The sequence below is a fragment of the Phyllobates terribilis genome, unplaced genomic scaffold (genome assembly GCF_046119375.1).
Source record: "Phyllobates terribilis strain yellow unplaced genomic scaffold, ASM4611937v1 Scaffold_9__5_contigs__length_417890890, whole genome shotgun sequence".
NCBI lineage: Eukaryota > Metazoa > Chordata > Amphibia > Anura > Dendrobatidae > Phyllobates > Phyllobates terribilis.
Window position 1 is genome coordinate 347207181 of NW_027362769.1, and position 72089 is coordinate 347279269.

Here is a 72089-nt window from a genome sequence, read left to right on the forward strand (position 1 = left end):
TAATAATATGGCACCTCAGATAATAGGATGGTACCTCAACCTCATCTGGGGCAATGGCAAACTGCTATAGCTCCTAGCAATGGTTAACACAATCTTGAACAGTTCAGCAGTTGCTAAATGGTAACAGTTCTTAAATGAGTATTTTCAAGTTCCCTATCCATGGGATAGGGGATAATTTCCCAATCTCTGGGGGTCCAACTACTGGGATCCTCACTGATCTCGAGAACCGGGGCTCTGAAGAGCCTTGTATGAATAGAGTAGTGGTTGATCATGTGCACATGATCGACCACTGCTCAATTCACATGGCGAAGAGTCCTAATTTTCGGGATACGTGGGGGTCCCAGAAGTCAGATCCTTAGAGATCGGAAATAGTGATGAGCACAAGTGTTCGGTACTTGAGTTTGTTTAGGGTGCTTGGGTATGTGTGGCACCCCAGGGGTCTGGTTACCACAGTAATAGAAATATTACGTCTGAGAGCAGGTGGGAGGTTTCCTGGTCAGGAGCCCTTAAACATGCAACACCTTCTGTCCCAGGCCAGATAGGGGAGGAACCTGCCCTATATAAACTGGATCTGGGGCGGGGTTAGTGAGTCAGAGCCTGGAGTGAAGTTCCAGACACAGGGCGAGAAACAGCTAGGAGCTCTGTAGGAGCAGGAGCTGAGTGCCAGGGACTGGAAGCAGATATTGCTCATCCTGGCTGAAGAGACTACGACCGGACAACGGAGTCCGAGGCTGTGGGAACCTCTAAGTCCAGCAGCAGAAACCAGCCGGCAGGGGATTTCAGGTCCTCTGGCCATAGAAACCCGGAGGCTCAGTCACAAGGAAGGGACCAGCACCGCCATCGAGGAGCGGAGGCTATCAGAAGGCCCCAAGTCACCAGCCATACGGGTGAGCACCACACGGTATACTCAGGGACGTGGGCTACTTCCACAGACAGACAGGGAGGCCTACAACTCCACCTGGCCAGGGGAACTCCTGCTTGCTCACAGACTGACCAGGCCCCTTATGCTAGCCAGTACTCCCGGGAGGGTCTGCCTTAATATCATCAGTAAAGACCCTGAACTGCACTGCAAAGACTCTGGGTCGTTCCTGCTTTCTCACCGCATACAGCACTACTAGTACTGGGACGCCCGCGCACCATCACTCCCATCATCCACATTCCCTGCCCTGAGGCCATACTCTTCCTGTGGGGAGTTATCCCATCTTTAGCTGCGCACACCACACCAGCCTCAGCGAACTGCCTCGCAGCGGCGGTACACCCCGACCGCAATCCACGGGTGGCGTAGTCGGACATTAAACCACAAAAACCCTATAAAGACTACCACTGGTTTGACCACCCTGAGCCACGGGACCGGGTCGCCGCCACGGAGACTACAACCCCCAGAGACCCGGCTCCGGGTAACCCACACGCGTGTACACTTGGCCCAGGGGGCGCGTCATATGCACTGAGTATCGCGGGTGCTCGAGTGACATGTTCGAATCCCCAGAGCTGTATGTTTCGAGGCTGTTAGACACCGACAAAAAATGCGGAGCTTGCCTAACATATACGGGAAATCCACACATGTTTTGTGGCTGTCAAACAGACACAAAACATGCGGCCGCGGGGATTCGAACATATCACTCGGGAACCCACGTGCGTACTCGAGCACCCAAGGCAAACTCGAGTAACGAGTACTTGCGCTCATCACTAATCAGAAAGCTATTCCCTATCCCATTGATAGGGGTTAACTTGTGGATGTTCCAAACTAGGGTATGTGCATATACTCGAATACTTAGTTGATTATCCTCGCTGAGAATCCGCTTTGTATTACAGTACCAGCATCATGGATGAGATTTTACAAAATCTTATCCACGAGAAGATCCACAGTATAACATTACCGACGCTGTGGATCTGAAATCTGCAACGTATCCATTTCTATTGCGGATTCCACCACTTGCAATGTAAAGAGTATAACGTTCTGCAAATCCACAGCGTGTTTCAACAAAATCGATTTTGCAGCTGCAGAAAACCAGCAGCAAATAAGTCCCTTGTGAATGAGCCTTAAAGGATTTGTACCAAGTTAAAACAAAAAAAAAACTGCTAGAGAAAGTACTGTACTCGGCTTTCTCTGGTAGTCCTATACACAATGAATGGAGCGTTGGTGTGCATGCTTGGCCTCTGCTCCATTCAGATGGGGCTCTGCAGAGCACCATTCTCAGAATTGAGGGGATCACAGCTGTCTGCGATTTCCTGATTACTTTCTAGCTTGGTACAAACCCTTTATGCTCATCTGCCCATTAGATTTTATTAGTGCTATTAAGAAATTATAGATGAAGACAATTATTCAGCAATTTCATGTGAATTCGCAATGTAGTTTCCTTCATAGGAAAAATAGTCCATCGGACAATCCAAACTGTTGACAGCAACTTTTTCGTTGATAATGTCATCGCTGAAACTGCTAAAGAAGACGGGATAAATTCCATTTAAATATATTTCTTTCTCCACCAGTGGATCAGACCAGGCCATGGAGTTACAGCTATCGTGGGTCAGAAGGATTTCTTCCTTAGAGAGCGGAGATTCCAGTTTCACAGGGGACACAACTTCTCTCTGAACATATAATACCGTGGTACTGAGCTCCATGTCTTGGGGGAAGCCGAGCTGTCTTCCTTTTATTTGTTCTTTGCAAATGTTTGGATGTTTAGTCCAATCCTGAGTAATGAAGACATAGTAATTAGTTTGAACATTTAACGGGGTAGAACTGTATTGTGGACAGTTTGCTTCCTAGGACCAAAATGGGCTTCCTAGTTAGAAGAGTCGCTCCCCTAAGGAGTTTAGATAATTTGGTGGTTCAGTAAATAAATTATTTTTTTGTAGTGGTACAGAATGCTCTAAATTAATGAACTAATCAATAGTCACCAGTTTAATTCATTCTCAATTGTCAGAATTAAATGGGTATTGGTTAGTATATTGGTAGTACACAGTGTGTAGTGTGGAATATAATTTTAAAGAACTCTATGCCTTTAAAGAGAACCTATCACCTGCTCAAAAATGGACCTTGTAAAGATCTCTGAGCTTCCCCGATTCTACAGCTTTTTTCCCCTAAGTGCTGCGTCCATCTATTACAGAGAATCTCACATTTCTTGCTATTAAAGTCAAAAATTTTGCAATGATCACGTTTCCTCCCAACGGGAAATATGAAGTTTGTGTCACCGATGTCGTAATTGTTGTAAAGTCCTAGCCTTAAAAGGTTTATACCAGCTGCGACGTTTATGGCATATTGATAGAATACACCATAAATGATTGAGATAAAGGACATGTTGTGTAACACTGGTGGGTGTGGACCCACTGTGCCATGGGCCGGGCTTACTCTGGGGGGTTGTGACTAGGTATCTATCAGGTCTTCACTAGAGCCTCTGGTGGTGAAGGTAGGCTGGGCTGCGGGTAGATACCAGGTACCACTCCAGGTCAGTCCCTGGGACTGCAGCAGCTGATCAGAGGGTCAGAGTCATAGAATCATAGAATGTTAGAGTTGGAAGGGACCTCCAGGGTCATCTGGTCCAACCACCTGCTCAATGCAGGATTCACTAAACCATCTCTGCATGACCCAGCAGGGTTAAATTCCTGCAGAGACCGGCCATGTTCTCAGAAGTACTGGGACACCTTTTATGACTCCCCCATTTTAAATCAATAGACATTATTATGAAGTTTGTCCCTTTGGCGCCTTGACAGCTTCCACTCTTCTGGAAAGGCCGTCTATAAGATTTAGTAGGTGTTTGTGTGAATTTCTGCTCATTCATCCAAAAGAATATTTGTGAGGTCCGATACTGATATTGTAGGAGAGGGCCTGGCTCGTAATCTGAATTCTAGCTCATCCCAAAGGTGTTGGATGGGGTTGAGGTTCGGGCTCTGTGTGGCCGGTCATGTTCTTCTACACCAAACTCTTTAACCTTAACCATTGTCTTTATGGACCTATTTCTGTGATTGGCTGCAGCGGTGATGTGCACTGTCAATGTGATGTCACTGCTGTAGCCAAAACACAGATACTGGAGCAGTGAGGGACATGTCGTGTTGAAGCTGGGAAGGGTGAGTGCCATCTGGTTTTGCTACTTTACATTCTTGCAAATACCCCTTTAAGCTTGCCCTTCAAAGGAACTAAGAGGTCTAGATCAACCCCTGAAGATCAAGCCCATAGCATTATTCCTCCTCCACTAAACAGCCGGCACAAAGCAGTCAGGTGGGTAAGATCTCCAGGCATTCGCCAAACCCAGACTCGTCCATCAGACGCCAGGTACAGAAGTGTGATCCATCACTGCACAGAACATGATTCCACTGCTCCAGAGTCCAGAGGTGGCGACTTTACACCACTCCATCCGACATTTGGCATTGTGCTTGGTGATATAAGGCTGCAAGCTGGTGCTCGACAATGGAAAACACTGTCATGAAGCTCTTGGTGCACAGTTTTTGCGTTGATGTTAATGCTAGAGAAGGTTTCATGTGTAATAATGTAATATAATAATGCAGTAATCTGGTAAGTGAATTACCTGGAAATTTCCATTATGAATGTTATATAGAGGATGAAAAAAATCAGCAGCCGTTGGAATTTTCTTCCAAAAAGAGACATTTATTCTGAAACATTAAAGAAAATGTGTATAATGGAAAAACTGTGCATAACTGGTTATTATTTCATACATTTTGATGGTTTTTGTTACTGCTGTATTCCGCTTACAGTAAGAAAGGACTACTTTCCCTGCAGAAACAGCGCCACTCTTGTCTATAGGAACTGTCTGGTATTGCAGCTTAGTTCCATCACCCTCATTTTACAATCGCTGTTATATTAGGAATTTATTCAAGCTCTTTAGGGTGCTAAATTCAAATTACCCCACGTTTTCCCATGCAAAAATAAAGAAATAAAATACAATTTTTTAAAAATTTTTGCACGTCTGTAAAAATCTGATCAGTCAAAATATAAAATGATTTGAACAATGGGATAAATGTTGTAAAAAAAACCAAAAAAAAACAACAGAATTGTTGTTTTTCGGTAGCCACACCTCTCCCAAAAAATGACAAAAAAAACCATGATAAAAACATTTGGTAACATTAAAAACTAAAGCTTGGCACGTAAAAAACAAGCCCTCATATGGCCAAGTCAATGGAAAAAAAAGCAGCCACCTTTAGAAAATATTTTTAATACACCTACATCCTTCGGTACAATCACTCCTGTAATTCTGCCTAGAACCATTTATCGTCTTTGTACGTACCTTGAAGACAGGATGGAGCGTAAACCGAGCAGCAACAAGATGAGAGCCATTGTTAGTAGTGTTACTATAGTAGTGATATGATTCATGTCTTGGTTTTGTTTTTCCATTTCTGAAGAATTAAGGGAAAAAATATACTAATAATCTAAATACTAACAATATAGTACAATGCAGTGACTTAAAGGGATATTCTGAATTTGTTTCCTAGAGCTACAGTTTCATTACTTCCTGGATTGTGGCAGGGCGGACTCGCCTACTTGAGTGATAGTTCTCTTGAGTAGCAGAGCTGTAGTATTAGTAGAACTATAAAGCTCAGCACAAGTTTTGCTTTAAGACATTCAGCTATAAGTGGTTTCTTCTGGAGTGTATGTAACATACCTGGTGGCGTTCTTGCGTAGTGCTCCATCCCCCACTATGCAAGATCGCAAACTTGATCACCAGTCCAGTCTGCTAGCCTGGCTTCCCTCCATGCTGTCTGTCTGCTTGCCTCTGTTCTGGCTGCTTAAGGGCGGCTCCCGATCACTTCCTGCTTTTTGTAGCTGTTGCAGGAACACCCCTTGTGCATCCTCAGCCTATTGCTGTCCGTCACTGGATATTTAAACCAGCTTCACCTGGAAGCTGGGGCCTGAGCATCGTGTTTATTCAGTGTGCTCTTCCACTCTGAATGTGCTAGGTCCTATTCTGTGTTTTCTTGCCTGCCTGTCTGCCTTCCTGGAGGCTGTATTTCCAGGCCTGTCTGAACACGCTCCTAGCCTGTTCGTCCCGCCCTCTGGGGGCCGCATGCCCAGACTCGCTCCTGTATCTCGCTGCAGTAACAGTTCCTGTCTGAACTGTCTCCTAACCTGCTTCCTGTTTTTCTCCATGTCCGTACCTTCCCTTTCTCCTGCATTGTCTGAACCAGCACTTGGCTTTACCTTGGCTCGTTCCTGTATTTGTTGCAGTAACAGTTCCTGTCTGAACTGTCTCCTAACCTGTTTCCTGTTTTTCTCTATGTCCGTACCTTCCCTTTTTCTGCAGAGTCTGAACCTGCACCTAACTCCTACTCATTGTCGCTGTACTTCCGTTTGTGAGTTTAGAGTCCACTCACTACTTCATTGCTAGTATCTTGTGTTTATCTGGTTCTGCCTTTCCCTTCCAGTCTGTTCCGTGTGAACAGAGCCCTGACCCCTCCGCTCTGCCTTGTTCGCCGCTCCGGCGGTTTCTGCCCGCTCTGCCTTGTTCGCCGCTCCGGCGGTTCCTGCCCGCTCTGCCTTGTTCGCTGCTCCGGCGGTTTCTGCCCGCTCTGTCTTGTTCACCGCTCCGGCGGTTCTTGCCTGCTCTGCCTTGCTCACCGCTCCGGCGGTTCTTGCCTGCTCTGCCTTGCTCACCGCTCCGGCGGTTCTTGCCTGCTCTGCCTTGCTCACCGCTCCGGCGGTTTCCGCTCTGCTCTGCCTTGCTCACCGCTCCTGCGGTTTCCGCTCTGCTGTGCCTTGCTCACCGCTCCTGCGGTTTTCGCTCTGCTGTGCCTTGCTCACCGCTCCTGCGGTTTCCGCTCTGCTGTGCCTTGCTCACCGCTCCTGCGGTTTCCGCTCTGCTCTGCCTTGCTCACTGCTCCTGCGGTTTCCGCTCTGCTCTGCCTTGCTCCCTGCTCCTGCCGTTTCCGCTCTGCTCTGCATTTGCTCACCGCTCCGGCGGTCTCGCCCCGCTTTGCTCTTGCTCACCGCTCCGGCGGTCTCGCCCCGCTTTGCTCTTGCTCACCGCTCCGGCGGTCTCGCCCCGCTCTGCTCTTGCTCACCGCTCCAGGCGGTCTCGCCCCGCTCTGCTCTTGCTCACTGCTCCGGTGGCCTCGCTCTGCTCTGTTTGTCTATCGCATCCGCAGTTCTGTTCCTGAGTCCCAATCTGTATTGGACCTTATCCCGTCTGTGCTCCAGCCTGCTTGTGCCTCCCTGTTTTCACTCTAGCCGTGCTTGCCTGTACCCGCCTGCCTGCATACCCGCCTGCCTGCATACCAGTCGTGCCTGCCTGTGCCCCCAGTCGGTGTGCCAGCCGAGCCTGCCTGTTCCCGTATTCCCCGGTGTGGGTCAACAGCCGTGTCCGGGGTCTGACCTGGAGTAGCACCTGGTCCCTCTGCTCAGTTCCTCCCTGGTGCACTGGCGTCGTATGCCGTCGTGCGACCTTGGTCGGATCGGGCAGATACTTAGTTACGCCCCTCCAGGCACTCTCCGGTTCATGGTCCAGTGGGATCACTAAACACACACACGCCAGTCAGTCCGGGCGTGTGCATAACAATGTACACTGCTACTGTATTTACATATAGAGATAACAGAACATTTGAACAAGCACACATCTCTGGACAGTGAGAGCCATTATTAATAAGAGAACTGATGTGGGAGTAGCAGATGCGGGTGGCTGGTGGTTTTGCAAGATTTATAACAGCAGCTTGTCAGGAGCTAAGAGGGAGCAGGAGGGAAGTGAGCAGCTTAATGCTGTTTCGAAATCAATGAACTGGAGAGTAGTGGCTGGGATATTAAGAGTTATGTCCTTTCCTGGAATGTAACTACTGCGCACACTCGGGGCACTAGTGTCCGAGCTCTTTGGAAACTTGTTGTATACTATGAATGATGAAAGCTCTTATAGCAGAACAATGACAGCAGATATAAAAAAGTAACTTGTACAGTGGGTACGGAAAGTATTCAGACCCCTTTAAATTTTTAACTCTTTGTTTCATTGCAGCAATTTGGTAAATTCTAAAAAGTTCATTTTTTTCTCATTAAAGTACACTGCACCCCATCTTGACTGAAAAAAACAGAAATGTAGACATTTTTGCAAATTTATTAAAAAAGAAAAACTGAAATATCACATGGTCATAAGTATTCAGACCCTTTGCTCAGACACTCATTTTTAAGTCACACGCTGTCCATTTCCTTGTGATCCTCCTTGAAATGGTTCTACTCCTTCATTGGAGTCCAGCTGTGTTTAATTAAACTGATAGGACTTGATTTGGAAAGGCACACACTTGTCTATATAAGACCTCACAGCTCACAGTGCATGTCAGACCAAATGAGAATCATTAGCTCAAAGGAACTGCCCAAGGAGCTCAGAGACAGAATTGTGGCAAGGCACAGATCTGGTTGCAAAAGAATTTCTGAATTACTCAAGGTTCCTAAGAGCACAGTGGCCTTCATAATCCTTGTATTGTGGAGTCCTGGGTTTAAATCCCACCACGGACAATATCTGCAAGGAGTTTGTATGTTCTCCTCGTGTTTGCGTGGGTTTCCTCCGGGTTCTCCGGTTTCCTCCCACACTCCAAAGACATACTGATAGGGAATTTAGATTGTGAGCCCCAATGGGGACAGGGATGATAATGTCTGTAAAGCGCTGTAGAATTAATGGCGCTATATACAGTGGGTACGGAAAGTATTCAGACCCCTTTAAATTTTTCACTCTTTGTTTCATTGCAGCCATTTGGTAAATTCTAAAAAGTTCATTTTTTTCTCATTAAAGTACACTCTGCACCCCATCTTCACTGAAAAAAAACAGAAATGTAGAAATTTTTGCAAATTTATTAAAAAGAAAAACTGAAATATCACATGGTCATAAGTATTCAGAACCTTTGCTCAGTATTGAGTAGAAGCACCCTTTTGAGCTAGTACAGCCATGAGTCTTCTTGGGAATAATGTAACAAGTTTATCACACCTGGATTTGGGGATCCTCTGCCATTCTTCCTTGCAGATCCTCTCCAGTTCCGTCAGGTTGGATGGTGAACGTTGTTGGACAGCCATTTTCATGTCTCTCCAGAGATGCTCAATTGGGTTTAGGTCAGGGCTCTGACTGGGCCAGTCAAGAATGGTCACAGCGTTGTTCTGAAGCCACTCCTTTGTTATTTTAGCTGTGTGTTCAGAGTCATTGTCTTGTTGGAAGGTGAACCTTCGGCCAAGTCTGAGGTCCAGAGCACAAGTTTTCATCCAGGATATCTCTGTAGTTGACCACATTCATGTTTCCTTCAATTGCAACCAGTCATCCTGTCCCTGCAGCTGAAAAACACCCCCATAGGATGATGCTGCCACCACCATGTTTCACTGTTGGGATTGTACTGGGCAGGTGATAAGCAGTGCCTGGTTTTCTCCACACATACCGCTTAGAATTATCACCAAAAAGTTCTATCTTCGTCTCATCAGACCAGAGAATCTTATTTCTCATAGTCTGGGAGTCCTTCATGTGTTTTTGAGCAAACTCTTTACGGGCTTTCATATGTCTTGCACTGAGGAGAGGCTTCCGTCTGGCCACTCTGCCATAAAGGCCCGACTGGTGGAGGGCTGCAGTGATAGTTCACTTTGTGGAACTTTCTCCCATCTGCCTATTGCATCTCTGGAGCTCAGCCACAGTGATCTTGGGGTTTTTCTTTAGCTCTCTCACCAAGGCTCTTCTACCACGATTGCTCAGTTTGGCTGGACGGCCAGGTTTAGGAAGACTTCTTGTGGTCCCAAACTTCTTCCATTTAAGGATTATGGAGGCCACTGTGCTCTTAGGAACCTTGAGTAATGCAGAAATTATTTTGTAAACTTGGCCAGATCTGTGCCTTGCCACAATTCTGTCTCTGAGCTCCTTGGGCAGTTGCTTTGAGCTCATGATTCTCATTTGGTCTGACATGTACTGTGAGCTGTGAGGTCTTATATAGACAGGTGTGTGCTTTTCCAAATCAAGTCTTATCAGTTTAATTAAACACATCTGAACTCCAATGAAGGAGTAGAACCATCTCAAGGAGGATCACAAGGAAATGGACAGCATGTGACTTAAATATGAGTGTCTGAGCAAAGGGTCTGAATACTTATCACCATGTGATATTTCAGTTTTTCTTTTTTAATAAATTTGCAAAAATGTCTACATTTCTGTTTTTTTCAGTCAAGATGGGGTGCAGAGTGTACTTTAATGAGAAAAAAAAATGAACTTTTTAGAATTTACCAAATGACTGCAATGAAACAAAGAGTGAAAAATGTAAAGGGGTCTGAATACTTTCCATACCCACTGTAAACTTGCTTATTTTCATGCTATCTAACTATTTAAAGCAATTTAATAACTTTATACTACCCCTTTAACTTTAAAGCTCATGGGCCCCACTGCTAAATCTCCAACAGAGCCCTCAGCTATCATCAGTTTTTAATAGTATTAATCTTCTCATATTGACTATAAGGACCTTTTACCCCTCATCAGGTTACAGGGCCGTGGATGTGACTGTAACTCCTGCACCTCCTATAGTTATATCCCTGGGACAATAAAATTCAGAAGGTTACAAAACATTTACAGAATATCACTCTATATACTCACAACTAATGTATATACAACTGCTTTTAGTTGTATTTCACAATGTGCAAAAAACTTTTTCCACTCTTAAAGGAAATCTACCACCAGATTTTTGCCACTTAATCTGAGATCAGCATAATCTATAGACAGAGACACACTGATGTGTCACTTACTGGGCTGATTGCTGTAATTTTGATCAAATCACTGTCTTATCAGCAGGAGTTAATCAATACAGGACCTGCTGCCAGGTAGTACTCCACGTTCATGAGCTCGATATAGTCCCATTGCCACTACTGATTGTCAGCTTTCTGCCTATGCACAGTGTACAGAGAAAGCTACCAATCAGTGATGAGGGTGGGGTTATACAGAGCTCAGCATTCACAGAACTGGTAGATCTGCAACAAATAAAACAGTGATTTTCTGAAAACTGTAGCAAACAGCCCAATAAGAACATCGATGGAATTAGGGTCTCCGCCCCCGCATCATGTTGATCTCCCATGGAGTAGAAAAACACTGTCACCGATTCCCTTGCAGATTAATAATCTCAACTCAGCAAGTGTAACAACAATATAGGTGATAACTAGCTGATCATTTTGGCTCCAATTGGGTCCCTTTATTGAAGTTTACCAGTTTGCACAAACTTTTAAATTAATTTGAGGATTTAATTTTTTGTCATTGTATATTACAAATTGTACGTTCATTTGATTTCCACTTTGAATGTAATTTATTGAAATTGCAGAATCGTTTCAGGATTATTGGGCTTAGTGAGGCCCAGCAACAGATGTTAATAAAAAGATGGATTGAGCATGTTGACTGTAAAACATGCTTAAGCGTTTGTATCCATGGGAGATATGCCAATGCCAGAGGGGTCTGGTGGCAACTTCTTCCCATCTTTCTTTGAAAAATATGTGCATGTATAGAAGGGAGTCCGAATTAATCGCTGTCTGGGTACAAGGTTGTTTCAGCTGACAGCAATCTAGGAACTGCTTAAAGCGAACCATCCAACAGGTTTCCGTAACGCCAACCAATAGTTTACCTCTTTTTTCTTCCCTACAGCACCTCTATAGCACCCCTGTTGCCCTTCATAGTTTGTAAAAACAGTTTGAAATTGTCCCAACAGTTTTTGTCCTCTGTACCAGTCATGTCAAACTCAAAGCACACAGGGGGCTAAAATGAAAAACTTGGACAAAGCTGCGGGCCAACCAGTATATAGGATAATGGCCCCCACACAGTCCTCCATGCAAAATAATGGGCCCCACATAGTCCCCCATACAGAATAATGGGCTCACATACAGTGCCTACAAGTAGTATTCAACCCCCTGCAGATTTAGCTGGTTTGATAAGATGCAAATAAGTTAGAGCCTTCAAACTGCAAACGAGAGTAGGTTTTATGAACAGAAGCATAAATCTTACATACCAAAAAGTTATGTTGCTCAGTTGAATTTTATTAAATTTTAAACATAAAAGTGTGGGTCAATTATTATTCAACCCCTATGTTTAATATTTTGTGGAATAACCCTTGTTTGTAATTACAGCTAATAATCGTCTTTTATAAGACCTGATCAGGCCGGCACAGGTCTGTGGAGTTATCTTGGCCCACTCCTCCATGTAGATCTTCTCCAAGTTATCTAGGTTCTTTGGGTGTCTCATGTGGACTTTATTCTTGAGCTCCTTCCACAAGTTTTCAATTGGGTTAAGGTCAGGAGACTGACTAGGCCACTCCAACACCTTGACTTTTTCCCTCTTGAACCAGGCCTTGGTTTTCTTGGCTGTGTGCTTTGGGTCGTTGTCTTGTTGGAAGATGAAATTACGACCCATCTTAAGATCCTTGATGGAGGAGCGGAGGTTCTTGGCCAAAATCTCCAGGTAGGCCGTGCTATCCATCTTCCCATGGATGCGGACCAGATGGCCAGGCCCCTTGGCTGAGAAACAGCCCCACAGCATGATGCTGCCACCACCATGCTTGACTGTAGGGATGGTATTCTTGGGGTTGTATGCAGTGCCATCCAGTCTCCAAACGTCACGTGTGTGGTTGGCACCAAAGATCTCGATCTTGGTCTCATCAGACCATAGAACCTTGAACCAGTCTGTCTCAGAGTCCTCCAAGTGATCATGAGCAAACTGTAGACGAGCCTTGACATGACGCTTTGAAAGTAAAGGTACCTTACGGGCTCGTCTGGAACGGAGACCATTGCGGTGGAGTACGTTACTTATGGTATTGACTGAAACCAATGTCCCCACTGCCATGAGATCTTCCCGGAGCTCCTTCCTTGTTGTCCTTGGGTTAGCCTTGACTCTTCGGACAAGCCTGGCCTCGGCACGGGAGGACACTTTCAAAGGCTGTCCAGGCCGTGGAAGGCTAACAGTAGTTCCATAAGCCTTCCACTTACGGATGATGCTCCCAACAGTGGAGACAGGTAGGCCCAACTCCTTGGAAAGGGTTTTGTACCCCTTGCCAGCCTTGTGACCCTCCACGATCTTGTCTCTGATGGCCTTGGAATGCTCCTTTGTCTTTCCCATGTTGACCATGTCTGAGTGCTGTTCACAAGTTTGGGGAGGGTCTTAAATAGTCAGAAAAGGCTGGCAAAAGAGATCTTTAATCCACACATGTGAAGCTCATTATTCTTGGTGCCTGAACTACTTCTTAATACTTTAGGGGGACCAAACAGAATTCTTGTGGTTTGAGGGGTTGAATAATAAATGACACTCTGAATTAACTTTTAACGTTTTAAAAAAACAAAAAAAACAAAAACAAAAACAAAATTTGCTGCAGTGCATTTCCCACTTCCAGGCTGATCTACAGTACAAATGTCACAATGCCAAGTTAATTCCGCATATGTCAACCAGCTAAATCTGCAGGGGGTTGAATACTACTTGTAGGCACTGTAGTCCTCCATACAGTATAATGGGCCCCACATAGTCCTCCATAGAGTATAATGGGTTCACATAGTCCTCCATACAGTATAATGAGCCCCACATAGTCCTCCATACAGAATAATGGGCCCCACATAGTCCTCCATACAGTACAATGGGCCCCACATAGTCCTCCATACAGTATAATGGGCCTCACAGTCATCCATACAGAATAATGGCCCCACATAGTCCTCCATACAGTATAATGGGATCCACATAGTCCTCCATACAGAATAATGGGCCCACATAGACCTCCATACAGTATAATGGACGCCACATAATCCTCCATACAGTATAATGGCCCCACATAGTCCTCCATACAGAATAATGGCCCCACATAGTCCTCCATACAGAATAATGGCCCCACATAGTCCTCCATACAGAATAATGGCCCCACATAGTCCTCCATAGAGTATAATGGGTTCACATAGTCCTCCATACAGTATAATGGGCCTCACATAGTCCTCCATACAGTATAATGGCCTCACATAGTCCTCTATACAGAATAATGGGCCCCACATAGTGCTCCATACAATATAATGGCCCTCACATAGTCCTCCATACAGTATAATGGACGCCACATAATCCTCCATACAGTATAATGGCCCCACATAGTCCTCCATACAGAATAATGGCCCCACATAGTCCTCCATACAGAATAATGGACCCACATAGTCCTCCATACAGAATAATGGGCCCCACATAGTCCTCCATACAGTATAATAGGCCTCACATAGTCTTCCATACAGTATAATAAGCCCCATATAGTCCTCCATACAGTATAATGGGCCTCACATAGTCCTCCATACAGTATAATGGCCTCACATAGTCCTCCATACAGAATAATGGGCCCACATAATGCTCCATACAGTATAATGGCCCTCACATAGTGCTCCATACAGTATAATGGGCCCCACATAGTCATCCATACAGAATAATGGGCCCCATATAGTCCTCCATACAGTATAATGGCCCCACATAGTTCTCCATACAGTATAATGGGCACCACATAATCCTCCATACAGTATTATGAGTACCACATAGTCCTCCATACAGAATAATGGGCCCCACATAGCCCTCCATACAGTATAATGGTCCCACATAGTCCTCCATACAGAATAGTGGGCCCCACATAGTCATCCTTACAGAATAATGGCCCCACATAGCCCTCCTTACAAAATAATGGCCCCACATAGTTCTCCATACAGCATTATGGCCCCACACAGTCCTCCATACAGAATAATGGGCCTCACATAGTGTTCCATACAGTATATTGGGCCCACATAGTCGTCCATACAGTATAATGGCCCCACGTAGTCCTCCATACAGAATAATGGGCCTCACATAGTGCTCCATACAGAATAATGGGCCCCATATAGTCCTCCACACAGTATAATGGGCCCACATAGTCCTCCATACAGTATAATGGGCAACACATTGTCCTCCATACAGTATAATGGGCCCACATAGGGGACGGTGGTTCTGGTGTCAAGGGCCAAATATAATCACCCTCCGGGCTAGATTTGGCACATGGGCCATAGTGTGACACGTGTGTTTAATATTCTGTCAGGTATTCTGCAGCAATGAAACCGAGATCACGCAATATCTCACCGTACCGTCACTGTGTCATGGATTTTGTCCGGAATCGTGAGCACACAATCCAGACTACTCACTCCTTAGGTATCGGCAAGCGACCAGTGAGCGTATGGCGTCACACCTTGGGATTCCAACTCATGGAATATGTGTTTACGCCCTCTGTCACTGTCAGTTTCACGATAGCCCGCTTATTAATATTATTCGCTGCCATCACCGTCCAGCTTTGAAATATAATACAATCCTGGCTGGACGCCTGTGTTCTGGTAGTGTATGGCTTTGGGGGAGGGAACGATTACAGGACAAAAGAAACAGAACTATTAAACTTTATATTTAATCCAAAAGGGAGGCAGTGTTTAGGAAAATATATACAAGGATTTTACAAAGGAGACATTAAAATACATAAGCAGTTATACAAAATAATAAGGGTTAAAGGAGGAAACTTACTATACGATCGCTGAGACGATTCAATATAGGTGGAGGAGGGGCTCTCCGATTAGATTAGACTGTTATCGAACAGGATCCATTGCTTATAGTCCTTATACCCCTCTGGCAATAAATGAATCTCCAAACCTCAGCAAACTATTTTATGCTGAAGGGAGAGACTTGCCCACACCCTCCCTGTGCTGACATCATGTGGGCTCGGCTCCACCCTTCATGTTTGTGTTAAAAATCTGGTTTGTGGGACAACTTATCGCTGGTTGATCCCAGAAGCCCATAAGTGGTACCATATTTTCTATTATGATTTTACCTTCATTTAGAGACCACACATCACGCTGTTGCAGTCTTCTATTCTGGTGCTTTTGCGCTACAGCTCCACTGAGGGGTTTTCGGCTACGGAAAATGAGCATATTGCTCCTTGGCTGACCCTGCCACTAAAAATATAGGTCCCATTATTATCAGGATTATGGAACTTCAGTTATTCCCTATTTCGTATCGATGCCTGAGAGACCATAGATTTCCCTTTGAAGCTCGGGAAGCAGCCTCAACAGCTACACGAAAACTACTGTATAATCACCCCCTGCTTCTGCCAGGGAGAAAGATGCTTGCATTTCAATTAGATTGGTGACACCTTTCTTGCCAGCATTTGTGTACAAGGCCTTACTCATGAGTGTGCCAATTGGGGTTTTGTGCTGAGATCTACACGGAGATAGCTTTTGTACTGACAAGTAATCGATTGCTAGCTGTAACGGGTCTGGGAGGCGGAACCTCTGGGCTACTATACAAGGGAGCGGTCCTTGTAAGGGAGCGGGTGGCGACCAGGCAGGCAGTCACAGCAGGTGACCGGGACAGTCTCTGGGTGTACGGCAGGAGGTCACGGCAAGTGATCAGGGCAGTCTCTGGAAGAACGGGCTGGAGGTCACGGCAAGTGACCGGGGCAGTCTCTGGAAGAACGGGCTGGAGGTCACGGCAAGTGACCGAGGCAGTCTCTAGGTAAAGGGTAGGTACGACCTGTGATGGCTGAACCTCCAGGTAGGCTAGCAAGGCAGATGGAGGATGTGTGCTCCCAGGTGAGCAAGCGAGAGTCTCTGGAATAGCAGGTGGTCACAGCACGTGACGGCGGAGCCTCCAGGTAGGCAAGCAGGCAGGTAGCGGAGAAGCGCTCCCAGGTGAGCGGGCAAGAGTCTCTGGAATAGCTGGTGGTCCCAGCACGTGACAGCGGAGCCCCCGGGCAGGCAAGCAGGCAGGTAGCGGAGAAGCGCTCCCAGGTGAGCGGGCAAGAGTCTGGAATAGCTGGTGGTCACAGCACGTGACAGCGGAGCCTCCGGGCAGGCAAGCAGGCAGGTAGCGGAGAAGCGCTCCCAGGTGAGCGGGCAAGCTGGTCCATAGACAGACTGACCGGAGTTGTAAGGCAGACCGTCGGACCTCAGGCAAGCAGGCAGGTAGCTGATGTGCGCTCCCAGGTGAGCGCGCAAGTTGGTCCTTAGACAGACTGACCGGAGTTGTAAGGCAGACCGTCGGACCTCAGGCAGGCAGGCAGGTAACAGGAAATCAGGCAGGATTAGGACAGCAAGCTGGCAGGAATCTGGCAGGTAACTGGCAGGTAACTGGCAACGGGACCTGAGGGCTGAAGCAGAGTAGAACGGTGCAACAACATTGCTCGGGCACCTCCATTTTGGAGGAGGTGCCTTATATATGGTAAAGTCCTCCGGCCATTGGCCGGGGACTCCTTAGGACGGCGCGCGCGGCCCCTTTAAGAGGGAGGGCGCGCGCGCGCGCCCTAAGCACAGTGGCCGGGAAGGAGCGCGCGCTGCCAGCAGAGCGGGAGAGGGACGCCGGGCACGGAGTAGAGCGGTGAGGGGAACAGCGTCCCTGCCTAGCAGAGGGCAGGGACGCCGGCACTACAGTACCCCCCCCTTTAGGCCCCCCCTTTTTTAGGCCAGATAGAAATTTAGCTAGGATGAGAGGGGCATGGATGTTCTCCCGGGGCTCCCACGTTCTCTCCTCAGGACCAAACCCCTTCCAATCTACCAGAAAAAAGGTCTTTCCTCTTACCCTTTTGGTGGCAAGAATGTTCTCTACCTCAAACTCGTCCTCAGCAGAAACCGGAGCAGGAGGCGTACCTGTAGACTTGGAAAAAGAGTTAAGCACCACGGGTTTGAGGAGAGATACATGGAAGGAGTTAGGGATCCGTAAGTTGGCCGGGAGTTTCAATTTATAGGCCACCGGTTTGATCTGACTGATGACCTCCAGAGGACCGATGAACCGAGGCCCTAACTTGTAAGAAGGTATCTTGAGTCGAACATATTTAGATGAGAGCCAGACTTTATCTCCTGGACGAAATTGTGGAGGATCCAGGCGTTTTTTGTCAGCGTGTCTTTTCATACGCTCGGATGACAGAAGGAGTGCGGACCGGGTACTCTCCCATATGGAGGAAAATTTGCTAACGAGAGATTCCGCAGCCGGGTTGTCCACAGAGGTGGAGACAGGAAAAGGAATCCGAGGATGCTGACCAAAGACTACAAAAAACGGGGATTTGGAGGAGGATTCGCTCTCGTGATTATTATAAGAGAACTCGGCCCATGGTAGGAGATCCACCCAGTCAGAATGGTGGGCATTAACGAAGTGCCGGAGGTAACTGGTCAGGTTCTGATTGATCCGCTCCACTTGACCATTGGACTGTGGGTGGTAAGCGGAAGAGAAGTCCAGGGTGACGTCTAGTAGTTTACAAGTGGCTCTCCAGAAACGTGAGGTGAACTGTACCCCACGATCCGACACGATGTGGAGGGGCAGGCCATGAAGACGGAAGATGTGGCGGATAAAGTCTTTAGCCAGCTCGGGTGCAGACGGAAGGCCTGGCAGGGGAATAAAGTGAGCCATCTTGGAAAAGCGGTCAGCGACCACCCAAATGACCGTACAACCGGCAGAGACGGGGAGATCAGTTATAAAGTCCATTGCTATATGCTGCCAGGGGGCAGCAGGTACAGGAAGCGGAAGGAGGCGTCCGGCTGGCAGATGTCTCGGGACTTTGTTGCGGGCGCAGGATACACAGGCAGAAACAAAGTCTATTATGTCCTTGTGCAGGGTAGGCCACCAATAGTGCCGGGCAATAAGCTGGAGGGTCTTTTTCTGACCGGCGTGGCCAGCTAGTTTAGACGAATGGCCCCAGTGTAGGATCTTCTCCCGATCAGGTACTGAAACAAACGTCTTACCGGGAGGGAGACGATTTAGACTCACGGGAGCCACCTGCATTACTCTGGCGGGATCGATGATATGTTTAGGTTCTTCCTCGAGATCGGACACCAGAAAGGATCGGGACAAGGCGTCTGCTTTGACGTTTTTGTCAGCCGGGCGAAAATGAAGAACAAAATCAAAGCGAGCAAAAAACAAGGACCACCGGGCTTGGCGCGGGTTAAGTCTCTGGGCATGCTGGAGGTAAGCCAAGTTCTTGTGGTCAGTGTAAATTATTACCGGATGAAGAGCCCCCTCGAGTAGGTAACGCCACTCCTCCAACGCCAGCTTGATGGCCAATAACTCTCGGTCTCCTATGGAATAGTTGCGCTCAGAAGAGGAGAAGAGTTTGGAGAAGAAGCCACAAGTTACCATTCTCCCGGAAGATGATTTTTGAGTAAGTACCGCTCCGGCTCCAGAGGAGGAGGCGTCAACTTCCAGGAAGAACTGCTTGTTGCCGTCTGGGCGATGCAGCACCGGGGCGGAAGAGAAGGCCTGTTTTAGGGAAAGAAAGGCCTCCTCTGCTTCGGGCGGCCACTCTTTGGGATTAGTACCCTTACGGGTGAGCGCGGAAATTGGGGCAGTCCGGGAAGAGAAGTGCGGGATGAAGAGGCGGTAATAGTTGGCGAAGCCCAGGAACCGTTGAATAGCCTTCAACCCCTCTGGTCGGGGCCATTTCTCGATGGCAGACAGTTTCTCAGGATCCATTTGTAGGCCGGTCTGAGAGATAATGTAGCCCAGAAACGGAAGCGAGGTCTGCTCAAAGAGGCACTTCTCATATTTAGCGTAGAGATGGTTCTGCCTGAGCCTGAGCAGGACCTGACGAACATCCCTCCGGTGAGTCTGGAGATCCGGAGAGAAGACCAAGATGTCGTCCAGGTACACCACTACGCAGGAGTAGAGAAGGTCCCGGAAGATGTCATTGACCAACTCTTGAAAGACGGCAGGAGCGTTACAGAGGCCAAAGGGCATTACCAGATATTCATAGTGGCCGTCCCGGGTGTTGAATGCCGTCTTCCATTCATCCCCCTGACGGATACGAACCAGGTTGTACGCCCCACGGAGGTCCAGTTTGGTGAAGATTCTAGCCCCCCTCAGACGATCAAATAACTCCGGAATGAGAGGAAGGGGGTACTTATTCTTCACCGTGATCTGGTTAAGGCCTCTATAGTCTATACAGGGACGGAGAGAGCCGTCCTTCTTTTTGACGAAAAAGAAGCCTGCTCCCGCCGGGGAGGTAGATTTCCGGATGAATCCCCTGGCCAGATTCTCCTCAATATATTCGGACATCGACCGGGTCTCAGCAGCGGATAATGGATAAATACGCCCACGGGGAGGAGAAGTACCAGGTAACAGGTCGATAGGGCAGTCGTATGGTCTATGAGGGGGTAGTGTCTCTGCCTCCTTTTTATTAAAGACATCAGCATAAGACCAATAAGGAATCGGAAGTCCAGGTAGATTAGCTGGGGTAGGAGAAGGACGGACGGGATGAACGGGAACCAGACAGGTCTTATGGCAGCCCTGTCCCCAGCGAAGGACTTCTCCGGTCTGCCAGTCAAGAACGGGTGCATGTTTCTGGAGCCAAGGTAGGCCTAGCAAGAGGGCGTGAGAGAGTCCAGGCAGAACATGGAAGGAGATACTTTCAGAATGCAGCATTCCCACCTGCAGAGTAATGGATTCGGTGATGAGTTGGATGGGGCGTGGTAAGAGCCCCCCATCCACGGCAGCAACAGACAAGGGTACAGCCAGAGGTTTGGTGGGGATGCGGTATTTCTCTACCAGGGACTGTGAAATAAGATTCCCGGCTGCTCCAGAGTCCAGTTGGGCTAGTTCGAAATAACGGTTCTCCCCGTAGACGATTGAAACTGACAACAGCAGGGATGGAGAGGATTTATTCTTGTCTAGGTGGACCTCTCTGAGCGAACCTAGACACAGGCGTTTCCCGACCTCTCCGGGCAGGCACGGATCCGGTGCTCCTTACTGCCACAGTAGAAGCAGGTCCCCTCGGCACGGCGTAAGTCCTGACGGGTCTTGACCATCTTGGTCTGGTCGACCTGCATAGGCTCAGGAGGGTGTACCTGGTTAGAGACAGAAGGAGTGACGGGTTTCTGAAAAGTAGGAGCAAGACGTGGTAACCTCCTCTCACGGGTGACCTCTCTGGCACGCTCCTGGAACCGTAGGTCAATCCGGGTGGCAAGAGTTATTAAGTCATCGAGAGTGGTAGGAATGTCCCGACCGGCAAGTTCATCTTTAATACGGCCGGACAGACCCTCCCAGAAGACGGAAACCAGAGCGTCGTTATCCCAGGCCAGCTCCGAGGCAAGGGTACGGAACCGTATGGCATATTGGCCCACGGTGAGACTTTCCTGACGGAGGCGTAGCAACGATGATGCGGATGAGGTCTTCCGTCCGGGTTCGTCGAAGACTTTCCGGAAAGCCGTGAGAAAAGCAGGCAAGTTGGACACCAGGGGGTCTCCTCTCTCCCATAGAGGATTTAGCCAGGCCAGGGCCTCCCCGGTGAGATGGGACATGATGAATGCAATTTTGGCTCGGTCGGAGTTAAACTGGTGGGACAATAGTTCAAAGTGCAGGGTGCACTGATTTATGAAGCCCCGAGCCTGGGCTGAGTCGCCTCCGAAGCGAGGAGGTGCAGAAAGCCGAGGTCCGGGGTAGGATATCATGGTGTTAGTGGACAGCGGAGCTGCCGGATTGCGAGACATGGCACTGGCGGAGGTTGTTGGTGGAGCAGTCAGAGTGTCCAGGCGAGTATTGACATTCCGCAGGTGACCCAGGATGGACTCCTGTTGGGACCTTTGACGGGACAGTTCATGACACAGGTCCGAGAGCGAGGGAGCTTGGGTGCCACCGGGTTCCATGGCCCGAGCAAACTGTAACGGGTCTGGGAGGCGGAAACTCTGGGCTACTATACAAGGGAGCGGTCCTTGTAAGGGAGCGGGTGGCGACCAGGCAGGCAGTCACAGCAGGTGACCGGGACAGTCTCTGGGTGTACGGGCAGGAGGTCACGGCAAGTGATCAGGGCAGTCTCTGGAAGAACGGGCTGGAGGTCACGGCAAGTGACCGGGGCAGTCTCTGGGAGAACGGGCTGGAGGTCACGGCAAGTGACCGGGGCAGTCTCTAGGTAAAGGGTAGGTACGACCTGTGATGGCTGAACCTCCAGGTAGGCTAGCAAGGCAGATGGAGGATGTGTGCTCCCAGGTGAGCAAGCGAGAGTCTCTGGAATAGCAGGTGGTCACAGCACGTGACGGCGGAGCCTCCAGGTAGGCAAGCAGGCAGGTAGCGGAGAAGCGCTCCCAGGTGAGCGGGCAAGAGTCTCTGGAATAGCTGGTGGTCCCAGCACGTGACAGCGGAGCCCCCGGGCAGGCAAGCAGGCAGGTAGCGGAGAAGCGCTCCCAGGTGAGCGGGCAAGAGTCTGGAATAGCTGGTGGTCACAGCACGTGACAGCGGAGCCTCCGGGCAGGCAAGCAGGCAGGTAGCGGAGAAGCGCTCCCAGGTGAGCGGGCAAGCTGGTCCATAGACAGACTGACCGGAGTTGTAAGGCAGACCGTCGGACCTCAGGCAAGCAGGCAGGTAGCTGATGTGCGCTCCCAGGTGAGCGGGCAAGTTGGTCCTTAGACAGACTGACCGGAGTTGTAAGGCAGACCGTCGGACCTCAGGCAGGCAGGCAGGTAACAGGAAATCAGGCAGGATTAGGACAGCAAGCTGGCAGGAATCTGGCAGGTAACTGGCAGGTAACTGGCAACGGGACCTGAGGGCTGAAGCAGAGTAGAACGGTGCAACAACATTGCTCGGGCACCTCCATTTTGGAGGAGGTGCCTTATATATGGTAAAGTCCTCCGGCCATTGGCCGGGGACTCCTTAGGACGGCGCGCGCGGCCCCTTTAAGAGGGAGGGAGGGCGCGCGCGCGCGCCCTAAGCACAGTGGCCGGGAAGGAGCGCGCGCTGCCAGCAGAGCGGGAGAGGGACGCCGGGCACGGAGCAGAGAGGTGAGGGGAACAGCGTCCCTGCCTAGCAGAGGGCAGGGACGCCGGCACTACACTAGCTTTTGTCTTGGGACAAAAGGTGGAAGGGACGGGTGAGGGGGCTTCAGGGAAAGAAAGAAAGAATATGTTCAATATTTCCCTGACATAACCTTTATAAAACCAAGAAAGATAAAACATTTTTCATAAAAAAAAAGGTATTGTAAAACAAGACTAAAAAGCTAAAAAATGCTACAATTTATTACCCCTTATCTAAACACTCTGGTTGTTAAGGGGTTAAAACAAACAAAGAGATAATACAATACCCAAAACATGAATTTCAAGCTCTGAACTCCACTCGCTCCAATGGCTTCTGTATTGCCCTTCATTGTCTGTCCTGGAGCGAATCTGAATATAGTTGGAGCCTTCATCAAACTCGAATAACATGATCTCTGCGTAGGTGACAGAGATGTCTGTTTTTATAGTTTTCTGTAACGAGGTAAATAGATAAATTATATTAAAAATGATATAATATTATTATATTAGTTCTCGCCGAACATCATATCCTATCTATTAAAGGGGTTGTCTCATCTAAAGGGTAAAATTGCAAAGTTCTTGAAAACAGCAATCAACTTTGCAATTTACTCCTTATTAAAAAAATCTTCTCTGGTCTCAAGAACAGAGGGATTTTTAATTTCATAATTTACTGCTCATTGCTTAAGTTACCAACCTCTACTTCAGCCTGTAGCTATGTTCACATGTTGCGTTTTTTTCTGTGTTTTTTATGCAAATTAAAAGTTGCTTTTTTAGCGTGTGTTCACACATTGCATTTTTGCTGTGTTTCTTTTATGCAAATTTTAAGCTACGTTTTACAATACCAGCAAAAGCTGTGAGTTTTCAGATATCTCATGCATACACATTGTTTTCTTTTTCCTGACTGAAATGGAAAACTAAAACTTTTTCACTTCTTTCAGTGTTATTGCATAGTTCTTGCAGCGTTTTTTTTCACCCATAGAAAGCAATGAGTAAGTGCAAAAACACAGCAAAAAACTATGCCATCAGTTTTGCTGAGTTATTAGTGAAAAAAGCATGTACAGCCGGATGTGAAGGCCATTTATTTTTGTTATTTTCTCAAGTTTAAACCAAAGTATCTTAGTGTCCTCACCTGAGCATGGCTGTTAGTATTGGCACTGTTTAATTAAATTATCTGTTAAAGTAAACTAAGCCCAACCAACTCAATGCCTGACCAATGTGGTAGGTAAACAATGCCTGACCAATGTATGGAATTGTACAATACTTGACCTACTCAATGACCAACCAATGTGTGAAAGTAAACAGTTCCTGACCTACAAAATGCTCTGCTAATGTCTTAGGTAAACTGTTCCCGACCAATTCAGCTCAATGGAACTGGTGAACTTTTTTGTTCAGAAAAGTCACTATGTTTTCAGACATAAAAATCTTTTTTTTTTGTATGGTGAAAGCAAAGCTGAACTTTGGGATCCTGAAAACACAGCAAGAAAAATTCTCAGTAAGTTTGATGTGTCACATGACCCTCTTCCCATTGAAAAAAATAAAGTTGGATCCAGAATGGCCGACTTCAAAATGGCCGCCATGGTCACCACCCATCTGGAAAAGTTTTCCACCTCCCATATACTAATGTGCCACAAACAGGAAGTTGATATCACCAACCATTCCCATTTTATTTAGGTGTATCCATATAAATGGCCCACCTTGTAGATAAATGTTTATGGAGCAGAAGTGAATGCTCAATGACAATTCTTTTAACTCTCTGATTTATGAAAACAGCTCAGTGGGAACTCTTTTTATATTCTATTTAATATTCATATACTTTTGGATTAGAACCTTAAAGGGGTTGTCTGGTTCTGCAGATTTCAGAATCCTCATGGTGTGCGCACCGCACAATGTCAAGATTCTCTATGTGACTGCAGATTTCTGAATCCTCATGGCATGCGCACTGCACAGTGTCAAGATTTTCTATGTCACTGCAGATTTCTGAATCCTCATGGCGTGCGCACCACACAATGTCAAGATTCTCTATGTGACTGCAGATTTCTGAATCCTCATGGCATGCTCACCACACAATGTCAAGATTCTCTATGTGGCTGCAGATTTCTGAATCCTCATGGCATGCGCACCGCACAGTGTCAAGATTCTCTATGTGACTGCAGATTTCTGAATCCTCATGGCATGCGCACCGCACAGTGTCAAGATTCTCTATGTGGCTGCAGATTTCTGAATCCTCATGGCATGCGCGCCGCACAGTGTCAAGATTCTCTATGTGACTGCAGATTTCTGAATCCTCATGGCGTGCGCACCACACAATGTCAAGATTCTTCGGTGCCAACGGGTAGAGCGATTTCCATACTTACGGCCACATTTTGACTAGATGTGTGCGGCCTCACTCAATACAAGTGGAATTATACCTCAATGTGGCCAGAAGTATGCAAATCACTTTCTTACGGTCACATGACTGACCCCTCTTGCCAACGGCATCGGATGATCCTGACAGCATGCGGTGCGCACGCTGTGATGATTCAAAAGTCTTCCAGCACATGGAGTGATTATAGACTTTTAGCAAATGACCAGGTTACCTCTTTAAAGAGCGATCCCGGGACTCACGTGTGGAATAGTTAGCTGTTTATTGTGATTTCAACACACAAGTCATCAGACGTTTCAGCCCATCACAGGCTTTTTTCAATAATGAGAACTAAGTACAATTAAAAGCTTATATAGATCACATCAAGGAAATGACATCATAACAAAGCTTGAATTTAAATAACCTCAAAAACATGCATAGTTTACAAGAAACCAAAAATACATAGTTACCATAGATCATGTACTGTATATGCATTTCAGTTATTTATTATATAATCCATCCATATCTATATAAAACTGTATATCAGTCTCCCGAGAATAAAATGGTTGGAAAAGGATTTTTTTTATATTTGATACAAAAATATTTCTTTCATTAATCCATCATGATCATTCTATCAAATATATCATTATGACTATAACATTATAACTCTCGCTTCTGTTAGAGTAAGTATTGAAACCATATCTCATTTATATTAAATATATGTAATTTTTTTAATATATTAATTTCTCATCTTTGATTTTTAATTTTTCTTCTTTTTTATTTCATGATTTTTTATGCCTTATTTATTATTTTAATTTTTTATTTTATAATTTGCAATGTACAATAGATCTCTTAATCAATATAAGATATGGTTTCAATTATCTATATAGACAATTCAAACGTATATATCCAAGGATATCATTCACATAAACTTTTATACAAGATAATTCTAAAATTCATAAGTCAACATGTGACCGATGTCTGAAAAAGGAAAAGAAAATTGCTTTAGGTATCTTTCTTGGTTTGATCTGCACTTCTTCCACGTGCACCACGGATCCATTCAGAGTGCCGGCCAACTTGCCTTACCTCTCTAAAGAGGACCTGTCACTTGCCACAATAATATATATAATTTTACATGATGTCAATGAAGTGAGGCACAGGGCCAGTTTGCTGTGGGTCCTTTTGGCCCTGCAACTCCTCTTCTACATTGGAATTTGTGTGGAGTGTGTTGTGCTGTGGAGTACATTCTTTACTCACTTGTAGTATGGGAGTCCATGTTACCTCCCCTTCCATAGGACCAGTTCCGGCAATAGACAAGACAGGAGACCTTGAGTCCGGGTTAACAGGTACAGCTTTACTATGCAATTCGGTTTTACACACCTGCAGCATACAGATTAAGACAGAGTCCCTTCTTGGTGATGTTCCCTTTGTACTATGTACTATCAGTTTTTGTCTTCATTCTGCCCGATCCGTTCTTAGCCCAAGTTCTTCTGTTGACCCTATGGACTTCTTAACAGATATAACAGCTTCCCTGAAGCTCACCAACCTTCCCTTTCTCTGTGACCCAGCCGACATCTTCTTCAAAGGGGAGACAAGGGTATGACTCTCAATCCCTCTTCTGGGCCTTAGGCCCAAGACTGTCCCGGCGTTCTGACAAAGCTCCATATGTGCCCTAATTCTGTATGGAGGTTTGGCACTGACAGCACTCTTCCAGCTCTGCTTCATCTACTTCCTCAGAACCTGCTAGCACTGTGATGTCTAGCCTTGCTTCTCCAGTCCACTCTCCTTCACTGACTACACTCTACTCCACCGTGAACTTGAACTAACTAACCCGGAAAAAAACTTTTCTATAAAAACTCCTCTAACACCTCCCAACTAGTGGGCTAATCCCAACTGTTAACTATTTATTCCTTGTGTAATGTAAACTATATCCCTAAGTTTTGTATGGTTCCCCTAGTGGACAGACCTCCTGCATTCCCAGGGATGGCCTGGAAGCAGAGCCTACAGGAGAACCGAGACACAAAACCGGCCATAGGGATAAAATACAACTTTTTAATCACACAAAAATAATCACACATCAACATCAATATATTAAACTTCAAACAACATCATGTCAACCCCCTTGTTGCCACGATGTCTTCATCATCCCTTTCACCCCCCTACATTAATGCCACTGTTTTTTTAAATCTGGCATTATTTAATTCAATTTGTTTATGGGCAAATGACAGGTGCTCTTCAAGCTGATTTTAGTCATTAAATAATGGATTATGCGTGAAATTAATCTACAAATCTCCTTATCACCAAACAGATGCCAGACGAGTGTATTGCCCACCTGGTTTGATGCTTCTTTTTTAAGCTGCAATTCAAAATATATTTTGGGAAAACCATCAAAAGCATTATTTCCTTTCCACTTTATGTTGTATGCAGTCCCAGTGAAATTGTACCAGAGATCAGAAGGAGGATCCAGCTTAACTATAAAGAAAAAATGTTGAAGCTAATATTAGTTTTTCTCACACCCTTGAACACATTAGGGCCAATCTATTTATTGCACTTACGGTATATGCTGCAATGTATCAGTGTACAGGCTTGTGTACATGGCTGTTTCGATCTGAGTGCAATCTGACAACACAATGGATCGCACTCGGACCAATGTTCTTCTATGGGGTCGTGCACATGCCTGAGTGTAATCCAATATTCGGATCATACTCAGCCATGCAAGTCAATGAGACCATGGAAGCCATCGGACTGCACTCGGATAACATCTGAGTGCAGTCCGATTTACACGGACTGATAGAATGAAGATTTTTTTTCTCCATATTCTCCTCATCCAGGAAAATCGGATCACACTCTGATAACACTCTGACCAAACTCTGATTAGAGTTTGATCAGACTGTAATTTGAATAATTGACTTGATTTATATGTATGAAAGAATACACGGTCATCTGGCCCTATGCTAAACAAGCACTGTTAGTTTATAGTCCATGGTATTCAGCGCACTTTATTTGCCTGGATCTAATAGTAGGAAACTTTCCATATATGAATGCTACAGGGAAGAAGCATTGCCCTGCTCCCCCTTGAAGACATCAGTGCTGTGTATAATGTAAAATGCAATGTGTATAACGTCAAGCATTATTGTGAGGGTGATGTGTAATGTGAATTGTGAAGTGGTATATTATAATGTTTTTCACTCTACTGCGAGGAAGCTAAATTTTGCCCAGCAACAGACAGTGAGTAGGGTGAGACATAGTTAAGTGTTGGGACTAGCCCAGAGAGGGAGGGGCTATGTAGCAGGATCAGAGAGGACTTCTTGTTAGTGAGTCAGACAGGGCCTAGCTTGCAGCTAGAGCAGACTTTGGCCTGAGTGCTCAGCAAGGCTGCATACAGTGGGTGTTCTGTGGGAAAGAGAAAGGAGATTGGGACAGAGATAGCGTGATCCTAAGGAACAGACTGAGACAGCGAGAGAGTTACAGAGATGCAGAGAGAAGGACAGTGCCAGCTCAGAGGACTGACCAGAGAGCAGAGTGACCAAGTGAGAAGGGTCTGGAGAAGGTACCCCTAGCAGCAAAGCCAAAAGTAGCTTACAGCTCTTAAAGGTAACGGGCCGGGACGGAATAGAATGTGAGACAAAGTGAGTGTCCTGGGCCGGAGTTCCCTAAGCGTCACAGTGCTTGAAGCTGAGTCCGGCCATGTTGGCAAACCTTCTCAGAGGTGGAACTGCAGGAAGTGGAAATTACTTTCATGGACTGTACTGTGGTGTTAAGCTGGGTGGTGGTGAAGAAAATGAGACCAGTGGAGGCAGGAATGTGTGAGGCCGAGTAAGTAACAAGACTGTATTGAGATGCTCTGTATTAATGAAGAAACAAGCAAGAAGCTGTTTACCCGCTATCTTGTGTATATAGTTGCAATGGCTGTTTAGTAAAGCATCATTAGTTAAGAACCGGAGGTCTCCTTTCATGAACTAGTCAACATCTGGTCCTGGTAAACCAGCGGGTGTAACACCCTCACAGCACAAGACCACACACCCAGCCAGGACCCCCACCTTCATGTAATGTGCAGGGGTGCAAGAGATGAGTACCTCGTCCAGGGCTACCAGCCTGTGTCACGTTACTCTAAAAGTGAGACTTGGTCCCAGTGTTGGAGATAAGCAAGACCGAGTCTGGCTGGTGGAAATTTGTACAGTTTGAGCAATGTTCTGATTGTCACTGCAGCAGACTGGAGTTTTTCTTTTGCCTCAGTACATTGTAATATTATAATATAGACTTCATGTCTTCACTCACTGTTACAGCGTGGGTAAAATACTTCAATAATCGCCAGATCTTTTGTCGAGGACGAGTCACGTACTGTTATTTTATAATTGTCCATCTCATCGAGGTCCAGGCCGGTTATATCACAGTTAAAGCTCTCGACGTACATGCTGGATACAAGATTGCACGTCATCTCGTCTCCATAATTATTCTCTATTAAATTGCTGCAAAACAAACAGGAAACAATTAATAAAAAAAATTAAGTTTTAAAGATTCTAGAAATCAAAAGCTACAAGTATGGTCATAATATTTTACTTTACTTACAGGAATTCTGGTAGATTTTTGAAGTTTTTTTCAAAAGTAACCACAAAAATTTAGCCATTTTGCTGATCGGTAAAGTTACTGACGTCGCTGTTGTTCAGAGCCGCCGGGTCTCGCCGGTGGACTAAATTGGATTCGGTGGACTCTGGCGGATTCCCTGGACTGCAGTGGACCTTCATGTTTTTTTAATAAATTAGTGAACTAGGGAAAGTGTCGGGGAGTGTTTTTTCAATCTCTGACAGCGGCATTTAACATGGCCGTGGCGGAAGGACGTCTATAAGTCCCGCCCATCGGCGCCTGTGTCATATGACTGCGGGTCGCCGATGAGTTGGAATGACAACCTGTGGTCTGCAGTAGAGGGTCGGCGCTCATGGCCAGTGAGCATTTCTGCTACACACAGGCAATCTGATGATCGCAGCTTCTAGTCACCCATGGAGACTATTAAAGCCAGTGAAAAGTAAAAAAAAATGTTTTACAAATATAAAAAAAAAATAAATAAATAAAAGTTCAAATCACCCCAATCAAAATAAAACAATAAAAAACCCACAAAAATGCACATATGGTATCGCCGTGTTCAGACTCGCCCAATCTATCAATATCTAAAAAAGGAATTAATTCGATCAGGAAACGGCGTAACGAGAAAAAAATCAAAATGCCAGAATTAATTTTTTTTTGGTCACCGCCACATTGAAATAAAATGCAATAACAGGCGATCAAAACATTGTATCTATCCCAAAATGGTATCAATAAAAACGTCAGCTCGGCGCACAAAAAATAAGCCCTCACCCGGCCGCAGATCCTGAAAAATGGAGACGCTACGGTTCTCGGAAAATGGCGACTTTTTTTTTTTTTTCTTTTTTAAACAAACTTTGGATTTTTTTTTTCACCATTTAAATAAAAATGAACCTTTACATGTTTGCTATCTGCAAAACTCGTAATGACCTGGAGAATCATAATGTCAGGTCAGTTTTAGCATTTAGTGAATATGGTAGAAAGATAAAAAAAAAAAAAAAAAAAACAATTGTGGACTTTCACTTTTTTTTTGCAATTTCACAGCACTTGGAATTTTTTGCCCGTTTTCGACTACACGATATGGTAAAACCAGTAATGTTGTTCAAAAGTACAACTTGTCCTGCAAAAAAATAAGCCCTCACAGGGCCATACTGACCGAAAAAAAAAAAAGTTATGGCTCTGGAAAGAAGGGGAGCAAAAAACAAAAAAGCAAAAAAACGGAAAATGGCCCGGGGGGTAAAGGGGTTAATAATATGTAGGGGGCTTGTGAAATTATAATTGTGCAGGACAGCTATCTATTCTACATATATATTTTATCTATCTATTATCTATCTATCTATTTATCTATCTATCTATTATCTATCTATTTACCTATCTATCTATCTATGATCTATCTATTTATCATCTATATCTATCTATCTATTTATCTATTATCTATCTATTATCTATCTATCATCTATTATCTATCTATCTATTATCTATCTATTATCTATCTATCTATCATCTATTATCTATCTATTATCTATCATCTATTATCTATCTATCTATCTATCATCTATTATCTATCTATTATCTATCATCTATCTATCTATCTATCATCTATTATCTATCTATCATCTATTATCTCTCATCTGTTATCTATCTATTATCTATCTATTATCTATCTATCATCAATTATCTATTTATCTATTATCTATCTATCATCTATTATCTATTATCTATCTATCATCTATTATCTATCTATCTATTATCTATCTATCATCTATTATCTATCTATTATCTATCTATCTATCATCTATTATCTATCTATTATCTATCATCTATTATCTATCTATCTATCTATCATCTATTATCTATCTATTATCTATCATCTATCTATCTATCTATCTATCTATCATCGATTATCTATTTATCTATTATCTATCTATCATCTATTATCTATCTATCTATTATCTATCTATCATCTATTATCTATCTGTGGCGCCCCTGAGGGTTCGACCGCCACAGGGATGCTGCACTTCTCTAATGGAGTGTAGTGTTCCTCCTCTGAGGTAAGAACAGTGCGATGGTCAGGACCCTTCCTTCACATCCAACACCACACTTCTCCCACCAGAGGGGGCTAGAATGCACTAGGTGCAGCCCTCCTGGTTACTGGGAGACTGGGGAACCAAGAGTTAGGGGAACCATTTAGTGGGTGAGGGTGGAGGACTCACATTTTAGTGACACTTTAAATTTCATATTTAATAAAAAGCCTCTTGGTTCATGGTCTTTTGGAGGTCCTTTTGCCTTCTGATGGTTCCTTTTTGACTGTCTTTCGTACTGTGATCTCCCACCCTGAGCATGGATCCTGTGTGAACCTGCAGCGGATGGAGACACAGCCCTCGTACCTTGGCCATGGGTCGAGGGGCAGGCTGCAGATGATGAATGTCTCAGCCCGGTCAAGGACCATGACCAAGAAGGCCCGGAGCTTTAGAGTGTAGCTCCACCGCATATGGATCCCGGGGAGGATGCAGACGGAGCGGTATACGCCTCCTGTCCTCGCCCACCTGATATATTCAGAGGGAGTCCGGCTGCAAGAGGGGTACCGGCCCCCGACACCTGACCTTGCTAGTCCATGTCCTGGTCGGGAAAGCCAGGTATCGGAAGGAGCAGAGCTGCCACCCGTGCCCTTTTTCTGAGAGGAGTTCAGAGGGAGACCCGGCCTATCTACACACACACAGACAGGAAAGGACCCGGTCTGAAGTCTAGGAACACTCTGGTGCAGGGTCCTGATTTAACACTGGACTTACTTGGAGGTTGTCGGACCCCCGTCCCTGGTGGCCGCAGAACTCCGCGAGGAGCAGGGAGTCTCCTTCCTTCTGCCATCTCTTATGTGAGTAAAGCCTTGGAAGTTCATCCCTATGGCCTCCGGACTTTCTTTAATCGGCGCTACACCGCACGACACAGACTTTCTAGACTACTACCCCGCCTCCGTCCTGTCTCTATGCTCTGAGGCCCTGCTCCGCCTGTGGGGAGTACTAACAACGCCGGCTGCCCTAACACCAGGCCTCAGCGGACTGCAGCAGCGCTGGTGGCCTTCACCAGGTGCCACAGGTGGCGTAGTCGTAATTAGCCACTCAACCCGGATAAGCCCATACCATCTCTTTTAATGTGACGGCCTTGAGCACGGGTCGGGTCCGGGCCACGGCTGCCCCCCATCTCTCCATCATAGGACCCGACTCCGAGTCCCCCATCTCTCAGGGTAAAGAAAAGAGCTTCCGAGAAGAGGCGTCACATATCTATCTATCTATTATCTATCATCTATCTATCTATCTATCTATTATCTATCTATTATGTATCTATCATCTATAATCTATCTATCTATTATCTATCTATCTATCTATCTATCTATATATGTATATTACATTGCTTTATTACTTTTGTAAACTATCTTTAAATTACATAGAGAATTAAAGTATGTAAAAGGTGATGTTAAAACAGATGTCATACAGATGCTAGGCGAGAAAATAATTGCACACTCGCATGATGTAAGTTCAAGCATACGGATTCCACTCGTCCAACTTTTCAGGAGCAGAATTGGATGAATTTTTTATACGTGACTGTGAGCGGCCCTTGTTGTCAGTAAAAAAGGTCTTTATTTTTGCAAACCTGACTTGTTTCTTCTCCGTGTGCTTACAGGGGTCTGGTACCGCAAAAATGATGATTGAACCTGATGGTGTCCACAGCAGAAACACGACCGCACGCATACACCCAGGGACCCCTAGGTAAGGTGTTTAGGGGCGCGGATATAGTTGTCGACCAAAATTCCCCCTTACACTTCCACTGTCAATCATTTCAATTAGTAACTGCAAGAAGAGATGACAATATCTGAGTATTTTTTGACACTTGCGCCTATCAGTCAGAAATACAAGACAGATTATTCATAGCCTGAATGCGTACATATCAAGTGTCTTAATCTAGTTAGTGACAGTGTCCTGGGGAAAACCCGGTTGTTATCAGTGTATGAGAATCACACTATGACCTCCCTGCACCCACTTACTCAAGCTCAATAACATTGGAAAATAATTTATAAAAGTGTTTTTAAAACCATAGTAAATTGATTTGGCACCACCCATACTATTTAAAAAAGGAAGTGCATAGAAAAAAATGCTTAAAGGTGTTATACGACAAATGCATGATTACTGTGGGTCTGTCTGCCCTGGGACTAATGCATGTGCGACAACTGTTCAATTAACTATGTTAAGAAGTGGTGATCACACATTGTCAGAAAGACTTATGTCTCATGATAGGTGGGGGTACCAGTGATTAGACCCCCAGTGATCATAAATTTCTCACCTATTCTGTGAATCTATAGTATATGTTGTTTATGGAACAAAACCTCAAACTCCTTTGTGCATATGGGCATAACTGTATGTCCTGCACTGAGCTCCGCAAGTGTAGATGGACCTCAGGAGTAGAGATGAGCGTTGTTCTACTCGAACTGTTCGCCAATCTCAAATTCGAGCTGTTTTGGGCGGTGTTCGAGCCGGTCGGCGAACACGAACAATTTGAGAAAAATTCGGCTGTTCGAGGTTATGTTCGATAACTGTTCGTGCACCAAAATCATAACTGGATTTTTTCTCAGTAATGATGAAAATTAATGTTAATACGCAGTTTGAGTGTACAGCAGGGTGGGGAGAGGGGCAGGGGATGGATCTCTGCAGGAATAATGAAGATCTCCATTTTTTTTTCTCTTTCCCGCATTTACAGTGGGGAGGTGCAATCTGTCAGCCTATCAGCAGCGCACACACGGAGCGAAGTGCTTTTTTTCACACAAGCAAGGGCATGTGTCATTGGCAGTGTATGTCACATGTCCTTGCCCTATAAGACCCAGCCATTTTCCCCGTCGCCACCATTTTCTCACTGCTGCAGCTGCGTGTTAGACGGCACCGCTGTTGCTGTGTGCGCTATACCTTGTTAATTTCAAGCCAATTTTCGCACAAATATACAGATAGCTTGGGAGTAGGGAATAGTTGTGATTGCAGTCCTTTTAAGGACTAGGTTACAGCATTTCCTACGACTTTTATCAGGCAGGTCTGTGCTCTTAAATAGATAGGTTGTGGGAGTAAAGACTAATTGTAATTGGAGTCCTTTTCAGGACTAGGTTACATCAGTTCCTATCAGTTTTTGCCAGGCAGGTCTGTGCCAGTGCTGTGCAAGTTTTTTTCACAGCATTTGGCTGAATCTAGCAAAGCTAATCCTTTTTGGCCTATTGCAGAGTGTGTTAGTCAGTGGAGTAGCCTATCTGTGTTGCAAGATATACCACCTGTGTATAGAATACCAATTTTTTTACTGCACCTAGTGAAGTAAAATCTTTTGGGCATAGCATCATTCTATTAGTCCATCTATACTGACCTCCATCAGGTTGCAAACTGAATCTAATTTTTTTCTGCATCTAGCTCTGAAAAAATATTTGGCCTTCTAGCAGTGTGTGGGACTTGTTCTATTAGTCCACCTATACTGACTTCCATCAGGTTGCAAACTGAATATATTTTTTTCTGCATCTACCTCTGAAAAAATATTGGGCTTCTAGCTGTGTGTGGGACTTGTTGTATTAGTCCATCTATACTGACCTCCATCAGGTTGCAAATTGAATATAATTTTTTTCTGCATCTAGCTCTGAAAAAATATTTGGCCTTCTAGCAGTGTGTGGGACTTGTTCTATTAGTCCACCTATACTGACCTCCATCAGGTTGCAAACTGAATATATTTTTTTCTGCATCTACCTCTGAAAAAATATTGGGCTTCTAGCTGTGTGTGGGACTTGTTGTATTAGTCCATCTATACTGACCTCCATCAGGTTGCAAACTGAATATATTTTTTTCTGCATCTACCTCTGAAAAAATATTGGGCTTCTAGCTGTGTGTGGGTCTTGTTCTATTAATCCATCTATACAGACCTCCATCAGGTTGCAAACTGAATATAATTTTTTTCTGCATCTAGCTCTGAAAAAATATTTGGCCTTCTAGTAGTGTGTGGGACTTTCTCTGTTAGTCCATCTATACTGACCTCCATCAGGTTGCAAACTGAATATATTTTTTTCTGCATCTACCTCTGAAAAAATATTGGGCTTCTAGCTGTGTGTGGGTCTTGTTCTATTAATCCATCTATACTGACCTCCATCAGGTTGCAAACTGAATATAATTTTTTTCTGCATCTAGCTCTGAAAAAATATTTGGCCTTCTAGTAGTGTGTCGGACTTTCTCTATTAGTCCATCTATACTGACCTCCATCAGGTTGCAAATTAAAAATAATTTTTATCTGCATCTACAGTACCTCTGAAAAAATATTGGGCTTCTAGCTGTGTGTGGGACTTGTTGTATTAGTCCATCTATACTGACCTCCATCAGGTTGCAAACTGAATATATTTTTTTCTGCATCTACCTCTGAAAAATTATTGGGCTTCTAGCTGTGTGTGGGTCTTGTTCTATTAATCCATCTATACAGACCTCCATCAGGTTGCAAACTGAATATAATTTTTTTCTGCATCTAGCTCTGAAAAAATATTTGGCCTTCTAGCAGTGTGTGGGACTTGTTCTATTAGTCCATCTATACTGACCTCCATCAGGTTGCAAATTCAAAATAATTTTTTGTATGCATCTAGCTCTGAAAAAATATTTGGCCTTCTAGCAGTGTGTGGGACTTTCTCTGTTAGTCCATCTATACTGACCTCCATCAGGTTGCAAACTGAATCTAATTTTTTTCTGCATCTAGCTCTGAAAAAATATTTGGCCTTCTAGCAGTGTGTCGGACTTTCTCTATTAGTCCATCTATACTGACCTCCATCAGGTTGCAAATTAAAAATAATTTTTAACTGCATCTACAGTACCTCTGAAAAAATATTTGGGCTTCTAGCTGTGTGTGGGACTTGTTGTATTAGTCCATCTATACTGACCTCCATCAGGTTGCAAACTGAATATATTTTTTTCTGCATCTACAGTACAGACCAAAAGTTTGGACACACCTTCTCATTTAAAGATTTTTCTGTATTTTCATGACTATTAAAATTGTACATTCCACTGAAGGCATCAAAACTATGAATTAACACATGTGGAATTATATAGTTAACAAAAAAAAGTGAAACAACTGAAAATATGTCTTATAATCTAGGTTCTTCAAAGTAGCCACCTTTTGCTTTGATGACTGCTTTGCACACTCTTGGCATTCTCTTGATGAGCTTCAAGAGGTAGTCACTGGAAATGGTCTTCCAACAATCTTGAAGGAGTTTCCAGAGATGCTTGAAAAAATATAAAAAATATATGATGAAAAATATATGTTGAAAAATATATGATGGTCCAACTAAATGCAAACCGGATGGAATAGCATGCTGCTGCAAGATGCTGTGGTAGCCATGCTGGTTCAGTATGCCTTCAATTTTGAATAAATCCCCAACAGTGTCACCAGCAAAGCACCCCCACACCATCACACCTGCTCCTCCATGCTTCACGGTGGAAACCAGGCATGTAGAGTCCACCCGTTCACCTTTTCTGCGTCGCACAAAGACATGGTGGTTGAAACCAAAGATCTCAAATTTGGACTCATCAGACCAAAGCACAGATTTCCACTGGTCTAATGTCCATTCCTTGTGTTCTTTAGCCCAAACAAGTCTCTTCAGCTTGTTGCCTGTCCTTAGCAGTGGTTTCCTAGCAGCTATTTTACCATGAAGGCCTGCTGCACAAAGTCTCCTCTTAACAGTTGCTGAAGAGATGTGTCTGCTGCTAGAACTCTGTGTGACATTGACCTGGTTTCTAATCTGAGCTGCGCTTAACCTGCGATTTCTGAGGCTGGTGACTCGGATAATCTTATCCTCAGAAGCAGAGGTGACTCTTGGTCCTCTTTTCCTGGGGCGGTCCTCAAGTGAGCCAGTTTCTTTGTAGTGATTTATGGTTTTTGCAACTGCACTTGGGGACACTTTCAAAGTTTTCCCAATTTTTCGCATTGACTGACCTTCATTTCTTAAAGTAATGATGGCCACTCGTTTTTCTTTACTTAGCTGCTTTTTTCTTGCCATAATACAAATTCTAACTGTCTATTCAGGAGGACTATCAGCTGTGTATCCACCAGACTTCTGCACAACACAACTGATGGTCCCAACCCCATTTATAAGGCAAGAAATCCCACTTATTAAACCTGACAGGGCACACCTGTGAAGTGAAAACCATTTCCGGTGACTACCTCTTGAAGCTCATCAAGAGAATGCCAAGAGGGTGCAAAGCAGTCATCAAAGAAAAAGGTGGCTACTTTGAAGAACCTAGAATATAAGACATATTTTCAGTTGTTTCACACTTTTTTGTTAAGTATATAATTCCACATGTGTTAATTCATAGTTTTGATGCCTTCAGTGTGAATGTACAATTTTCAAAGTCATGAAAATACAGAAAAATCTTTAAATGAAAAGGTGTTTCCAAACTTTTGGTCTGTACTGTACCTCTGAAAAAATATTGGGCTTCTAGCTGTGTGTGGGTCTTGTTCTATTAATCCATCTATACTGAGCTCCATCAGGTTGCAAACTGAATATAATTTTTTTCTGCATCTACCTCTGAAAAAATATTGGGCTTCTAGCTGTGTGTGGGACTTGTTGTATTAGTCCATCTATACTGACCTCCATCAGGTTGCAAACTGAATATATTTTTTTCTGCATCTACCTCTGAAAAAATATTGGGCTTCTAGCTGTGTGTGGGACTTGTTCTATTAATCCATCTATACAGACCTCCATCAGGTTGCAAACTGAATATATTTTTTTCTGCATCTACCTCTGAAAAAATATTGGGCTTCTAGCTGTGTGTGGGACTTGTTGTATTAGTCCATCTATACTGACCTCCATCAGGTTGCAAATTGAATATAATTTTTTTCTGCATCTAACCCAGCCAATAGTTTTGGCCTAATACCACAGTTTGGCCACTCAGCTCTGCTCGGTTACCATCCATTGTTTTTTTGTGCAAACAACTCCAGAGTTGTGAATTAGTTAACCACCAAAATGAGTGGAAAAAGGCCTGCTGCTGGTGGAAAGGGGAATAGGCGTGTTGGGAAGGGGAAAAAAGGTTGTGTCCGTGGGGTAGGTGTTAAAGCAACAGTAACATCTGCAGAAGAAAGACCATCTTCCAGCCAAACTAAAATGTCTACTTCTTTTAGCGGACAATGTGATAAGATCCCTTTCTTACGGCCACGCCAATCGCTACAAATTCCAGATGAGGCACAAAAACAGCAGGTGCTTCAACGGATATCAAGTGCTCCTTTAAGTGGGCTCTCCTCCACATCAACTTCAACATCACAAATACTCCAGTCCTCAAAGGTGTCACCCAAATCGCACTTGCTTCCTCACAGCTCCCAAATCTCCAGCTGCCCGTCTGAGTATGAGGTAGAACAGATGGTTGAGTCTGCAGAGCTGTTTACTCATACTATAGCCTGGGAATCAGAGGGCGACTCCAGCGCTTCTGTGAATCCAGACGAGGAAATGATCTGCACTGATGCCCAGAATCTTTATGAGTCGGATCCAGGACCAGACGCAGAAGGTTCTGACCATAATGTAGACCCTCATTCCCAAACTGTAACTCCTGTTGGTGGAGACAATGAGGAAGACGATGATAAGACTCAAATACCTGATTGGAGCGACAACTTTAGTTTTTTGTCAGGGCAGGAACAGGTTGGCTCTGAGGACGACGGGTGTGATAACACACAGGGTGATGATGATGAGGTTGGAGATCCCACTTACTGTCAACCCACAATCAGCCAAGAGATGAGGTCAGCAGAGGAGGTGGAGGAAGATGCTAGTGACGACGAGGTCAGGTTGCGCCTTCCTGGACAGAGACGTAGTACTGGAAGCACGTCAACAACTGCATCCTCAAACACAACTTTGCCTCTCACCACAAGTCGTGGTGGCTCTTCAGGTCGCATGGGTGCTAAGCCTTGCATAGCCTGGGCATTTTTTCAGATCGATAAAGATGACCCAACTCGTGTTATCTGTAACATTTGTCAGCAAAAGCTAAGTAGAGGCCAAAAAATACATAGTTTGAGTACTTCATGCATGAACCGGCACATGGACATGAAGCATAAGTTGCAGTGGGAAGCTCAGTGTGCTACAATGCGGCCTAGCCGGCCGGGCCAACCACCGTCTGCCATATCTTGTGCATCCGCGGCCTCTTCATCCTCTGTGACTGGGGGGACAGCAGTCACACCTGTTTTGGGGCGCAGACCTGCCACCTCTTTACCCGCAACAGCCAGCGTGATTGGCAGGTCATCATTTTCTTTGGAGGTGGTAACACCAGCTGGTGTTGAGCGCTGTCCGACATCGATAGCACCACCTTTGGATCAAGGCAACCTAACATGTCCGCCTGCATCTTCCTCACAGACCGGCAGTTTGCCTGGGACACCCTTATCAACCCCGTCAAAGCACAATAGCCAGCCCTCGGTCCCTCAGATGTGGACAAGTAAAAGACCATTTCCTCCTAGCCATGAGAAAGCTAAGAGGTTGAATTTCACCATCTGCAAGCTCTTGGCTACAGAAATGCTGCCTTTCCGCCTGGTGGACACAGAGGATTTTCGAGACCTTATGTCCGTCGCAGTGCCCCAGTACCAGATGCCCAGTCGGCACTACTTCTCAAAGAAAGGTGTGCCTGCGCTCCACCAGCATGTCGCACACAACATCACCGCTTCTTTGAGAAACTCTGTGTGTGACAGGGTGCATTTCACCACAGACACTTGGACGAGTAGGCATGGACAGGGGCGTTACATGTCGGTGACTGGGCACTGGGTAACTATGGTGACAGCAGGACAAGGGGCTGCTGTCCAAGTCTTGCCGTCCCCACGAGTTGTGCGTCAATCCTCTTTATGTCAAAGTTCCTCCACTGCTTCTGCCTCCTCAACCTCCTCTCGGTCTTCCACCTGCACCCAAAGCCTGTCTGGTCATGCCACAAGCTTTCTAACTGCGCAGAAGGGATCCTGCACACCTCCTTACTATGCTGGCAGTAGGGCTCAACGTCATCAGGCGGTTTTTACTTTGAAATGTCTGGGAAATGTGAGTCACACAGCTGAGGAGTTGTGGTCAGCTCTGGAGAACCAATTTCATGAATGGCTGTCTCCACTGGACCTGAAACCAGGGAAGGCCGTGTGCGACAATGCTGCAAACCTGGGTGCGGCCCTTCGCCGGGGCAATGTCACACACGTGCCTTGTATGGCTCACGTGTTGAACCTGGTTGTCCAGCAATTTTTAGCCCACTATCCCAGACTAGATGGCCTTCTGCAGAGGGCACGGTCGCTGTGTGCTCACTTCCGCCTTTCGCATCCCGCAGCTCAGCGACTTACATCTCTACAGAAGTCGTTGGGCCTGCCACTTCACCGGCTAAAATGCGATGTGCCTACCCGGTGGAATTCAACTCTGCACATGTTGCAGCGACTGTGGCAGCACCGACAAGCCCTGGTGCAATACGTTCTGACATATAGCCTGGGCCAACGAGATCCAGAGGTGGGGCAAATCACGCTGGAGGAGTGGTCTCAGATCAGGGACCTATGCACCCTTCTGCACAGTTTTGAAATGGCGACGAAGATGTTTAGTGCTGATGATGCCATTATCAGCATGACTATTCCGGTGATTTACATGCTGGAGGACATGTTAAACAGAATTCGGAGTCAGGTGGTGGCACAAGAGGAGGTGGAGGAAGTAGAGGAGGAGGAGTTGTATGCGGAAGGGCTAACATCTGCAAGGTCCAGACGGTCGGCAGCACCAAGGCGGCAGGCATGTGAGGGTGGGGGAGATGGTTTTACCAGGGCACATGGTAGCAGCCAAACTAGTGAGGAAGGTGCAGGAGCCCAGGAAGGAGTGGAGGACGAACTGATGGAAGACTCATCAGATGAGGGAGACCTTGATCACATTTCTGTTGTGCGAGGTTGGGGGGAGAGGACAGAGGAAGGAAGCATGATTGTTACCTCGCCACCAACACAACAGGGACTTGGTGCTCCTGGATGCGCAACACACATGAGTGCCTTCTTGCTGCACTACCTGCAACATGACCCTCGAATTGTGAGAATTAGAAATAATCCTGACTACTGGGTTGCCACACTGTTAGATCCCCGGTACAAAAGTAAATTTGCCGAAATTATTCCTGACATAGAAAGGGATGCACGCATGCAGGAGTATCAGCAGAGACTGTTGCAGAATCTTACATGTGCTTTTCCACAAAACACCAGTGGTGCACGTAGTGAATCTCACAGTTCCAACTTGCCAACCGTGGGACCGTCAAGTGTTCAGCACTCAAACCGTAACAGAACCACAGTATCTGCTGGTAACATCAATTTTGCGGAATCATTTCACCACTTTTTTAGCCCATCCTTTGCAAGGCCACAGGAGACAAGAAGTCTGACACATAGTCAACGCCTAGAGACGATGGTACAGGAGTATCTCCAAGTAAACATTGAAGCCACGACTGTGTCACTGGACCCTTGCTCTTTTTGGGCTTCCAATCTGGATAAATGGCCGGAGCTAGCCACTTACGCCTTGGAGATCTTGTCATGCCCCGCAGCCAGCGTTCTGTCTGAACGTGTGTTCAGCGCTGCTGGTGGTGTGCTGACAGATAAGCGCACGCGGCTCTCCACTGATAATGTAGACAGACTCACGTTCATAAAGATGAACAAATCATGGATCCGAAACGACTTTTCTACCCCTGTGTCATCCTGGGGAGAGTAAAAGCTTGATGATTGGTTAAAATCACCCTACCAACCGTTTTAAGCTTTCAAATTACTAATCATGTTTATCTGTATCTTGACTGGAAAATAATTTGGGCTTTGTAGCAGTGTGCAGCACTGATCCTATTAGGCCATCTATAATAAGCTCCACCAGATTTAAAATTAAAAATAATTTTTAGCTGCATCTAGCCCGGAAAATAATTTTGGGGCTCCGAGATGCGCAAGACACATAAGTGCCTTCTTGCTGCACTACCTGCAGCATGACCCTCATATTGTCAGAATTCGAAGTAATCATGACTACTGGGTTGCCACACTCTTAGATCCCCCAAACTTTTCGATCAACCTTTTCATTTTAATAAAGACCAAAAAAATGGTCATTTTTGAAATTATAAGCATTAGCAGGTTGTTAGAAACTGAAATCAAACAGTTTTCAACTCAAAACTTTATTCTAGGTGATGTTACATTTTCACATAGGACCCCTTGTTCGAAAGGAGCTTCTGAACTCTCTCGTCCATTGAATTTGTCAGGTTTTGGATGGTTTCTGCTTCAATTGTTTTGCATGAGGACAGAATACCCTCCCAGAGCTGTTGCTTAGATGTGAACTGCCTCCCGCCATCATAGACACTCCTTTTAATGATGCTCCAAAGGTTCTGAATGGGGTAGAGGTCAGGGAAGCATGGGGGTCACACCATAAGTTTGTCCCCTTTTATGCCCATATCAGCCAGAGATGCAGATGTTTTATGTGCAGCATGAGATGGTGCATTATCATGCAGAAAAATGATCTTGCTGTGAAATACACGGTTCTTCTTCTTGAACCATGGCAGGAAGTGCTGTTTGAGAAAATCCACATACATTATGGAGTTCATCTTTAGCGCCTTCAGGGATCCTAAAGGGGCCGACAATCTCTCTCCCCATGATTCCAGCCCAAAACATTACTCCACCTCCTCCTTGTTGGCGCTGTAGCCGTGTTTGCGTGGGGTGTCCATCAACCAGCCATCCTCCACTCCATCCATCTGGACCATCGAGCGCTGCACGGCACTCATCCGTGAACAAAACAGTTTTGAAATCAGTCTTCATGTAATGTTTGGCCCACTGGAGCCGTTTCTGCTTGTGTGAAGTGGATAGAGGAGGTCGACAGGATGGCGTATGCACAGCTGCAAACCTCTGAAGGACCCTGCATCTTGTTGTTCGGGGGACGTTGGAGGCACAAGCAGCTTCAAAAACTTGTCTGCTGCTATGACAAGGCTTTTTTGCCGCTGCTCTTTCAACCTGACGTAATTGCCTGTAGGAAAGAGTCCTCAATTTGCCCTTATCAGCACGCACACGTGTGTACTGTGAATCAGCTACATACTTCTTGATTGCCAAGACACTTCATCCTGATCATCGCACAATGTTGATTGTAGTCATGCCTTGACCTAAACACTCCACAATTTGTTGCTTCTCAGCAGCCGACACATCCTTTTTCTTTCCCATTTTGGCAGAAAATGTAGGCTGCTTAATAATGTGAGAGAGCCTTCTTAAGTAGTCTTGCCTTTCATTGGACACACCTGCCAAACTAATTAGCACAGGTGTCTGCAATTGCTTACAGTGATATAAAGAGCCCTGACACACATCACCATCAATGAGTTTAACTGACAAACAAACAAATTCTTCCCTTATCACTCCTAAACACTTTTTGCATAATAATTTGGAACGCAGTGTACATGTGCTTTTCCACAAAACACCAGTGGTTCACGTAGTGAATCTTACAGTTCTAACTTGCCAACCGTGGTCTGTATGGAATTGTTCAATAAAGGGCCCAAAATTAAGATAACATAGATGGGAGAGGTCTCTATGAATAGGAATTCCTAAGTATTTGATACCCTGTGAGGGCCAGGCAAAGGGAAAGTTGGACTGGATGGAATCCTATATGGATTTGGGGAGGGAGACATCGAGGGCCTCAGACTTCGCTGCATTGATTTTAAAATTTGACCATGTAACAAAGTGATCTATTTCAGCCATAACAGCAGGGATGGATATATGTGATTGAGTGATATATACTAGGACATCATCAGCAAATAGAGAGCACTTGTACTCGGTGCCTCCCACCTCAATCCACCTAATATTGGGGTTATGGCGAATTGATGAGAGCAGGTGCTCCGTCACTAGGATGTATAAGAGAGGGGACAGAGGACATCCCTGCCTTGTCCCATTGGTGATTGTGAAAGGTGATGAAAATGTTCTGACGCACCCCCTGGGCCTTGGGACACCCGGAGCCGGACCCTTTTTGGTGGATGCTGGTGGTTGTAGTCTTCGTGGCGGCGACCCGGTTCCGTGGCTCAGGGCGGTCAAACCAGTGGCGGAACTATTTATGTGGTTTTGATGTTTAAATGTCCGACTACGCCACCCGTGGATTGCGGTCAGAGTGAACCGCCGCTACAGGGCAGACCGCTGAGGCTGGTGTTGTGGGTGCAGCAGAGCGTAGCATAACTCCCCACGGGAGGAGTATAGCCTCAGGGCAGTGTATGCGGAGGATGGGGGTGATGGTGCAGGGCAGCAGCAGTAACGACACGGAGTCAGTGATGCAGTCCAGGGCCTTTACTCACAGTTCTTATTATCCAGACCACGTCTGCAGGTAACGGCTGCCCACGTCGTACTGTGCTCACCAGGTGAGGGGCTCAGACAACTCCCAGATAACTTTGGAGCACTTCACAGGACCCCCTTTGTGTGTCCTTTGTCTGGCCTTTCTTACCAACACTTCTGTCCGGCTGCCTCGGGCCTCCTCTTGGTAAACTTGGCGCCAGTTTCCCTGACCCTATGTGGTGCCTTCCTAGCGGGTGTAGCGAGGGGCTGCGCCACATAAAATGTCAGAGCCTCCGGTTTCTAGCTGAGGGTCGTTTCCTGCCTCCACTAGTTTGGGGACCGGTCTCCCCCTTTGGCCTGACCCCTCCACGCAGGTGGATTCGGGCGTGCGGTGGCGACTCGCCCGTCCGCACCCCTGGGATCCCTTCATTCCTCATTCCTGGAGCCTTCTCCGCTCCTCTTCCTTCCTTCTCCCTCTTCCAGGCCTGGGCCTCTGTTACTAGGCCCGCCTCCGGAGCAGAGCTCATGCAGAGCCCCTGCTCCCTGCCACTTCTGCTCAGACTTCTCTGCACTGAACTAAGATGGTGCCCACCTTTTATACTCCCTTCTCAATGCACCCAGGAACTGCTTCCTCCCTGCTCCTGCACTACAGGGTTCCCCTTCCTCAGTGTTCCCTCCCCCCACTCCAGCCAGGGACAGGGACTGTCGTGCCCATCTCAGGGGCATATTGGTCGCCCTGCCCCACGGCAATGTGGTGTAATGCATGCAGGTGTCGGGTCCTGATCCACACTCCATCCTTACCTGAGAGTGAGCTATCACACCTCTGGGTGAGGTGCAATACGTCTGTAGCAACCGAGCCCTCAGGGTGCTACAGTTCCATTTATCTTCAGCCTAGGTGACGTATTGCGATACAGGGCCGTGATTTTGGCTATAAAAGGGTCCCCTAGACCCCTACCCCAAGCTTTTTAAGAGAATCATATATGGAGTGCCAGGAGACTCTATGGAATGCTTTCGTAGCATCCAACGAGAGTATCTAATTACAAATTTTTAACTGCATCTAGCCCAGGAAATACTTTGTGCCTAGTAGCAGTGTCTGCTAGTCAGCGGATTATCCCGGCCGTTAAGCAAGCTACACCACCTGTAGTTTAGACACTTAATTTTTTCAAAGGAAATGCTTCGGGACCATGGGATACTTAGTGAAGAGCATCAGGAGGCACCCCAAGGCATAGGGGCTGGGACTGGCAGTAGGATGCCTTGCGGTGGACAGCCGAGCTCGATCCTTATAAAAGCTTTTTAACTGCAGCAGCTTTAGTGGACGCTACTGGAGCTGGAATTACCGCGGCTGCTGGCATGAGACTTGCCCTCCAATAGATCCTTGTAAATGGATTTAAAGTGTATTCATTCAAATTAGAGAGACAATTTAAATTAAAAAGCTTAGCGCTGCCTCCACCACAGGGGGGCTCGCTCGACCCACCAGCGGACAGGCACCAGTATTGGGAGAGGGGGGCTGGCCGTCAGGGTTCACCGCGGCTCTGGCACAAACCCGGCGACACGGAGGTGGCACGGGCAGGAGCGGACTGGCCGTGTCGGCTTCTCACTTTTTGGATTTTAGAAGGGCATGACATGCCTATATCTGTGTCTCCCCCTCCTTTTACTCCTCCACCTCTTTTATTTTCGCATGACTATATGTACTTGTCACTTTTCCATGTGTTAGTTATGTCTTCTGAGCAGTTTGTCAGCTTTTGGACACCTTTGAAGGTGTTTTCTATGTGTTTTTGTTTGCCTGCCATTGGTTTTAACGGTGTTCGAAGGTGTTCGACGAACAGTTCGACGAACAGTTCGGCGAACACACGGGTGTTCGACGAACCGAACCGAACTCGAACACTACGGGGGTGGCTCAACACTACTCAGGAGCTGAGATCCCTCCACTCACGTAAGATGTCAGCTGTGTTACAAAGACAGCATCTGTCACTAACAGCAACAGCCAGACTTGAGCGCCAATTGCCGCTGTTAACCATTTAGATGCTGCTGTCAATCTATGACCGATCGCTGCTGTTAACCATTTAGATGCTGTCAATATATGACAGCAGCATTCAAATTATGTCTTTGCCAGTACTCACCGGTTGTTCCCACTGGCCCCCCACAACTCGATCGTGGACACAGATGTGTTACCATTCTGGCCACAGGCTGAGCTACATAGTAGATCAGGATTGAGGCTGTGTGCCCACGATGCGTTTTTGGTGCATATTTTGGTGCGTATTTGCAGCGCGTAAACGCTCCAGAAATGTATTGCATACCTTATCCCATGAATTCCTATGACATTCTGCAAGTTCTGTGCACATGGTCCGTATTTTTTCTGCGCAGATTTTACTCGCAGAAAAAATACGGACATGACCAATTCTTGTGCGTTTCTGCATGCGTATTTGCCTATACAATGCATTGGAAAAACGCATGGCAAATACGCATGCAAATACGCGTCAAATATGCGTCAAAAATGCATGTAAAAAACGCATGCATTTTTCTGCCAAGGAGATGCAGAAATGCTCAGGAAAATTTCTGCTTCATTTCTGCATCGTGGGCACTAAGCCTGACACTATATACTACAATCCTATGGCATTGCAGTATTTAGTATAAGCTATCAATCGATCACAGGTTTAAGTCCCCTAAGAGGCCTAAAAAAATAAAATAAAACATTTTTTAAAAAAAGATTAAAAAAGTATATTTTTTGGGCGGGAAATTATAAAAATTTAAATCACTGCACTTTTCAATTAAAAAAACAACCCAAAACATTGTTTGGTATCGCCGTGTCTGTAAAAGTCCAGTCTATCAAAATATAAAACTAATGAGCAAGTACGCCGTAAAAAGAAGAAAAAACACTTGAAACGCCAGAATTGAGGTTTTTTTGGACACCACACCTTTCTAAAAATTACAATAAAAAGCAGCCTTATCTACCCCAAAGTTGCATTAATGAAAATGTCAGCTAGCCATGCAAAAAACAATTCTATTGATAGAAAAGTAAAAACATTTCAGGGCTCAAAAAATAGTGACATAAAGCAAAATCATTTTTTTTGTTTCGAAATATCTGAATTTTATTCACTGTTTAAAAACGTCTTTTTTGGCAAGGTGCAGACAAGCATATTTTCGGTCTGAGTGCGATCCGACAAACATCAGATCGCACTCAGACCAATGTTAGTCTATGGGGCCGTGCACATATCGCTGCATGCCCAAATTTGATCCGATATTCAGAACTCACTTGGCCATGTAAATCAATGAGAGCATGGAAACCATCAGATGATATCTGATTGTGGTCTCCATGGACTGACAGAATGGAGAATTTTTTTTCATTGTCTTCTCCTCATCTGACAGAACTGGATCGCACTCGGATCACACTCTGATCTCACTCTGATCACACTCTGATCACACTCTGATCACACTCTGATCTCACTCTGATCACACTCTGATCACACTCTGATCTCACTCTGATCACACTCTGATCACACTCTGATCTCACTCTGATCACACTCTGATCACACTCTGATCACACTCTGATCTCACTCTGATCACACTCTGATCACCCTCTGATCTCACTCTGATCACCCTCTGATCTCACTCTGATCACCCTCTGATCACCCTCTGATCTCACTCTGATCACACTCTGATCACACTCTGATCACCCTCTGATCTCACTCTGATCACCCTCTGATCTCACTCTGATCAGAATTTCATTAGCATAACCATTCAGATTCTCTCTCTCATCTGCACCTGCCCCTACAGAAGCGCCCACCCTTAACTTTTCTTGAATTCTGTTTGTCACGATACCAGTTCAATCCAATTTTGCACCAACCAGAAAAAAAATCATATTGGTTGTCTATCTCTCATTCCTACATAGTATGCATAATCTTACATTATATCCAGAAAGTATCAATACTTACAGGACAAATGAGCTATTTCCATCATCTGATCCGTTGTACCAGATGCAGCTTATACGATTACCATAATTGGTATGGCAGTCCAGGCTTTCTGACTTGGCTACTGGATTGTAAAATATGGAAGAAAACCAAGTGAAGAAAAAGGATCAGTTAAAAGAAAAATATGAAAAGCCACAATTTATAGTCTGCATTTATACGTTTAGTCGCGAACCTCCAATTGAGGTAGAATGTGCAGCTGCATGAGGCGAGTGAGTTAGCGGCCCTATGCTGGACCATCCCTCCCCTTACCCAGCATCTTCCCACTTCTATAAGCTTGGCATCGACTACCAGGCTCTGGCATCCCTTGTGGCCAAAAACATCAGCAGGAGGTGATCAAGCACGGCCCTGCCATTCCATTTACTCTCATTGGTACTTTTTTTGTCTGTGCACAACAAAGATTCCCAGTCCTTGTGATTAGAGATCCTAGCGGTAGGAACCCCAAAATCAGACTCCTCACTTTCTGTGAATAGGTGATAAATGATAATTGTTGAGTAATGGTAAACAACACTCGTCAAAATTGTAATTTAAGTCCCACCCTTACTTTAAGGAAGGACCACTCCAAAATGGCTAGGAACACCCATTTTTTGGGAGGAGTTTGTACTAAGTCCACCCTTTTTGTCCTAGTAAAATTGTTTTTTTTGGCAAGTATGGAGAACTCTTTTTCCAAAACAAAAAATTTCCATGTGTTTAACCTTCTACATGAGGAACCTGGGCCCAGCAATGTAGAAATCCAACCTTTCCCTCAAGATTTGCCAATGAAGAAGACTCAGGAAACCCCCATACACGGAAGATAGTTGTCCTGTCCTGTCAGGGAGTTTGACCAACTTATGGGCCTGCTTGATTATACTCCAAAATTGAGTGTTTGTTTCTTGTTTAGCTTATACCCAAAGGCGTAATGTTCGCGTTTACAGGGAGTGTGACCACGACAGGGCCAATGGGGAAGAGGGGCCTGCCGACGCCAGCACCTATTTCAGCTGGATGTGTGTCCGAAGGGGCCAAGAATAGGGGACATATATTAATGTAAAGGGCCAGGATGGGAACATTACACTAGGATGGGGGACATTATTTCTGGAGGTGGTCCAGGATGGGGAACATATATTACTGGAAGGGACCAGGATGGGGGACATATATTAGTTGAGGGGCAAACATGGGGACATTATACCAGCATGGGAGACATTATTACAGGAAGAGGCTCATGATCGGAGACATTATAGCACGAAGGGGGCAAGGATGGTGGACATATATTACTGGAAGAGGCCAGGTTGGGGAAATTATTACTGAAAGGGGCACAGGATGGGAACAATCTTATTGGAAGGAGCCCAGTATGTTGGACATTATTACTGCAATGGGCCCTTAATGGGAGACATTTTTACTGCAAGGAACCAAGGATGGTGGACATTTTTTACATTAAGGGGCTCACAATGGAGTGACATTAGCACAGCATGGGGGACATTATTATATTATGGGAGGAGGGGGGGCACGTATGTCTTTATAGGATTTAGAATGCTACAGGGACTAATACATCTGACCAACATATATATGGAGGCTCAATTCAAAATTTTACACCAGGGCCCATTGCAGTTATGGCACTGACTACACCTTATCATTTAGCATTGTCAATAAACCATGAAATCCTGAAATCACTTCATACCAGAGATTCCACTTAGTTACATGGTGACTTCAGGGTTTCTTAGTTCATAGCCATAATTTATCTACAGATACTCGTAATTATAACAAGAACGAGTCAGAAGAATCCATCTAAGCAAGTTCACAAACAGTGTTGGATTACCATGTAGGCATGGTAGGTATGGGCCGGATCTTTTGGGGACCTCGCCAATGCATGAAATATAATATTGATTTAATATTGAAAGAAATTTACAATCATCATGCTAGCCCAGTCGGCTGACATTGGAGGCTAACTAGAGCGACGGCGCTCCGATGTGAACATTACAGCAAGCAGCAGTGAAATGACGTTTTGTCTGTTGTTGAGTGTATTCGAGTATTCATGAGTAGTAGAGGAGGGATATCTATGTGATCGTGTGTGGCAACTGTGTGATTGGCCAGAAATAGGCGAGGGTGTGGAGTAGAGATAAGTGGCCGCAAGTTCTTGCCAACTAGAACGTAATAGAACCTTCATGAGTAGAAGCTTCGAGAACACAGACGAGTATTTATAGGCCTACAACTGAGGTTGATGTCAGTCAGTTATCTTTTCTGAGTTAGAATGAAGATTGATTAACTTAATTATTGTTCTGTCTAATAAAATTTAATTGTTGTTAATAAATTTATAAACGTATTAGGAAATAATTTCCTGAAAGTGCCCCAAGATTTCAACTGCCTAGGGCTCTCTAAAGGGATTAATTCGGCACTGTTCACAAGAGTGGTTCAATGGGAATCTAAATTCCCTTTCTGAAATTTGCACTTTGACCATTAGCAGTCAATTAACCTGTAACATCCATGGTGGTGGAACTACTGTGCCGTGGACCGAGGAGAACTTGGAGAGTCGTAACACCTGACTCTTCGCTAGAGCCCCTGATGGTGGGGTTAGACTTGGCTTCAGATGGACACCAGTTGCTACTCCAGGACAGATCTCGGACACAGCAGCTGACCCCAAAGGGGCAGAGAGCTGGAACAGCAGGTGCTGGCAGGGAGGGCTGGTATACAGGCAGGCACAGCAGGTGCAGGCTGGAATGGCTGGTAAACAGTTAGACACGGCAAGTGCAGATAGGTATGGCTGGTATACCGGCAGCCACGGCAGCTGCAGGCAGGTACAGGTGGTATATAGGCAGGGAAGGCAGGTACGGCTGGTATACTGGCAGGCACGGCAAGTGCAGGCAGGTGCTGGCGGGGCACTGCTGATATACAAGCAGGTGCTGGTTGGCATGGTTGGAATACATGAACACACAGTAGGCACGGGAAGACAGGTACAGGCAGGTTCTGGCAAGGACAGGTAGGTACCGGAAGATGCTGGCAGGCACAGGGGACCTGAGAACTAGCAAGTGTGAAAACTAGGCAGAGTGAACACATTGCTGAGGCACATCCCAACAGGTGGAGGTGCCTTATATAATAAGTGTCTCCCGGTCATTGACTGGGGACACTTTAGGATGGCGCTCTGTCTCTTTGTGAGAATGGTAGCATGTGAGCACCATAAGCGCATTTCCCAGGGATCTGTCAGGTGACGCAGACCCTGGGAAGCAGCAGAAGGAGGAGTGCGCACGGAAAAAGGGCCAGGGAGTGTGTTGGCGTCCCTGCCAGGGGAGGGGAGCATGGGACGCTTGCACATTGTAGAGGACCTCAAGATAGTGTGGCGCCCCTGCAGGTTCAGTCGCCACAGAGGTACTACATCTCACCCAGAGGTGTGGTATCCCACTCTCAGGTAAGGATGGAGTACTGCCCGGGACCCACACACTTGCATCCATTACACTCCACTTCAGAGGGAAGGGCGAGATTGCTCCTACGGGAAAGCACAGTCCCTGGTCCCTGGCCGGAGGGTGGAACCATGTAGAGGATGTGGGTGGAGAAAGTAGTTTAGAGGAGCACTTCAGTAGGAGTATAAGAAAGCAAGGAACCATCTAGAAGCAGCCAGTCCTGCTCAGGAGAGCAGCGGAGGAAGTCCAGACTCCTGGCTCCAGTGCTTGGAGCAGGAGTTGAGAGGAGTGGGGCCTAGTAAGAGAGGCCCAGGAGAGAGAGAGAGAGGACAGGGGCAGAGGAAGGCTCCAAGAGGAACAGAAGGGATCCCAGGGGCACGGGAAACGCGGATGCCACCCGTACGCCCGAATCTGCAGGAGCGTGGAGGGATCAGGCCGCAGAGGGGACCGGCCCCTAAACTAGTGGAGAACTACAATGCTCAGCTAGAAACCGGAGGCTGCTGTAGTTACAAGGTGCAGCTGCCGACCACAACAATTACAAAGGTGGCCACAGAGGGTCCAGGGGACTGCAGGTCGCCCGACAAGATCAGAGGCTACCGGCTTTGGACACTGATTGTGAGGAGCAGGGCAGGAGGGTGAGAGCCAGCGCATGAAGACGACCGAGGAAGGCACATAGAACAGGGTCCCGTTTAAGTACTCCTGAGTTACTTGAGAGATTGCTGAACCCCTTCCTTGGTGAACGCAGGACAATGTGGGAGATTATCCTGATCCTGGTAACCTGGAGTTCAACAACTGTGAGTAAACCTTGAAGACTGCACCCCACTGTGTCCTGGAATTATTATCTGCGTCATCACCTGCACCACCCCGTACAGCAACATCTATAACATCATCATCTACACTGCCCTGGAGCTAAGCTCTGCCTGTGGAGAGGTGAACCAACTCTGCTGCGTCACCATCAGCTCCAGAGGACCTGCATCGCAGCGGTGGCCCCATATAGCCGCATACCACAGGGTGGCGTCACGAACATTAAACTATAAAAACTATAATCCCCTTTTATTGACTGCCCTGGGTCATGGACCGGGTCACTGCCACTGTGACATCCCCTGCACTGACCGACCCGGCACCGAGTACCCCATGGCCCAGGGGGTGAGTCAATAGCCCTTGACCTCAATGGAGAACCTCATATCCAGTTCAGCAAGCTATCAGAGAGAAAATAAGCAAACACATACATTTAGCACATGTTTACTTGACCATACATGTTATTTTTTTTCTGCCAAAATTTAGAAAAAGAGATAAAGTGAAGGGAGGCCGCAAAACGTCATTGCTGCTTTTTGATACATTGTTTCCTGGTCGGTCCAAGTCCAAGAGCAAAACAACGCACTCTCCTGCACTGCTTTCATAAACAGAGCACCACAAGCCCGCGTGATGCTGGGCTATGACGTGCGGTGAAACTCCCCCACAGCCCAGGCACTCAAGGAGACTGGCTCCCGCCTCGGTGATGCCAGGTCAGCTTCCAATTCCGGAAGTTGACGTGACATCACCGGACATCAGATACAGCTGCAACCGGGGGTCACATGATGAAAATGAGTGGACAGTGATAGCGCCGCTCACCGGCACATTTGCAAACGCAAGGTATTTGAAGAAAGCCTTATTTCCAGGGTTTAAATCGATCTGCCCATTACACATTGTAGTGGATAACCTCTTTAAGTTCTGTGATATAGGAGATGTTCTTTATAATCTGATAAAGAATAATTTACATGAGCGTTCCTCACCAGTTATTACCCTGTGAAAGGTACTGCACCATATTAATCTGTCTACTGATTAGGCCTTGGCTGCATAGCCCCCACATCCCTTAGATCCATGGGGTATAGGGAAGAAAGGGTGCCCCATTGAGACTGCACAATCCACCTCCATAATATGTCCTCCATTGGCTTAGATCATACAAAATATACATTATATAGTAATGTGCCAACTTTTATGAATTGTTGTCTAGGAGAACTAGGTTTGCGATGTGTGGCGCACACCCTTGATTTTATTATTAGCATAAAAACTGCCTACTTCACAGATCACACCACTTTTTTTGTTCCTGACCCTTGAACAGGCATCTGGACACCACCGGGGCTCTGTGTCATGGCAAGAATAATATTGGGAGAACATCGGATTGATGGATGTTTTTGCAGTGCCTTCGATGCTTGCCAACTCCTTCGAGAGCCTGGAAGGTCTCCCCTTTTTGCAGGAGTCTTCTGGACATTACAGGAGTGCTGGCTATTGAGGGATATCATATTTTGCTTTACGACTACCTCAATCTTCCAACATATTTGAATTGCATTGATGAGAATTTTGCACCTTACCTTCAGGGCATAGATCACTTTTACTGTATAACACCAGGTGTAAGCAGAGCAACATACAGAGGTTCACAAAATATCTTCTCATTCTGCAAATCAGCCTAAAACATAGAGAAATATTAGTGTACTAGTTTCTAAATTGTACAAAGAATGATTGCTGTCGCTGAAGTAACTTTCAAGCCAAAGTTGTGGCTTGTCAATTCCCTAATTCTTAATTTTTGGGGGTGGAGGTTGATCCAGCCACCACCCATATCAATTTCAGCCCTTAGTTTAGGTAGCTTCAATAGAGTTTGGTCCACTGGTGCAAGAATGGACAGTAACCTTTGCGTCTTTGAAATGTGGCACTCACTTTAATGGAGTCATGTAGAAAAAAGCAGAAGATGAGTTGATGAGTCTGAGGCTGGTTTCTCATGTCCAATATTCATATATGTTTAGAAGGCTGTTGAGTTTGGGTCAGGAGACCCGCAACCGGTCCTGATATCTTGGTTCTTACTCAAACCATAAATGTTGGATGTGTGAAACCAACCCAACAGAAAAAAAATTCCTGGACAAGTGAGTCAAAATTGAACTTAAAAGGGAAATATTGGGGGACATTTATCATTGTGTATGAACCAATATTTTTTTGCAGTTTCTCGTAAATACCAATTTGTAAAGAATGACAGTAAAAGAGGGTGCAGTTAATCTTTTGGTGTGACGCATGTTATATTCATTATTACAAAGTCACAGAAAAGTTTCATGTTCTCGACAGGTCAAAGCTGTTTTTATAAAGCTTTTGAATGAGTATGGTAATGTTGCAACTCTTATTGGCATGCATGAAAATTTGCAATTTGCACAAAATTCTTCACTCTACATTAAAGAGGTTGTCCATTATTGTAACATTTGTGGCCTAGACTTAGGATAGGTGATCAATGTCTGACTGGTGGGGGTGCAACACCCGGCATACTCGCCGATCAGCTGTTCACGGTGGCGGCGGCTGAATCTGCCGAGTTATGGAGCTTCACAGCCCAGCTCCTTCTACTGTAAGGTGGCTGCAACCGGGTACTGGACATCCGCCCTCTATTGATTTGAATATTGATTTGACCTTGTATGTTTTACTCTGAAATACTGCTGTGATTCAGAGAAAACATTCTTTAATATGTGGGCCGTGGACTACAATAACACATCCAGTGCCTGATTCATGCTGCCTGGGGTGCAGGCAGCATAAATCTCCTGGCAATTTCCCTTTAAAGAGGTTGTCCACTACTTTAGCATTGATGATCTATCCTTAAGATAGGTCATCAATGTCTGATCGGTCGGGGTCCGACACAACTAGTGAGTACTTCTGGCCAGCAGCCGCCGACACCGATAACAGCTGATCGGCGGGGGTGCCAGGTGTCGGACCCCAGCTGATCAGGCATTGATGATCTATTCTAAGCCATCAATGTAAAAGTAGTGGACAACCTCTTTAACTACTCTAGCTGTAACTTGTACCCATTAGTTTATGGGGCTGTTTACATGATGGTGAATTTTTGCTGAAACATATCCAATTTTGATCCGTTTCTCGGATCAATCTTACCAATGCAAGTCTATGCCTCAGTGAAAAAAAAAATTGGACAGCACTCAGATGCCATCTGTTTTTCGCAACCTGTTTGATATCAGAAGAATGAGAAGCCTTCATAATTTATTTTTTCACCAGAGAAAAACTCATGAAACTCTAACCAAACTCTGATGGCAAAAACTGACCAAACTTTAATGAAATTCTGATGACACTGGAGATTTTTTGCATAAGGGCTCGCTCACACCATTATATGAATCAGATGAGTGCCATCCAATTTTTTATCAGCTAGCACACTGACCCATGTTATTTAATTGGGCAGTGCTGGTGACTGATTTTTATCACTGACAGAATCTGTCTCAACTGTGACATTGGGAGGGTGTTAGAAAAAATCGGATGCCATACAGATCATCACTACGGCATCCAATTTTTTACTGATACATTGCAATTCTGTAACAGCAAAATTGTGGATAAAGAACTTTGTTTCAAGCATGTGATGTTCTGAAGATTACCAAAAGATTTTGGGTCGCAGTGTAGTGCCCAGTGTCAGAAAGCTGGGTTTGTGTCTTGGTCATGGGTCCTCCAGCAGGACAATAACCCCAAATATACTTCAAGAAACCCCCAGAAATGGATGGAAACAAAGCGCTGTAGCGTTATGAAGTGGCGCCAATGAGTCTGGATCTAAATCCCATTGATCACCTGTGGAGTGATCTTAAAATTGCTGTTGGGAGAAGGCGCCTTCACATATGAGAGACCTGGAGCAGTTTGCAAAAGAAGAGTGGTCCAAAAATCCAGTTGAGAGGTGTAAGAAGCTGTTGATGGTTATAGGAAGTGATTGATTGCAGTTATTTATTCCAAAGGGTGCAACCAAATATTAAGTTGAGGCCAACAATTTTGTCCAGACCATTTTGGGGGTTATGTGCGAAATTATGACCAATTTGCCTTTTTTCTCTGTTTTTTGTGTTGTTCCAAAACACACAAAGGAAATAAAAATACGTATAACAAAACATGTGTAAATACACTAATTTTCTGGCAAAAATACTTCATTTTCTGGAGCAATTTTCAGGGTGCCAACACCTTTGGCCATGACTGTATATATACAGTACAGACCAAAAGTTTGGACACACCTCATTTAAAGATTTTTCTGTATTTTCATGACTATGAAAATTGTACATTCACACTGAAGGCATCAGAACTATGAATTAACACATGTGGAATTATATACTTAACAAAAAAGTGTGAAACAACTGAAAATATGTCTTATATTCTAGGTTCTTCAAAGTAGCCACCTTTTGCTTTGATGACTGTGTGGCACCCCAGGGGTCTGGTTTCCACAGTAACGGCAATGTTATGTCTGAGAGCAGGTGGGAGGTCTCTTGGTCAGGGATCCTGTGCATGCCACACCTCCTGCCCAGTCCTGGGAGGGGAAGAACTTCCCCTATATAAACCTGGGGCTGAGGCAGGGTTAGTGAGTAGAGAAGAAGTAGAGACAGAGAAGCAGATATAGGAAAAGAACATCAGGAGCTCTGTGGGAACAGTGCTACAAGGAGTCAGGGGCTGGCAGCTGCAGAGCTCGCCCTGACTGAGAAGATTTCTTACCGGACCCGGAGTCCGAGGCTGTGGGGACTAACTCCTACCCAGCAGCAGAATCCGTCAGGCAGGGGATTCCAGGTCCTCTGGCCAAGAAACCCGAAGGCACGGTCACACGCATGGGACCAGCACCGCCGTCGTGGAGCGGAAGCTACTAGAAGGCCCCGAGTCACCGACCATACGGGAGAGCACCACACGGTACACTCAGGGACGTGGGCTACTTATACCCGCCTCTAGCAAGGTAGCCAGAAGAGTACAGTTAGTTTGGGAGGCCTACAACTCCGCCTGGCCAGGGGAGATCCCATCTGCTCAAGGACTGACCAGGCCCCAATCGCTAGCCAGTACTCTGGGAGGGTCTATCGTTGTCACCAGTAAAGACCCTGAACTACACCGTACCGTCTCTGAGTGGTTCCTGCTACCCCCATCATCCACGTCGGCTGGCCTGAGGCCATACCCCTCCCGTTGGGGGTTATACTATCACGCTGCACAATCCTACCACCGGCCTCAGCGGTCTGCCCTGCAGCAGCAGCTCCTTAGCTGTACTCAACGGGTGGCGTAGTCGTCCAACATCTACCGCTAGTACAGCGCCACTTAGTCTGACTCCCTGGGCACGGACCGGGTCACCGCCACGAGACTACAACCCTCAACAGATCCGGCTCCGGGTAAGCTCCCGCGTGCGCAACGCTGCGCGACACAGGCCCAGGGGTGCGTCAACTTTTGGCGTAGTCAGAAGGATTTCGTGCCCGCAACCACCGGGTACTGCGTGCCTGAAAAAGACTGTTCAAACTTACCTGTGGTGAAGATTCCCGCCATCCGGCGCCATCTTCCGCTTCCTTCCCGCCATCGGTGGAATTTTCCCGCCATCCGGCGCCATCTTCAGCCTTCTTCCCGCCATACGTGGAGTTTTCCCGCCATTGGACGCCATCTTGAGGACGCCGCGCGGGAAGAAGAGGGGCGTGGACTCCGAAAGCGCGCGAGAACTGAAGCCCCGCCTCACGTCCGGACGATGCGTAAGGTCCTGGAAGGAGCCCAGCAGACGCCGACGTCACAGGAGCGCGACGGAAGGTCCTCAACCCTGACGATCCACTGCGGAGCCGCGGCCTACGGAAGAGGATCATCGCAAGGTAGGCCACGGTCCACTAGGGGGGAGAAGGATGCCGGATACGGAGGAGAGCTTCACCGCTTCAACCCCCGCCAGCGCCACCGCTGTTGCGGTCATGCCTTTCACCATGCCCTATATCCCGGGGGCAGCCTGGCTACCCCAGTACTCAGGGGAGTCACATACCCTGCATGACTTTAGAGAAAAGCTGGATAGCCTCTTCCAGGTGTACCCCCTCACAGAGGAGCAAAAAGTGAGCATCCTGGTGGCCCAATTAACCGGGGCAGCCCAAAGGGGGGTAAAGTCCTGGCCACCTGGGAGGAGGACTGTCGCAGAGATACTAACCCAGCTAACCGAGGAGGAGCTGCAGTACTACCAATACGAGGAAAGCCAAGAGGACCCGGACGGGTCTGAGGACTACCCTCAGGAGGGAGCACAAAGAGGACATAGCTACTGAAGGGAAGTAGCGTGAATAAAGAGCTGTAAATAGTTACCCGTAAGGGTACAAGGACTGCTGCTAATTAAAATATGGTCCCCGTTGGGATTAGTGAATTGTTCCCCATGTGCCCTTATCTTAAACCAGGCTGAGGACTGTGAGCAGCCATTCCTTATCCCCACTGGCCGAGGACTGAGAGCGGCCATATCCTGTAAATAATTATGTGTTTCTAGTAATTTATGGCAGTCTTTGGTGGATTTACCGGGAATCCTTTGTACATGGTTGGAGCGTAACCCAGGAATGGACTAAAGACTGTTAAGGACTCGGGGCAGGACAGACCCCTACCTGGTTACGTCTCCCTGTTTTGGTGAAATGGACACCTTGCTTTACTTCAAAACTGCACCCGGTTGCGGACACGCCGTAACCATCTTTATGTGTTTTTCTTATTGTATTATTATTGTTTATACCTTGTTATGTTTTTCTAAAAATATGTTTAGTCCCGGAGTACTAAATTTCACTAGGGGGGAATGTGGCACCCCAGGGGTCTGGTTTCCACAGTAACGGCAATGTTATGTCTGAGAGCAGGTGGGAGGTCTCTTGGTCAGGGATCCTGTGCATGCCACACCTCCTGCCCAGTCTTGGGAGGGGAAGAACTTCCCCTATATAAACCTGGGGCTGAGGCAGGGTTAGGGAGTTCAGAGGGAGAGTTCAGCCAGGAGGGCTGACAGGGAGCTGTGGCTCCGGCTGGGCCCAGCTCCTGGGCCATGCCAGAAGTAGAGACAGAGAAGAGAAGCAGCTATGGGAAGAAACAACAGGAGCTCTGTGGGAGCAGTGTTACAAGGAGTCAGGGGCTGGCAGCTGCAGAGCTCGCCCTGACTGAGAAGATTTCTTACCGAACCCGGAGTCCGAGGCTGTGGGGACTAACTCCTACCCAGCAGCAGAATCCGTCAGGCAGGGGATTCCAGGTCCTCTGGCCAAGAAACCCGAAGGCACGGTCACACGCATGGGACCAGCACCGCCGTTGTGGAGCGGAAGCTACTAGAAGGCCCCGAGTCACCGACCATACGGGAGAGCACCACACGGTACACTCAGGGACGTGGGCTACTTATACCCGCCTCTAGCAAGGTAGCCAGAAGAGTACAGTTAGTTTGGGAGGCCTACAACTCCGCCTGGCCAGGGGAGATCCCATCTGCTCAAGGACTGACCAGGCCCCAATCGCTAGCCAGTACTCTGGGAGGGTCTATCGTTGTCACCAGTAAAGACCCTGAACTACACCGTACCGTCTCTGAGTGGTTCCTGCTACCCCCATCATCCACGTCGGCTGCCCTGAGGCCATACCCCTCCCGTTGGGGGTTATACTATCACGCTGCACAATCCTACCACCGGCCTCAGCGGTCTGCCCTGCAGCAGCAGCTCCTTAGCTGTACTCAACGGGTGGCGTAGTCGTCCAACATCTACCGCTAGTACAGCGCCACTTAGTCTGACTCCCTGGGCACGGACCGGGTCACCGCCACGAGACTACAACCCTCAACAGATCCGGCTCCGGGTAAGCTCCCGCGTGCGCAACGCTGCGCGACACAGGCCCAGGGGTGCGTCAACTGCTTTGCACACTCTTGGCATTCTCTTGATGAGCTTCAAGAGGTAGTCACCGGAAATGGTCTTCCAACAATCTTGAAGGAGTTCCCAGAGATGCTTAGCACTTGTTGTCCCTTTTGCCTTCACTCTGCGGTCCAGCTCATCCCAAACAATCTCGATTGGGTTCAGGTCTGGTGACTGTGGAGGCCAGGTCATCTGGCGTAGCACCCCATCACTCTCGTTCTTGGGCAAATAGCCCTTACACAGCCTGGAGGTGTGTTTGGGGTCATTGTACTGTTGAAAAATAAATGATGGTCCAACTAAACGCAAACCGGATGGAATAGCATGCCGCTGCAAGATGCTGTGGTAGCCATGCTGGTTCAGTATGCCTTCAATTTTGAATAAATCCCCAACAGTGTCACCAGCAAAGCACCCCCACACCATCACACCTCCTCCTCCATGCTTCACGGTGGGAACCAGGCATGTAGAGTCCATCTGTTCACCTTTTCTGCGTCACACAAAGACACGGTGGTTGGAACCAAAGATCTCAAATTTGGACTCATCAGACCAAAGCACAGATTTCCACTGGTCTAATGTCCATTCCTTGTGTTCTGTAGCCCAAGCAAGTCTCTTCTGCTTGTTGCCTGTCCTTAGCAGTGGTTTCCTAGCAGCTAATTTACCATGAAGGCCTGCTCCACAAAGTCTCTTCTTAACAGTTGTTGTAGAGATGTGTCTGCTGCTAGAACTCTGTGTGGCATTGACCTGGTCTCTAATCTGAGCTGCTGTTAACCTGCGATTTCTGAGGCTGGTGACTCGGATAAACTTATCCTCAGAAGCAGAGGTGACTCTTGGTCCTCCTTTCCTGGGGTGGTCCTCATGTGAGCCAGTTTCTTTGTAGCACTTGATAGTTTTTGCAACTGCACTTGGGGACACTTTCAAAGTTTTCCCAATTTTTCGGACTGACTGACCTTCATTTCTTAAAGTAATGCTGGCCACTCGTTTTTCTTTACTTAGCTGCTTTTTTTTTGCCATAATACAAATTCTAACAGTCTATTCAGTAGGACTATCAGCTGTGTATCCACCTGACTTCTGCACAACACAGCTGATGGTCCCAACCCCATTTATAAGGCAAGAAATCCCACTTATTAAACCTGACAGGGCACACCTGTGAATTGAAAACCATTTCCGGTGACTACCTCTTGAAGCTCATCAAGAGAATGCCAAGAGTGTGCAAAGCCGTCATCAAAGCAAAAGGTGGCTACTTTGAAGAACCAAGAATATAAGACATATTTTCAGTTGTTTAACACTTTTTTGTTAAGTATATAATTCCACATGTGTTAATTCATAGTTTTGATGCCTTCAGTGTGAATGTACAATTTTCAAAGTCATGAAAATACAGAAAAATCTTTAAATGAGAAGGTGTGTCCAAACTTTTGGTCTGTATATATATATATAAATATATATATAGGTATGTGTGTGTAATATATATATATATATATATATATATATATATATATACAGTGCTGGCCAAAAGTATTGGCACCCCTGCAATTCTGTCAGATAATACTCAGTTTGTTCCTGAAAATGATTGCAATCACAAATTCTTTGTTATTATTCTCTTCATTTAATTTGTCTTCAATGAAAAAAACACAAAAATAAATTGTCCTAAAGCCAAATTGGATATAATTCCACACCAAACCTAAAAAAGGGGGTGGACAAAAGTATTGGCACCCTTTGAAAAATCATGTGATGCTTCTCTAATTCGTGTAATTAACAGCACCTGTAACTTACCTGTGGCACCTAACAGGTGTTGGCAATAACTAAATCACACTTGCAGCCAGTTAACATGGGTTAAAGTTGACTCAACCTCTGTCCTGTGTCCTTGTGTGTACCACATTGAGCATGGAGAAAAGAAAGAAGACCAAAGAACTGTCTGAGGACTTGAGAAACCAAATTGTGAGGAAGCATGAGCAATCTCAAGGCTACAAGTCCATCTCCAAAGACCTGAATGTTCCTGTGTCTTCCGTGCGCAGTGTAATAAAGAAGTTTAAAGCCCATGGCACTGTGGCTAACCTCCCTAGATGTGGACGGAAAGGAAAAATTGACGAGAGATTTCAACGCAAGATTGTGCAGATGGTGGATAAAGAACCTCGACTAACATCCAAACAAGTTCAAGCTGCCCTGCAGTCCGAGGGTACAACAGTGTCAACCTGAACTATCCGTCGGCGTCTGAATGAAAAGGGACTGTATGGTAGGATACCCAGGAAGATCCCACTTCTTACCCCGAGACATAAAAAAGCCAGGCTGGAGTTTGCCAAAACTTACCTGAGAAAGCCTAAAACGTTTTGGAAGAATGTTCTCTGGTCAGATGAGACAAAAGTAGAGCTTTTTGGGAAAAAGCATCAACATAGAGTGTACAGGAAAAAAAAGAGGCATTCAAAGAAAAGAACACGGTCCCTACAGTCAAACATGGAGGAGGTTCCCTGATGTTTTGGGGTTGCTTTGCTGCCTCTGGCACTGGACTGCTTGACCGTGTGCATGGCATTATGAAGTCTGAAGACTACCAACAAATTTTGCAGCATAATGTAGGGCCCAGTGTGAGAAAGCTGGGTCTCCCTCAGAGGTCATGGGTCTTCCAGCAGGACAATGACCCAAAACACACTTCCAAAAGCACTATAAAATGGTTCGAGAGAAAGCACTGGAGACTTCTAAAGTGGTCAGCAATGAGTCCAGACCTGAATCCCATAGAACACCTGTGGAGAGATATCAAAATGGCAGTTTGGAGAAGGCACCCTTCAAAGATCAGGGACCTGGAGCAGTTTGCCAAAGAAGAATGGTCTACAATTCCAGCAAAGCATTGTAAGAAACTCATTGATTGTTACCGGAAGCGGTTGTTCGCAGTTATTTTGGCTAAAGGTGGTGCAACCAAGTATTAGGCTGAGGGTGCCAATACTTTTGTCTGGCCCATTTTTGGAGTTTTGTGTGAAATGATCAATGATTTGATTTTTGCTTCATTCTCTTTTGTGTTTTTTCCTTGCAAGCAAATTAAATGAAGAGAATAATACCAAAGAATTTGTGATTGCAATCATTTTCGGGAAGAAACTGAGTATTATCTGACAAAATTGCAGGGGTGCCAATACTTTTGGCCAGCACTGTATATATAATATATATATATATATATATATATATATATATATATATATAATGTGTATATATATATATGTGTATATATATATATATACAGAAGCAAATAAGGTAAATATAGAATTGGCAAAAAAATCTGTAAAGAAACACTGTACAGTACCTGCCAGCAGAATGTTCTTCACCGTGAGACCTTTCTATATTTTTCTGAACTCTTGAGTTAGTGCTAGTGAACTGTTATAGAATATATTTATCTCCAGGGAAATCACCCTTATATTTCCTGAGAGGAGGGAGGGAGTACATATGTGTCACCCTACCTGGATGCCACAAAATGTATTAAAGCTGTGTCTGAGAGCAAGGGGGAGGTTCTCTAGTCAGGGGAACATTAGCATGCAATGCCTCCTGTCTCAGGCCAGTAGGGGGAGCAGGCTGCCCCTATAAAAGCTGGTACTGGGGACAGGGTTAGAGAGAACTGGAAAGCCTGTCTCAGCTTTGAGACGTGTCCCAGAGTGGAGCAGGGACAGAAAGTTGCATTGTAACCTAAGAGGAAGTGTGGCAGGAGGAGAGCCACAAGCCAGAGACAAGAGGCGCAGTGAGCCTGTCTTGGCAGAAAGAGGACTTAATTTACCAGACTTTGGTGTCTGAGGCTGGAAGGATTCCACATCCCCCAGCAGAGAACCAGTTCGCAAGGGACTGTACTTTCCTTGGCCTAACCCGCGTCGCAGGCCATACAGGCGAGAATACACGGAAAGCTTGGAAACGTGGGCTGTTACCCTATAAAAAGGAGATAGCCAGAAGGAGCGCAGAAAGCACGGTAGGCCTACACCCTCACCCTGACCAGGGCCAATTTCCCCGTTGCTCTCAGACATCCAGGTCCCCTCCTAGCTGGGACTGTTTATGGGTCAGTTTACCTGTTTCAGTAAAGACCCTGGACTGCAACTTGTTGTCTGTGTGCTCCTTGCTCCTCCAGCACTATCAGCACCGGGACTCTCACTACCATCACTCTCACCATCCACTATACTGCCCTGGGGCCGTACTCTTCCCGTGGGGAGTCACACTACCATAGCTGCACACCTCATCAGCCCCAGCGGTCTGCATGCAGCGGCGGTTCCTAATGACCGCAAATCCACGGGTGGCGTAGTCGGACATAATCAATAACACATAACGGACTACCACTGGCCTGACCACCCTGAGCCATGGAACCGGGTTGCCACTACTACTCCCATCGTTCCCCTTATTGCCCGGATCCGAGTGCCCCACGGCCCAGGGGGCGAGTCAGCTTTGGTGTAGTCGGCAGGATTTCGTGCCCGCAACCACTGGGTACTGCGTGCGTGAAAAAGACTGTTGTAAACTTACCTGTGGAGAAGTTTCCCGCCATCAGACGCCATCTCGGACCGTTTCCCGCCGTCCGGAGTCGTTTCCCGCCATCCGGAGCCGATTCCCGCCATCAGACGCCATCTTGGACTGTTTCCCGCCGTCTTCTGCCGTCTTCCCGCCATCGGACGCCATCTTCAGGACGCCGCGCGGGAAGAAGAGGGGCGTGGACGTCAAAACCGCGCGAGATCCGAAGCTCCGGCCCACGCACCGACGCTGCGCAAGGTCCTGGAAGGGAGAGAGAGCGATGCTGACGTCGTCGGAGTGTGACGCCAGGTCCTCGTCCAGAGCAGCAGCGGAGCCGCGGCCTACAGAAGAGGATCGTCGGAAGGTAGGCCACACTTCACTAGGGGGGGAGGAAGATGTCGGACACGGAGGCGCCCACTACCACCAACGCAGCTGCAGCAGCGGTGATGCCCTTTTCCCTGCCCTACATCCCTGGAGCGGCCTGGCTGCCCAAATACTCAGGGGAGCCCCATGCCCTAACTGACTTCAAGGAAAGGCTATACAGTTTGTTCCACGTTTACCCCCTGACAGAGGAACAGAAGGTCAGCATACTAACAGGGCAGTTAACTGGCGCAGCCCAAAGGGAGGTAAAATCATGGCCCACTGAGGAGAAAAGGACTGTGAAGGGTATTCTGGCCCGGCTGCGGGGTACCTTTGACACACGTACCTCCTCTGAGATTAAAATGAGGTTCTATGGATGTAAGCAAAGGGCACAGGACAGCATCAGAGACTATGCCCTAAATCTGCAGGAAGCCTTGAGGGCTATCCAACACACTGACCCTGGCAGCGTGCAGGAAATGGATAAACTACTAACAGAACAATTCATAGAAGGTCTGCTGTCTAGCGCCCACAGGGCCCAACTGCGCCTCATGTTCTTTCAGAACCCTGATCTGACCTTTGCCCAATTTAAGGACAGGGCCATAAGGGTGCTCCGTGAATCTGCAACCAGTGGCGCTATAAACCCCCGGCGCCCTGCTATCACCTACCACCAGGAGGCGGCGCCCTCCTCTATGGACTCCATGGAGGCTGATGCATAGGCCCTGAACCAAGCCCCGTCGAAAGGCCTGCACCACCAAGTCCAGGAGCTAACCAGGAGCGTCGCGGCGTTGACCAGGACCGTCCAGGCGTTGCAAGTGGACCCGTCAAGACCCATCGAGCTGGCTTCAAGTCCGGAGGATGTCCCGTGGCGTCGACAGAGGAGGATCCCGTCGTTCCGAGGGAGGCCCACAGACCGCTACGCAGAGGATGGACAGCCTATTTGCCGTCGATGCAACCAGCCCGGACACATTTCCAGGTACTGTAATTTAAACGGGTCCAACCTGGGGCAGAGGGCCAACCCCCAGGCATAAGATCACCAGGCCCTTATAATTGGCGTAATAAGTACGTTGGGGGGCGCCCGGTTTTACCCGTGGTGCTGGACGGTATCCCCATGAGCGCCTTGCTGGATACTGGGTCACAAGTAACCACTATCCCTTATGTACTTTTTAAGCAGTATTGGACTGATGCTGATATCACACGGTATCCAGACAGTAACTTGAGCATCATCGCCAGTAATGGCTTACCCGTGCCGCAGATGAGGTTCAAGGAAATGACCATTAAAATTGGTAAAGTTGAACTGCCGGCACAGGGAGTAATTGTTGTGGACATTGACCGTCATGAAAGTCACCCTAAAATAACTGTGGGTACTAACATAATTGAAAATTGTCTTTCAGAAGTAATTGTAATTCTACAACAGGTGGCGGTGAATGCTAGTTCCAGCCAACAGAGAGTCCTCAACAAGGAGATAAAAGCCCTGATGAGACGGCAGCAGGTAGAACTGTCTGGTGGTGAGATCGGTAGCGTAAGACTCAGTGATCCATTCCCCATTTCCATGCCTCCCAAAATTGAAATGATGATCTGGTGTCGGACTGCAATCGGGTTGAGAGGTAGAGACTACCAAGCCATGGTAGAACCCGTGTACTCAGACAGCAGGCCCACCATTTTGACAGCCCGGGGGGTGGTTGATGTCCGTCATGGGAGGGTGCCCGTCTGCATCCTCAACATTGGGGAGAGGGAAGTACACTTACCCAGGTACGCTACACTCGCCAAACTGTTTGTCGTCGAACACAAAGCTATCAGGGCCGTGGAACCCTTGCCTCCATCTCCACAGGCGGAGGGTAATGGCTCCCAGAAACAAAAGGAGGACTGGTGCCAGAAACTCCATGTGGGTGCTGACTCCACTCCCCTGCACCAAAAACAAGGAGTCTACCGGGTGGTACAGGAGTACGAGAGAGTCTTTAGTAAGCACCCGCTAGACTTCGGCAGAGTAAAAGGGATAGAACACCACATCCCCACAGGGAGACACCCACCAATAAAAGAAAGACACCGACCTGTACCCCCTGCACATTATCAGAACGCAAAGGGCATGCTAAGAGAGATGAAAGAAGCTGGGGTTATTAGAGATAGCTGTAGCCCCTGGGCAGCCCCCTTGGTTCTGGTGAAAAAGAAAGACGGCACCATGAGAATGTGCGTGGACTATAGACAAATCAACCGTATCACCCACAAAGACGCATATCCGCTGCCTAGAATAGAAGAGTCTTTAGCCGCACTAAAATCTGCTAACTTCTTTTCTACTTTGGACCTTACTAGCGGGTACTGGCAGGTTCCTGTGGCAGAGGCTGACAAGGAGAAGACCGCCTTCACCACCCCGATGGGACTGAGTGAGTTCAACTGTATGCCTTTCGGGCTCTGCAACGCACCAGGGACCTTCCAGCGGCTGATGGAATGCTGTCTAGGGCACAGAAACTTCGAGACGGTCCTCCTTTACCTGGACGACGTGATCGTCTATTCGAAGACCTACGAGGACCATCTCAAGCACCTGGCTGAGGTGTTCGAAGCCCTGGCAGGCTATGGCCTGAAGGTGAAACCATCGAAGTGTCACCTGCTGAAACCAAAGGTCCAGTACCTAGAGCACGTGGTAAGCGCGGAAGGAGTGGCCCCCGACCCTGACAAGGTCACGGCAATCAAGAGCTGGCCAAGCCCCTCGAACATCAAAGAGGTGAGACAGTTTCTCGGGTTGGTAGGCTACTACGGAAGGTTCATCCCCGGGTTCACTAAGATGGCAGCTCCTTTGCAGGACCTCCTGATCGGACAGTCCAAGTCCAGAAGTCAAAAGCCACCCTTCAAGTGGGATAAACCGGAAGAGGAGTCCTTCCGCCAGCTAAAGTTGGCCCTCACTGGGGATGAGATCCTGGCCTACCCTGATTATGGCCAGCCTTTCATTCTCCACACAGACGCCAGTAATGTGGGACTGGGAGCCGTACTGTCCCAAAACCAACAGGGCAGAGAACGGGTGATCGCATACGCCAGCCGGAAGCTGAGGCCCACCGAGAGGAACCCGGAGAATTACAGCTCCTTCAAGCTCGAATTCTTGGCGGTGGTGTGGGCCGTGACGGAACGCTTCAAGCATTACCTGGCCTCCGCAAAGTTCACAGTGTACACGGACAACAACCCGTTGACACACCTGGACAATGCAAGACTGGGTGCCCTAGAACAGTGGTGGATGGCCCGTCTCTCCAACTATGACTTCGTGATCAAGTACCGGGCAGGCAAAACCAATGCCAACGCGGACGCCCTATCGAGGATGCCTCACTTACCTGAAGGTGACGAAGACCCAGAAGAGCTGGAGGAGGTAGAACTCCCTGCGTTTCACCGGTATGGAGCTGCTCAATACTCCCACCGCGTGAAGGAGGAGGATCTAACAACCGTGATGATCAATCCCCTACCTCACCACAGCTGGGCCGAGACCCAAGATAGTGACCCTGCAATCCGCCTGGTGAAAGATCTGCTGACCCGGGAAGACGCCTGCCTAGATCCAGATGCCTCAGAGGAAGCCAAGCAGCTATAGAAGGAGAAGAGCAAGCTGTTCCTCTACGAAGGCAAGTTGTGCAGAAGAATTGTTAACCACCGGACGCACGAGCTGACCTGGCAAGTCGTGGTCCCAAGGCGAGATGCAGCTATGGTCCTGGGGGCTTACCATGACAGGGCGGGACACTTCGGTTGGAAGAAACTGGAGTTCCTGCTAAGAGGAAGGTTCTTTTGGGTCGGCATGAGAGGAGCTGTAGAAAAGTGGTGCAGAGACTGTGGCCCTTGTAATCTGAGGAGGAAGGACCGCACCAGCCAGAAGACACCCTTGAGGCCCATCGTCACCACGCAGCCTCTTGAGCTGGTAGCTCTGGACCACGTCAAATTGGCTCCAAGCCGGTCTGGATACATCTATGCCCTGACAATCGTGGACCACTATTCCCCTTTTCTAGTGGTGGTCCCGGTAAAGGACTTGACAGCCCAAACAGCGGCCAGAGCCTTCCAGCAATATTTCTGCCGTCCACACGGGTATCCGGAACAGGTCCTGACAGACCAGGGTCCAGCGTTCGAGGCTGAAATCTTCCAGGAGTTCTGCAACCTCTATGGCTGTATGAAAATACGGACAACGCCTTACCACCCCCAAACCTCCATGCTTCACGGTGGGAACCAGGCATGTAGAGTCCATCTGTTCACCTTTTCTGCGTCACACAAAGACACGGTGGTTGGAACCAAAGATCTCAAATTTGGACTCATCAGACCAAAGCACAGATTTCCACTGGTCTAATGTCCATTCCTTGTGTTCTGTAGCCCAAGCAAGTCTCTTCTGCTTGTTGCCTGTCCTTAGCAGTGGTTTCCTAGCAGCTAATTTACCATGAAGGCCTGCTCCACAAAGTCTCTTCTTAACAGTTGTTGTAGAGATGTGTCTGCTGCTAGAACTCTGTGTGGCATTGACCTGGTCTCTAATCTGAGCTGCTGTTAACCTGCGATTTCTGAGGCTGGTGACTCGGATAAACTTATCCTCAGAAGCAGAGGTGACTCTTGGTCCTCCTTTCCTGGGGTGGTCCTCATGTGAGCCAGTTTCTTTGTAGCACTTGATAGTTTTTGCAACTGCACTTGGGGACACTTTCAAAGTTTTCCCAATTTTTCGGACTGACTGACCTTCATTTCTTAAAGTAATGCTGGCCACTCGTTTTTCTTTACTTAGCTGCTTTTTTTTTGCCATAATACAAATTCTAACAGTCTATTCGGTAGGACTATCAGCTGTGTATCCACCTGACTTCTGCACAACACAGCTGATGGTCCCAACCCCATTTATAAGGCAAGAAATCCCACTTATTAAACCTGACAGGGCACACCTGTGAATTGAAAACCATTTCCGGTGACTACCTCTTGAAGCTCATCAAGAGAATGCCAAGAGTGTGCAAAGCCGTCATCAAAGCAAAAGGTGGCTACTTTGAAGAACCAAGAATATAAGACATATTTTCAGTTGTTTAACACTTTTTTGTTAAGTATATAATTCCACATGTGTTAATTCATAGTTTTGATGCCTTCAGTGTGAATGTACAATTTTCAAAGTCATGAAAATACAGAAAAATCTTTAAATGAGAAGGTGTGTCCAAACTTTTGGTCTGTATATATATATATAAATATATATATAGGTATGTGTGTGTAATATATATATATATATATATATATATATATATACAGTGCTGGCCAAAAGTATTGGCACCCCTGCAATTCTGTCAGATAATACTCAGTTTGTTCCTGAAAATGATTGCAATCACAAATTCTTTGTTATTATTCTCTTCATTTAATTTGTCTTCAATGAAAAAAACACAAAAATAAATTGTCCTAAAGCCAAATTGGATATAATTCCACACCAAACCTAAAAAAGGGGGTGGACAAAAGTATTGGCACCCTTTGAAAAATCATGTGATGCTTCTCTAATTCGTGTAATTAACAGCACCTGTAACTTACCTGTGGCACCTAACAGGTGTTGGCAATAACTAAATCACACTTGCAGCCAGTTAACATGGGTTAAAGTTGACTCAACCTCTGTCCTGTGTCCTTGTGTGTACCACATTGAGCATGGAGAAAAGAAAGAAGACCAAAGAACTGTCTGAGGACTTGAGAAACCAAATTGTGAGGAAGCATGAGCAATCTCAAGGCTACAAGTCCATCTCCAAAGACCTGAATGTTCCTGTGTCTTCCGTGCGCAGTGTAATAAAGAAGTTTAAAGCCCATGGCACTGTGGCTAACCTCCCTAGATGTGGACGGAAAGGAAAAATTGACGAGAGATTTCAACGCAAGATTGTGCAGATGGTGGATAAAGAACCTCGACTAACATCCAAACAAGTTCAAGCTGCCCTGCAGTCCGAGGGTACAACAGTGTCAACCTGAACTATCCGTCGGCGTCTGAATGAAAAGGGACTGTATGGTAGGATACCCAGGAAGATCCCACTTCTTACCCCGAGACATAAAAAAGCCAGGCTGGAGTTTGCCAAAACTTACCTGAGAAAGCCTAAAACGTTTTGGAAGAATGTTCTCTGGTCAGATGAGACAAAAGTAGAGCTTTTTGGGAAAAAGCATCAACATAGAGTGTACAGGAAAAAAAAGAGGCATTCAAAGAAAAGAACACGGTCCCTACAGTCAAACATGGAGGAGGTTCCCTGATGTTTTGGGGTTGCTTTGCTGCCTCTGGCACTGGACTGCTTGACCGTGTGCATGGCATTATGAAGTCTGAAGACTACCAACAAATTTTGCAGCATAATGTAGGGCCCAGTGTGAGAAAGCTGGGTCTCCCTCAGAGGTCATGGGTCTTCCAGCAGGACAATGACCCAAAACACACTTCCAAAAGCACTATAAAATGGTTCGAGAGAAAGCACTGGAGACTTCTAAAGTGGTCAGCAA

At 46.5% G+C, this 72089-nt stretch overlaps 1 protein-coding gene across 1 annotated transcript; it reads right to left on the minus strand.

Annotated features, from left to right (window-relative positions):
* Window positions 1-22966: 22966 nt before the first annotated feature.
* Window positions 22967-49172, minus strand: LOC141161353 (interleukin-9 receptor-like). The gene is made up of 5 exons (XM_073646160.1): window positions 49121-49172; window positions 48836-48935; window positions 29325-29515; window positions 27379-27518; window positions 22967-23158 (listed from the first exon to the last, which is right to left on the minus strand). The coding sequence occupies exons 1-5, from the start codon at window positions 49170-49172 to the stop codon at window positions 22967-22969; spliced, it is 675 nt and encodes a 224-aa protein (XP_073502261.1).
* Window positions 49173-72089: the final 22917 nt, after the last annotated feature.

What these genes read in the sequence shown, in the direction of transcription:
- LOC141161353 (XM_073646160.1), bottom strand. Translation starts at nt 49,172, where the DNA reads ATGCCAGAGCCTGGTAGTCGATGCCAAGCTTATAGAAGTGGGAAGATG. An exon ending in TAGAAGTGGGAAGATGCTGG is followed by an intron (nt 48,936 to 49,120) that starts GTAAGGGGAGGG and finishes TTTACAATCCAG; the next exon opens with TAGCCAAGTCAGAAAGCCTG. An exon ending in GGAAATAGCTCATTTGTCCT is followed by an intron (nt 29,516 to 48,835) that starts GTAAGTATTGAT and finishes TTTGTTTTGCAG; the next exon opens with CAATTTAATAGAGAATAATT.